This window comes from Chiloscyllium punctatum, chromosome 15 (assembly GCF_047496795.1).
Source record: "Chiloscyllium punctatum isolate Juve2018m chromosome 15, sChiPun1.3, whole genome shotgun sequence".
Taxonomy (NCBI): Eukaryota; Metazoa; Chordata; class Chondrichthyes; order Orectolobiformes; family Hemiscylliidae; genus Chiloscyllium; species Chiloscyllium punctatum.
In genome coordinates, this window is record NC_092753.1 from 6,381,394 (window position 1) to 6,453,482 (window position 72,089).

Consider the following 72,089-nt stretch of genomic DNA (forward strand, 5'->3'; position numbering starts at 1 on the left):
TTTCCACACACTGGGCTTAGTCTTCAAAGGCAGTATTGAATGAGTCAAGCTTTCCAAATAGTGACATGATGCCAGAAATATGCACCCTAACTCAAAAACGACTGTTTCAAGCTAATCTCTTCAGGGGCATGTTCTTCTCTCCACACCACTGAAATAATTTCACGAAGGCCAGTATTCCATTTGAAGTTCACCCTTTATTTACAAGCTGAAAGTCCTTGACACAGATCTAGCACCCTTAGAGTCAGCTCTTAGTATGTCAGGATGTCTGACACTCCTTTTCTCTGCCAGCGAGGGCTCTCTGATTGGACCAGATTTACACCCCCAATCCGGAAACACATATCCTATGAGGTCCACTTGGCTGACCTCATTGCAATCATTACAACATATTTGCATAAGTAATGGTCAGATTTTGTAATCATTGGTGAAACAATTGCATTTGCCATTGACCTTGAAGCTGCCCACAAAGATCTAAAATCTCTGAACTGTAGACTTCATCTTTCCAACACAGGTTTAAATCTAGCACTAAATCAAGATGATTTCTAGACAGCTAGCAACAATTTTCAGAGCACAAACCAGGAAGTAAAATATGCACTCATTATGATTCACTTTCCAATAGTAGAGTGGCATGGTGGCTCAGTGGTTAGCACTGCTGCCTCATACCACGAGAGACCCAGGTTCGATTCCTGCCTCGGGCGACTGTCTCTGTGGAGTTTACATATTCTCCCTGTGTCTGCATGGGTTTCCTCCAGGTGCTCTGATTTCCTCCCACTGTCCAAAGATGTGTAGTTCAGGTGAATTAGTCAGGGGTAGGTGGGTTACTCTTCAGAGGGTTGGTGTGGACTTGTTGGGTCAAATGGCTTCTTTCCACACTGTAGGGAATCTAATCTAATCATTTTACAGAGAATGGAATAAATGATTGGATATATACAATAGATTAAAGTAGAAACTAAAATATCAAACTTTTAAGATCATACTTTAAGAACCCTGTTGTATAAAGTGATAATTGAAAATTTTGACATTCCATAAATAAAAATTTCACAATTTTAACAACATTTATGAACATTGTACGCCCTTGAAAGCCCACTATATCCTAAATAACAAAGTGTAACTTTTACTAAGAATTTTTACGGTGAGACTAATAAGAGAAAAGAGCACGTGTCATGATTTCTAATTGATTTTAGTCCTTGAGCTCAACAGTGCTCATAAGAAGCATAGAATCATTGCCAGTAACTTCTGAATTTCAATGTTCATATGTGCAGACTTCAGACGTTCCTTTCAGTTACAAAGGAATAATGATTGTGAATGCTCTAAATTCTGTCATTATTACTACCACAAAATACGGACCTTTTTTTTTTGCAGCTTTTGTATTGAATGTTCAATTAGATTGTAGCCATATATGCATCTTCCCAAGACATACCCAATTGTCTACAGCAAGGTATATTTCACAACTGGAGAATTCCCACCTTCATAAAATGAAGGTTATTTAATATCTAATTTCTTGTAGCTTGTTGATGAAAGGATGTTCAAAAAAGCCATTCTGTTATGCCAGAATATTATTTATTCTATATAAATTGGAACACTAATTCCCAACATTTTTTACTCTCAAGGCCAGCCCATGTGTATTAAAGATTTTATGGATGATCTGAACATAAACATGATCCATAAAATGATATGGTGCTTAAAACATTTCTATTATTACCTTTCTTTTACTTAGTCAATGTGAAACTTGGAGTGTACAATATATAGTCATACTAACTACACAGAACAATTTTTGTCTTTGCATCAACTGGCTCTGAGGCCTGTGTCTTACCTTTCTGAAGATGGTCACCTCTGTAAACAATGCATATCCAGAGAGTTCTGTGGTTCCTTGACATCGAGGGGCAGAAATTTGGCAGTGTTTTTGCACAATGTTTTGGCAAATTGAGGATTCAACAACCATTTCCATTTGTAGAATACAAGGGAGGGGTATTGTGGTGACTCAGTCATTGTAGCATCAGGCTGTTTGTGCCAAGGTTTGCTCCTTCTCATTTCAAAGTGCTATTCTCCTTTTATTTTGCTTTGCATATATCAGTGTTCAGCTTAAGTGCTGGGATATCGAATCCAAGTTCAAAAAGTCATAGTTAATTTGAGAATTACAGATTTCACATATGCCCTCATTGAGAATTCCTGAGTTTGAAGTTGTACTTTTATAAATGACCATCCTTTCAGAACTGTGAAACCAGGGTTAACAGTACTTTTTAAGTAATATTTACAGGACCAAACAGTCTCGTGATGTTTTGTAATCACTTTGTAGTGGCGTAAGTTCAGACAGACTACAAAAGTAATAGATTTTTTATTCTTCACTCGTCCCCAGCCACAACTACCAACCATACCTATTCTGAATACCAAAAGAGGCCCCACTTCAACTTGCTGCTTTTTATTTTAGTTTACAGCCGCTAGTAAATGTAGGGACATAAGAAATTGGAACACGAGTAGGTTATTTGTACACTCAAGGCTAAACCACTATTCAGAGTCACTAGGGAATGTAAGAATATAAGATACAATAGCAAGAATAGGTCATTCTTCCACTTAAGTCTGTCAGGGGCTGATCTGCCCCAGACCTCAACTCCTTTCTCCTGCCAATGACTCTCTCAGTCCTCAACTTCTTGATATTTCAACAATCGATCTATCTCCTTTTTAAGTACTTTATGTGATCTAGCCTCCACAATGCTCTAGAGCAGAGAATTTCAGACATTCACTTTGTGAGAAAGGGCAGCTCAGTGGTTAGCACTGCTGCCTCAGCGTGCAGAGACCCGGGTTCGATTCCAGCCTTCGGTGACTGTCTGAATGGAGTTTGCACATTCTCCTTGTGTCTACGTGGGTTTCCTCCAGGTGCTCCGGTTTCCTCCCACAGTCCAATGATGTGTAGATTAGGTGAATTGGCCATGCTTAAATTGACCACAGTGTTCAGGGATGTGTAGGTTAGGTGCACTAGTTTGGGGTAAAATGTAGAGCAATAGGGTAGGGGAACGGGTCTGGGTGGGTTACTCTTCAGAGGATTGGTGTGGACTTGTTGGGCCAAATGGCCTGTTTCCACATTGTAGGGAGTCTATTCTGTTAAAAGGAATTTCTTCACATCTCAGTTCGAAATGAAGGTCCCCTTAATTCTGTAACTATGTTCCTAGTGTAAGATTCCCAACCAGTGGAACTATCTTCCCAACAGGGACTTAACCCTAACTCTGACTTATCCCCTCAAAATCTTGTATATTTTAATAAGATCACCAATTATTCTTGTGAACTCTAATGACTAAAAGACTAACTCATTTAGCCATTCATGATAAGTCAAACTGCTCATCCCAGGAATCAGCCTCTTGAGTATCTTCTGAACTGCCAGTATCTCCTTTCTTAAATACGGGAAACTGTACATGTACTTCAAGTGCAGTCTTTCCAACAGCATATACAGTTGCAACAAGGTTTCCCTATTTTTAAACTCCAACCCCCAGCCTTCCAACAGTAAAGACCCACATTGTATTTGTCTTCCTAATTACCTGCTATACCTGTACGTTCACCTTTTGTGTTTCATGCACAAGAACACCCAAATCCCTCTACACTGCACTTTCTTGAGTCTCGCTTAAATACTAATTTACTTTTGAATCTTTCTACCAAAGTACGTGACCTCACATATTCCTGCATTAAACTCCACTGCCAAGTTTTTGCCTATTTACTAAACCTAACTAAGTCCCCTTGCATATCACAAACACTACCAATAAAAATCAAACCAAAAGTAATAGTTAGCCAAACTCAAACAATAGCGCAGTCTAAGTAAATTTTGACCTGTTGTAACTCATCTGTTGTATGGTGCTGTATAGTGCAATTCATCAGAATCTTCAACCGATTACACTCAATTGACATCCATACCTGCTGGCTGCACTACATTCTAGCCAGTCTTCTGATCCCATCCAATTGTAATACTGCACAATTTAGATCTCAGAATGAAACCTGCCTCGATAGATCAAGTGCTGAATCTTAATTTATTTTGTTGAGTGTCAGTTCTGTAAGTGTTTTGCTTTACTCATCTTACTTTACAAAGCCTGCCTGATTTATTACCCTTTAGTGCCCCTCTCACACATTCTAGCACCATCATACTGTGTGCCACTTTTAAAACAACTTGCCGCTTTCTGGATATCTCAGAATTGACCAACATCTGTGATGCAGCACCATCTTATTGTGCCCCCAAACAAGAGCTGTCATTCTGGAGCTCCCTGCATGGTTCCTGACATTGGCCCTGGATGTGGCAGACAATAGAAAATTGGTGACTTTCTTTGTGGGCAGGGACATGGAGATGCTGCTGAGGAGGATGGGTGATGCAGAGGCAGGATGTCCTTTTCTCCCAGGCCAAAAGAGAATGCCATTCTGTTGGAACCATGCCAACCTGGACCAGAGTTACTGTCCTGCCCAGTGCAGTCTCAACCAACTGAAGGAATGTACAGAATGTAGGAAGAAGATCAATTACCTTCTCCACTGTGCCAGTGAAAGTGCCACCATCTTCTCATTGATACTCACACTCACTCTCTGCTACTTTACCCACCATTCCTTGCAAAATCTTCTCCACTCTCACTCATCCTCGCTTACATCTGACCCTGACTAACCCTGAATCTCTTCTGCATAGCCTACTCATCTATGTAGGACATCTCCCCACATGCACAAAGGTAACAGTGTGCCACCCACCTTTCTCGCCCTCACCCATTATGTGCAGAGTTTCCTGACCCTGACCACCCTGAGCAGTTGACTGACCATGTCCAAGCCCCTGTAGTGAGTTTCTTTTTGCAGTTGGTTACTATAGTAATTAGTCATTGAAACAGATTCACATGTGTCTGCAGATACACTTTAACATCTAATCATATTTTTTAAACAAAGAGAGAGAAAAAACTCAATACAACCAACAAAGCCAAGTTTCAAACTACTCCTTAACACTGTCCTTTCATTGTTAATCAATTCCACTGAAATTTTACTCTTATCTCAACTCTTTTAAGTTTTTTAGTTAACAGATTGCTCCCAGCTTCTTGACCTCAGGCTATAGAGGCACTTTCATGATGCTTTTCCAAGTCCACTAGCACAAACATTTCACATTACCTTTCACAAAGCTCTTCACAAGAATGCACATGAGCCAACTGATCATGTGATGGCGACGCAGAGTCCAGTCTTCCAAGCACCACGACATCCAGTGACAAGGATGAGAATCGCATAACAGCGAACAGGAGTTCACTTTATTAAAAAAAAGTCAGCAATTCACAAATCTTATTACAAATTGCTTTTAATAAATGCATGTTACAGGAGAACTGTATTTATCTGTAATTACCCTTATTTGGGCTGAGGACACTGGTTTGAGATTCAATTTGCTCCCCCTCAAACTGAACATGTAATTCTACCATGTTGTGATTGCTACACCATAAAAAAAATTCTTACCTACATGATCTCTTATTAATCCTGCCTCTATTCATTCTTAGATGAAAAGTAGTCTGTTCCTGGGTAAGTTATACAACATGCTGTTCAAAGAATCAAACCCTGATCTCAATGTATTTCTCCTGCACCAATCTTTAAGCATGCACTTCCCTCTCAATTTATGTTTACCCTCTGCCATTTGCACATGGCTCATGTAGTAATCCTGAGATGTTACCTTTTGTGGTTTTGCTTTTTAATTTAGCACAAACTGCTTGTAATCCCTCAGCATAACCTCTTTCCTAGTCCTGCCAATGCAATTAGTATCTTTGTGGATTCTTCCCCTCCCACTACAAGTTCCTCTCTAGCCCAGAAGAGATGTCCTGGATCATAGTGCTTTGATCAGTTTGCACATCCTCCCTGCAAACTGTGTCCTCATCCACACCAGGACTAAGACCTAATGCCTGTTGGACAATAGCACTAGTTGAGTTCCCTCCAAAGTTAAATTCTGGATCCCAATTTCTGCCTCATTCACAGCCACACCCTCCTGTCTCTGACCATGGATCAAATGTGATGTAATTAATCCAAGGGGTGTGTCTCCTGAAATATAGTACTCTATTCAAGTAATTTTCCCCCTCCTTGATGCGATGAAAAGAATACTGTTCAGAGTTGCTCTCCACCTCTGAGCTGAAGTTCCTTGGGCAGCTAACAATTGCTTCAGATTTGTTCACCTTAGATCAGACAGGCATCAACCAACTCCCCCATATGACAGCTGAAACACATTGCTTACCCAACCTCCTGATAAATTAATCCATTTAGTTAATTGAATGTTAAATATTTTAAAACTTAATTTCCTAACTGTACTCTTCATCTGTAACAACACCCCCTGATTTAAATCACTTGATTTAAAACAAGAGAGACATGGAAGCAAGACCTACTAATCAACTACCAGTTTTCCTATGACATCACACTTGGATCTGACACATAGAAAAGCTTTGAAGGGGCTGTCTGCTGCCGGTTTTTATTTCCTGCCACAGCTGTTCTGCTCAAACAGGTCCACCTTCCTAGTCTGCATCACAAGTGATGCTGACCTACTGCACACTCCTCCCAGACTCAGGAAGGCTGCCAACTTGGCTCGTTCTCAGATCGGAAATAAAATAAAGATATGAATATGAGGTCCAGTAGTTAATTTCTGCAGAATCTGTGCATTGAAATCCTTGATGGAATATTCAGATGGTAATCAGCTTTTCCAAACCTTCCCTGCCTTCCCATAAATATAAGGGCCAATGCTGCTTTCTTTCAGGACAGGAAATTCTACCAACTCAAAAGGCAAAAAACTGAGCAAATACTGATTGTGAAACAAAGCAAGATTCTTTGATTGGCATATTACTATTGCAAACACATTAATAGAGTGAAAAATGATGACTAAAGGAAATATAACTTTCGCTCTCTGTGCAATTACTCAATGCTTCATTAATTGTATTTTAAATAGGAAGCACACAGCATCATACAAAAGGGTTAATCAGAGCTAAGGTGAAGCAATCCCGCAGTGGTTGGTCTTAGGCAGACAGCAATTGGAGTCTTCCCAACCTCCACATGGATATATATGTAACTGATCTATCTTTTGTTCAGAATACTTTAGCCATAGCTATTAATTTAACCTGGGGCAGTGTTTGTAGAGGAATAAGACGGTGTTATTTTCTGGGTCTGTAGATTGTGAAGGAGCAAAAATGGCCTTTGCAGTGATATGTACTACTTGTCAGATGTAGGAGTTTAAAGAGAGCTTAAGGGTTACTGCGCATTATAAGGTTGATAAGTCCCCGGGTCGTGATGGTCTACATCCCAGGGTACTGAAGGAGGTAGCTTGAGAAATCGTGGATGCTTCGCTGATTATTTTCCAGAGTTCAATAGTTTCGGGATCAGTTCCTGCGGATTGGAGGGTGGTTAATGTTGTACCACTTTTTAAGAAAGGTGGGAGAGAGAAAGCAGGAAATTATAGACCAGTTAGTCTGACCTCAGTGGTGGGAAAGATGCTGAGTCTATTATAAAGGATGAAATTACGACACATCTGGATAGTAGTAACAGGATAGGTCAGAGTCAGCATGGATTTATGAAGGGGAAATCATGCTTGACTAATCTTCTGGAATTTTTTGAGGATGTAACTCTGAAGATGGATGAGGGCGATCCAGTAGATGTACTGTACCTGGACTTTCAGAAAGCTTTATTAAATTCCCACATAGGAGGTGAGTGAGCAAAATTAGGGCGCATGGTACTGGGGGCAAAGTTATAACTTGGATTGAAAGTTGGTTGGCTGATAGGAAACAAAGAGTAGTGATAAACGGCTCCATTTCGGAATGGCAGGCAGTGACCAGTGGGGTACCGCAGGGATCAGTACTGGGACCGCAGCTTTTTACAATATATTTTAATGATATAGAAGATGGTATTAGTAATAACATTAGCAAATTTGCTGACAATACTAAGCTGGGTGGCAGGGTGAAATGTGATGAGGAAGTTAGGAGATTACAGGGTGACCTGGACAAGTTAGGTGAGTGGTCAGATGCATGGCAGATGCAGTTTAATGTGGATAAATGTATGGTTATCCACTTTGGCAAGAACAGGAAGGCAGATTACTACCTAAATGGAATCAATTTAGGTGAAGGGGCAGTACAAAGAGATCTGGGTGTTCTTGTACACCAGTCAATGAAGGTAAGCATGCAGGTACAGCAAGTAGTGAAGAAGGCTAATCGTGTGCTGGCCTTCATAACAAGAGGGATTGAGTATAGAATCAAAGAGGTTCTTCTGCAGCTGTATAGGGCCCTGGTGAGACCACACCTCGAGTACTGTATGCAGTTCTGGTCTCCAAATTTGAGGAAAGACATTCTGGCTATTGAGGGAGTGCAGCATAGGTTCACGAGGTTAATTCCTGGAATGGCGGGACTACCTTACGCTGAAAGACTGGAGCGACTGGGCTTGTATACACTTGAGTTTAGAAGACTGAGAGGGGATCTGATTGAGACATATAAGATTATTAAAGGATTGGACACTCTGGAGGCAGGAAACATGTTTCCGCTGATGGGTGAGTGCCGAACCAGAGGACACAGCTTAAAAATACGGGGTAGACCATTTAGGACAGAGATGAGGAGAAACTTCTTCACCCAGAGAATGGTGGCTGTGTAGAATGCTCTGCCCCAGAGTTCAGTGGAGGCCCAGTCTCTTGATTCGTTTAAGAAAGAGTTGGATAGAGCTCTCAAGGATAGTGGAATCAAGAATTATGGAGATACGGCAGGAACAGGATACTGATTAAGGATGATCAGCCATGATCATATTGAATGGTGGTGCAGGCTCGAAGGGCAGAATGGCCTACTCCTGCACCTTTTGTCTATTGTCGATATCTGCCATAAATGCTGTTGGATGCAAATCTTATCAGATCGAGTGGATGTTTGGAGAGACAGATAGAAGCGATGAGGAATTTGCAACAGCAACAGTATGTGATGGATGACAGATATAGGAAGGGGGGGAAAGACTCAGATACAGTCACATAGATGGGTTAACTCCAGGAAGGGTAAGAGAGATAGTCAGCTAGTGCAGGAGTCTTTTGTGGATATACCCATTTCAAACAGGTATCCTGTTTTCAAAAATGTGGGGGTTGATGGATTCTCAGGGGAACGTAGCACGAACAGCCAAGTTTCTGGTGTTGAGACTGGCTCTAATGCAACGAGGGGTATGTCGGCTTCCAAGAGATCAATTGTGTTCAGGCATTCTGTAGTCAGAGGTACAGACAAATGTTTCTGTAGTCAGCAGAGAAAAAGCAGAATGGTGTGTTGTTTCCCTGGTGCCAGGATCAAGGACGTCTAAGAGAGGGTGCAGAATGTTCTCACGGGGGAGAGGGGCCAGCAGGAGGTCATTGTCCACATTGGAACCAAAGACATTGGAAGGGAAAAGGTTGAGACTCCGAAGGGAGATTACAGAGAGTTAGGCAGAAATTTAAAAAGGAGGTCCTCAAGGGTAGTAATATCTGGATTACTCCCAGTGCTACAAGCTAGTGAGGGTAGAAATAGAATTATGGTCGCTGCATAAATTCTAATGTGTTATGTTAGTAACATCTCTTTTGAATCCGCTAGGAGGTTCACGACTGTAGCAATCTTCAATTTAAAGTATTCCTTCTCTCCTCTTTTTAGTTTCACAGTTGAGATTATAGGTTTTCGACCCTTATCCCTGAAGATTTAATTTCCAGCTGGAGCATAACTTCATTGCAACTCCATTAGACTGCGACTATGATCCAGTTCCTTATTGCCCAGTTATGACTATCTGTCACCCACATTCATGTTTTTGGTGTTTTTTTTCCACAGGTCTTGCTGCCTTTTCACCTCAGAGAACAACCATTAGCTGTTTGTTTTCATGCACCTGTGCTGACTAATGTCTGTATAAACACTTCCAGCTATTGACTGACTTGCTGGTTCTTTCTTAAAGGTTTGTGTCCTTTAAATTAATAGCTCACTTTCTGCCAAATTTTCTCTGTTCCTTTTCGTTTAGATTCTTCCAGCTGTATTTTTCTGAATGACACAGGTCAGAGCTATATCACTGTTTATTATGCCATCATTGTAACAATAAATCCTGGGTACTTTAGGCAGGACATTGCCAATAATCCTTCTGCATATGCTAATCTAGGGGTCTTCTGGTTTGTTGTGAAGGATGAACCAGAAATAAATCTCAGCAGAGGAGTTATTTGTCTTTGTTAATGAGATTATGTTTATTATATAGTTATAACTATATACTGGTTACATAAATGCAGAAGCATATAAAGTCATAGAATCATAGAGATGTACAGCATGGAAACAGACCCTTCGGTCCAACCCGTCCATGCCGACCAGATATCCCAACCCAATCTAGTCCCACCTGCCAGCACCCAGCCCATATCCCTCCAAACCCTTCCTATTCATATACCCATCCAAATGCCTCTTAAATGTTGCAATTGTACCAGCCTCCACCACATCCTCTGGCAGCTCATTCCATACATATACCACCCTCTGCGTTAAAAGATTGCCCCTTAGGTCTCTTTTATATATTTCCCCTCTCACCCTAAACCTATGTCATCTAGTCTGGATTCCCTGACCCCAGGGAAAAGACTTTGCCTATTTATCCTATCTATGCCCCTCATCATTTTGTAAACCTCTATAAGGTTACCCCTCAGCCTCCGACGCTTCAAGGAAAACAACCCAAGCCTAATCAGCCTCTTCCTATAGCTCAAATCCTCCGACCCTGGCAACATCCTTGTAGATCTTTTCTGAACCCTTTCAAGTTTCACAACGTCTTTCTGATAGGAAGGAGACCAGAATTGCATGCAATATTCCAACAGTGGCCTAACCAATGTCCTGTATAGCTGCAACATGACCTCCGAACTCCTGTACTCAATACTCTGACCAATAAAGGAAAGCATACCAAATGCCTTCTTCACTATCCTATCTACCTGCGACTCCACTTTCAAGGAGCTATGAACCTGCACTCCAACGTCTGTTTGTTCAGCAACACTCCCTAGGACCTTACCATTAAGTGTATAAGTCCTGCTAAGATTTGCTTTCCCAAAATGCAGCATTTATCTGAATTAAACTCCATCTGCCACTTCTCAGCCCATTGACCCATCTGGTCCAGATCCTGTTATAATCTGAGGTAACCCTCTTCGCTGTCCACTACACTTCCAATTCTGGTGTCATCTGCAAACTTACTAACTGTACCTCTTATGCTTGCATCCAAATAGTTTATGTAAATGACAAAAAGTAGAGGGTCCAGCACCGATCCTTGTGGCACTCCACTGGTCACAGGCCTCCAGTCTGAAAAACAATCCTCTGACTTCTACTTTTGAGCCAGTTCTGTATCCAAGTGGCTAGTTCTCCCTGTATTCCATGAGATCTAACCGTGCTAATCATTCTCCCATGGGGAACCTTGTCGAACGCCTTACTGAAGTCCATTTAGATCACATCTACTGCTCTGTCCTCATCAATCTTCTTTGTTACTTCTTCAAACAACTCAATCAAGTTTTTGAGACATGATTTCCCACGCACCAAGCCATGTTGACTATCCCGAATCAGTCCTTGCCTTTCCAAATACATGCACATTCTGTTCCTCAGGATTCCCTCCAACAACTTGCCCACCACTGAGGTCAGGCTCACCAGTCTATAGTTCCCTGGCTTGTCTTTACTGCCTTTCTTAAACAGTGGCACGTTTGCCAACCTCCAGTTTTCCGGCACCTCACCTGTGACTATCGATGATGCAAATATCTCAGCGACAGATAACAGTTGCTGAAAAACAGAACTGTTTCAAAATTGAATTCCAAATGTTACGACACGGGGTAAACCCTCCTGCTTAATTTAAACCAGCAAACCAGAAAAGATTTATCCCATGCAGTAAACTGTGAAAATTCGAGGCCAAGAACTATTTAAAGTAAAATTAACAACTTTATTTCTTAAAGTATAATGGAGAACCATTAACTAACAACTATTTGCAACTACTTCCTCTAACCTATTTTTTTACTTTCCCTTCTATAATACTAGTCCAATAAAACCCCCAATTAAGATCTTTCAAAACTAAAATTTTCAAAACCAGCCAGATGTTGAATCTTCTCTTTATAGCTTCCTCTGTGTTCTTTTCTTCTTCTTAGGGTTTTCTGTTTCACAGGTTACTGATCGATAAAGGTATCTTGAAAAGAGGTACATTTTTAGGTAGACTGTACATGTTGGTGGCTTGGCAGCTCTCCTCCCAACTGGTCAATTTCCCCTGTATTATATCCCCAACGCATTGGATTATATCACTGGCTTTTAAGAATGTCAATATATTAAATTCAAACTTGATTGGAGTTTGGTTTTTTTTGGGTTATGATTTAAACTGATTGACCTAATTCAAATTTGCTTTGTCATCTTTAGGCAACCAGCTAATTGAGTTGTTCGACGAAATGTTACATTGAATCTTGTTCAGAATATTTGGTGCTGTGTCAGGTAGTTCTGCAAGCTTTTAACTCTCTTAAAGGCACAGTACACCCACATCTTCATAACATCTCCCCCCTTAAGAAAAAATGAACCACCATAATGAAAAGATGGCTTCATAGTTTTTCTATTCTTTGAACACAGTACCCTAGCATACACATAACTTTAATCTAAGTTCACCTTAACTTCTTCCCATATAACTGTTTATATGTATATAACATTAGATAAAGACAAATCTCATCTAAACTTTGAGTTAATCCGTGACAATGTATCTGCGAATACATTCTTACGAACAGCAACGTGTGATTTTTTAATTAAAAGTTTATAACATTAGACTCCAACAAAATAGTCTCATATTCTTGTCTTTAAAGCATTCTAAGAAGTAAGCGGATTGTGATCTGTGTGCACAACCGTCTCCGACACATTGTTCATGGCATACATTTTACAATGTTGTAAGGCCAGTGCCAAATTCAACAGCTCTTTTTCAATCGTGGAGTATTTCCTTTGGCAGATATTGATCTTCTTCGAAAACTAACCAACTGGCAGTTCAATCTCATCCTCATCTTTTTGTCAGAGCACAGCTCCAACTCCAATGTCACTCTCATCAATGGCGACATTAAAAAGGTTTTGAAAAGTTTGGTGTAGCTAAAACTGGTTTGGTGGTTAATATGGCTTTCAAATGGTTGAATGCCTCTTGACATGGATCTGTTCACGGAAACTGTGTTCTTCTTCAGCAAATTGGTTAACAGTGCCACGAAACTGCTGAAGTTTGGAACAAACTTCTGATAGAATCCGCTGAGACCTAAGAATCAAAGCATCTCTTTCTTCGAGGTTGGTCATAGAAATTCCTCAAAGGCCTTCGTCTTTGTGTTCCATGGGGTCAAGCTTCCATGACTGATGTTATGTCTCAAGAATGTCACCTCTGCTTTTGCAAATTTCGTTTTATTTAACTTTATCACCAGTTTTGCTTCTTGCAGATGTTCAAAGGACTCTACCAACAGTACCACGTGATCTTTCCAGGGCTTACTAAAGTCCTAAATCGTCCTCTATTTGGACTACGTCGTCCAAATACACTGCACAGTTTGTTAACCCAGCCACAACTCTGCTCATGAGTCTTTGGAATGTGACAGGTGCGTTCTTCATTCCAAAGGGCATCACTTTAAACTAATGTAGCCCATTTTGGGGTTACAAATGCAGAGATTTCTTTCGCCAACTCTGACAAAGGTACCTGCCAGTAACCACGCATTAAGTCCAACTTGGTGATGTACCTGGCTTGTTCGACTTTCTCGATGCAGTTTTCCAATCTAGGAACTGGATATGACTCAGACTTTGCAACGGCGTTGACCTTCTGATGATCCACGCAGAATCCCATCCGGTTTGGGACTAAGACGATCGGCGAACTCCACTCGCTCTGGCTTGGTTCGATAATGTCCTCATCGAGCATGGCCACCACCTGCATTTGGACCTATCTGGCTTTGAAAGGATTAAGTCAATAGAGGTGTTATTTTATTGGAGCAGTATTCCCTACGTCTACTTCATGTGCAACAGCATTAGTCCTCCCCATCTGATTCTTACATATGTACTTATACTGCTGTATCAAAGCTTTCAAATGCGTCTTCTGCTCCCAAGACAGATAGTTAACTAACCTATCCCACTCCTCAAGGACTTCTTCATTTTTTAAAATCTATTTTTGATGCACATCATCTAGATTTGATTCCTCACTCTGTGGAGCGGTAACACATGTTTCTCCAGTTCTTTCTCTCTAGTACAAAACGGTTTCAGCATGTTCACATGACGTATTCCATACTGTTTTTTTTCTATTTTTCATCTTTACTAGATAGTTGACCTGACTCAACTTTTTCTCAATTTGATAGGGACCACTAAACCTGACTTTGAAGGGATCTCTTATCACTGGTAAGAGTACTAACACATGATTTCCGCGGGAAACGTCAGAGTCTCAGAGCTTTTATCTGCCACTTGTTTCATTCGATACTGTGCCCTCTTTAGGTGCTGTTTAGCTATACTGCACCTAAAGAGGGTGCAGTATAGCTAAACTCAATTTAGTCTCTCCCTTACCTCTGATACATAACTTTCGTGTGAGATCTCAGACATTCGTCCTGTCAATTTTTCTTTAATTTCAAAGGACCTCTCACTTTATGCCTGAATATTAACACGAAAGGAGTGAACTGAAGAGATTCATTTGGGGCATCTCTAATGGCAAACAATATGAATGGGATACTTTTATCCCAATCATTCGGTTAATCCTGACAGTATGCTCTCAATAGGCTCTTCAAGGTCTGGTGCAACCGTTCTAAAGCTCCCTGGGATTCAGGGTGATACACTCTGGACTTAAAGTGCTGTATACCTAAGCTATCCATAACCACCTCAAACAGCCTAGCAGTAAAGCTTGACCGTTGATCTGACTGAATCTCTCTGGGTAACCCATACCATGTGAAGAAAGCTACTAACTCCTCTACCACCTTTTTTTGCCTTGATACTCCATAATGGAATTGCCTCCAGTAATCTGGTAGACACATCCATTATGGTTAACAAATACTGTTTCCACCTTTAGTTCTCAGGAGGGGACTACACAATCAGTTATAACCCACGTGAAAGGTTCTTCAAATGTGTGAATTGGCAACAAAGGTGCTGGCTTTATTACCGCCTGTGGCTTACCTCGGGATGGCACGTATGACATATTCAGCAAAAGTTAACCACATCCTTGTGCATTCCAGGAGAATAAAAATGTTTTTGTACCTTAACCTGAGTCTTTTTTACCCCTAGGTGATCTCCTACAGGTAGTTTATGTGCATCCGTAACACCACCTGTCTGTATACTATTGGAAACACAATCTGGTGCAATTCAGCCCAATTCTCCCCTGCACTAACTTGCCATGGTCTCCATTTCCATCTTAGGATTCTATCCTTCAGATAATAAACCTCCAGAATATTCTCTGCCTCCTTTTCAGAGTACGCATCCACATGAATATCTTTTATCGTCTTGTCTTGCTGTTGCAAGTCTCTTAGCCTTTCAGGACTAAGCACTTCTGTCTATCCCTCTGCCTGTTCAGGTTTTTCCTGCACCATTACATCAAACAAGGTGTCTGCTAACTGAACTCAACGCCTTCATCTTTTTCTTTACTTTTCACTTCATGCTGTGACTTAAGATAGTGGGATCTGGTTACCACACGGTCTTGGAAAATATCAGGACATTTCTGTTTTAACTCATCAGTTTCTTGTCTTCAAGGGATGTCACTCCCACCTTGGATCCTGCCAAATCATTCCCAAGAGCAAACTGAGTTCCTGGAAGTGACACTCTATCAATCACTCCCACTCTAACTTTCCCAGTCTTGAGTTGGCACTCCAATTTTACATCAGCGACGCTAAGTTTCTGTCCATCTCTTCCACAAATTACCACACTCTCGGGTAACAGATCAGAAAGAGTCCACATTCGCTCATCCCTTATTATCAGCGACTGGTTAGATCCTGTATCTCTCAAAATTATAACTTCTTGTCCTTCTTCCCTGTTCTTTCTGAGTAAACTTTACCCACAGAGGCAAATTCTTTGTAGACATCAGGCACTAACTCCATGCCCAGCCCCTGCCGAAGCTGTGCACTGTCCTGCAGCTTCTCAGCTCTTCTTGGGTCATCTTTACTACTTTCAATAATGCCACTGGCATAGCTTCTTTTACCACATCTTTTCCCACAGTGCCTTTCTTTAACAACCAGCACTGTGACTTTACGAGTCCCACTTTACCACTGTGGAAACACCTGAGGCCTTTCACCTCCTTTCCCCACTCTTGGACTTCATTTTTATCCTGTGGTAAATTCTTACCGGGGCTTACTACTCTTGATTTTGCAGTGGGGAATCTCCCCTTCTCCCAACTTCTATCCCTCACAGGGTGAAATTCTGGCCAGAAGCTTGTCATATGCACCAACATGTACTCATCTGCTTGTTCTGCTGCTCTTCTCACTTCCTGAACTTTCTGTTCCTCCAAGTGAATTCTTACCATCTCAAAGTGAGTTTTTAAACTCCTCCAGCAGAACAATCTCTCCTAGAGCCTCAAAGGTCCATCTATTTTTAAAGCTATATCCATTAATCAAAATGACTATGTTTAATTCTTTTGAACACAACATAATTCTGACCTATTCCTTCTTTGTGTTTCTGAACCACTGCCTATATGTTTGTTACTAATTCATAAGTATTTAAAATAGCCTCTTCATAATCTCTTGTTTAACCTCTTCATAATCTCTTGACACCTCATCTGACAGTGCGGCATATACTTCTCTAGCTCTGCCTACCATTTTAGACTGAACTAGCATTACCCATAAATCCTCGGACCACTCTATCTGCCTAGCCAATTTTTCAAATGATTTAAAGAAGGCTTCAACATCTTTCTCATCAAAATGTTGCAGTGTTTTTATATATATCACTACCTTCTCTTTTAATCTCCAATCTGTTAACTTGACTTTGCTAAATTGCAACTTCCCAAGTTCAAATTCTCTCTCTCTTTCCTCAGCCAAGAACTTTCTCTCTCTTTCTCTCTCTCCCTCTCTTCGCTCTTTGGTTAACTTCTAACTCCATTTTCCTCAATTGTAATTTAAATTTTTCTACCTCTGCTGCACTTGTCTGTTTCTCTGACACACCTAGGTGTTTGAGTAATTCCCCTACAATTTCAGCTTTACGTTTGTCCTTGGTTAAACCCAAATCTAACCTATTTGCTAAATCTAAAAATATGGCCCTTTTTCTTTCCTTCTAAACTTCCTTGGCAAATTTGAGAATCACCTTCAAATTCCAGAACCTCTTTAGCAATTTTAAGCACCATTTCTCTCATGTTTAATTTAATCAATCACAAGTCACCGAAAGTAAACAAATTGTCTCACCTACATTTTACCTAACCTGCAAGTGTTCAAATCTGGTGGGATTTCTTGTACTCCACATCTATTCAAATTTGTCTAAACCTGTTCAAATCCCGACAACGAGCCCCCAAATAGTTCAAATCCCAGCGACGAGTCCGCAAACTACTATGACACAGACAAACCCTCCTGCTTAATTTAAACCAGCAACACAGAAAAGATTTATCCCATGCAGTAATCTGTGGAAGTTCAAGAGGCCAAGAACTATTAAATTAATTTTTAATAACTTTATTTCTTAAAGTATAGCTGAGAATAATTAAGTAACAATGATTTACAACTCCTTCCTCTAACCTATCTTTTACTCTCCCTTCTATAATACTAGTCCGATAAAATCCCCGATTAAGATTTATCAACCTTTCAAAATCAGCCAGAGGTCGAATCTTCTCTTTATATCTTCCTCTGTCTTCTTTTCTTCTTGTTAGAGATTTCTGTTTCACAGGGTACTGATCGATAAAGGTACTTTTCAGAGAGCTTTTTTGGACAGTCTGTACATGCTGGTAGTTTCAATTTTTCCTGGTTTTATACCCCCAAAATTCAACATTGATTGAAGTTTGGTATTTTTCAGGATATAACTTAAACCGATTGGCCTAATTTGAATCTGTCTTGTTGTCTTCAGGCAGCCAACTAATTGAGTTGTTCGACCAAATGTTACATTATATCTTGTTCAGAACACTTGGTGCGGTCAGGTAGTTCTGCTAGCTTTTAACTCTCTTAAAAGGTACAGTATACCCACATCTTCATAACAAAAACCAGAATCAAAACAACTTAATACACTAGTTTACTGAGTGGATCCAAAGCTGAAGATGTAATAGACTGCTAGAAAGTAAGATACCGACAATTTTGGTAACATTAAAGAATCTTGAACAATTACTTTAACTTAAGCACTAATAGAATTCTTCAATGGACAAGATTTAACAGAAGAGTTCAACTGGTGGAGAATCTGCAAACAATTTCATTAATGACTCTTCTGAATAAATGAAACCTGTGATTATAAAACCATGCAATCTGAATCCACAATAGGCAGAATTTGCATCAGAATTTTTAATCAATTTTTCTCAGATCTTTTACAGTCCAAAGAGGATTTAACTTTGGAAAATACGATGTAAATCATCTTGAAAGTAGAGACCAGGAAAAAATCACAGAAAAACCCTGTAAGAACAAACTTCGTACAGAAGTGCAATGGAATCTATTAATTTCATAAGGTACAAACACTTTAAGCACAGACATGACAATCAATAAAAAATGTAGACCATCAGATACTAAGAGTCCCAGTGTAAGTGCTGTGGCACAAATAAGCCTCAAAGACAGTGTCCAACTACCGAAAGAATTCTTATATCCAAAATAAAATGGGTCACTTCCAAAAGATGTGCACAAATCTGAAACAGTTCTAGAACAGTGGAAGCAATAGCGGGTGTACACAGAAGGTTACTCCCTTCCATTGGAAGAGATGTTTCAAGCTATTTCAAGACATGCCTCCACTGGGAGAGATATTTGAGACATTCCTAGGGGAAGTAGGAAATCTATCACAACCAGATATAACTGAATTTATACTCAATTGACATCTTACTTTAATTGAGCCTCATACAAGGACAACCAAAATATCTTGGCTGAAACATATGAATTTACAACCTACAGATCTATAGTCACTCGTTGCATATAGGACAACACCTAAAGTTAGAATATCTGATGTTCAAGAACACTGTTATCCAGAACCAAAAAAAACTCACTCAAGTATGGATGCGGGATTTTTCCACGCAACATTCTGCAATTCCATCACTTCATTAAAAAAAACAGCTATCAACCGACTCAGGAAAACTCAACCAGTGGAAAGCTTCATAGACCTTCTAAGAGTTAAGGTTGAACCTGAAAAGATTGAACCTACAGATCAGTTACACTGGCGTCTGAAACCTGTTCCAACCAAAGAAGAACATTCAACAAATGAAAATCAGGATTTATTTCACATGATCAGTAAAGAAGCCGCAGATTGCATAGTTTTAGAAAATGTTTTCCATTCCCAAAACCACTGAAGAATCATCAGTAGATAACTACCAACAAAATCTGAGACAACAATGAAATACTACTGCCAAAATTAAGCAATAGAGTCCACTGTAGATCATTGATGAACTTGTAACATACCAGTACTGCCACCAAAGCAGTCTGCTACACGTGACTACACACAATGACAGAAGGCTTATGCCCGAAACGTCCACTCTCCTGCTCCTCTAATTCAGCCTGACCTGCTGTGCTTTTCCACTTTTCAACCACACACAATGATCACACAGAACAATAAATGCCACAGATGACATTAGTACGAAAGAAGTTTGCTACACCAAATAAAAGAAGACATAACATGGAAAACATCCAGTCTCTTGAAACAGATTAGTTGTGTATCAAGTACATCATTCTAAAACTGGAAGTACGATTTCATCAGTCCAATTGTCTTCCATGAATGACATTCATGAACTCAAAAGGTCTCCAGAAAGCATAATGGACCACCAACTACCACAACAATAGTCAACCCTGTCCACAGTGAAAGGTTTTTGCAAAAAAAAAGGATCCTCCAGAGAAGAAATGAACAAATAATACTAATATCAAGGTTTACAATCTTTAAGTCAACAAATCTACCAATCTTATAAGTTTAAAATGAACCCATTCTGAAAGCACTGTCAGACAACCTGTCTGGCACCATCCATAGAGAGAAAGTAGAGTTATCATTTTGGATGCAGTGACTCTTCTTCAGAAGCTTTTCAGTTTACTCTGGTTTCTCTTCATAGATGCTGTGAGGTCTTCTGAGTTCCTCCATAAATTTTTGATTTTGTTTCATTACTTCCACTGTTCCAACATCCACAGTTCTTGCTTTTTTTTAAACAAAAACCTGTCACTTGAATTATGATGTCACAGATTTAGGAGGAAAAGAGGTCGTGGTATATGTAGGCTTGTTGTTAATAACATTGCGTATTGGGTTAAGGGATAAAAAAACTTGGATGGAGGCTGTTCTGTAAGATGATGGATATGAAAGGGGTCATCTGAGAAAGGCCTACTGACTTTGATATCTCACTCAACTACTCGTGGAACACCAAACAATCTCAGGCAGTTCAGGCTGATAGCAATGGGAGTCTGGCCCAATCTCTTCATGTAGACACGTGCCTTACCTGTCTATGGTTAGGTATAGAGTTGAAAATGTGTTGCTGGAAAAGTGCAGCAGGTCAGGCAGCATCCAAGGAGCAGGAGAATCGACATTTCAGGCATGAGCCCTTCTTCAGGAATGAGAAAAGTGTGCCAAGCAGGCTAAGATAAAAGGTAGGGACAAGGGACTTGGGGGAGGGGTGTTGGAAATGCGATAGGTGGAAGGAGGTTAAGGTGAGGGTGATAGAACAGAGTGGGGGTGGGGGTGGAGAGGTCAGGAAGAAGATTGCAGGTTAGGAAGGGACACCTGGACCGACCAACCCAACCACCCCGTGGCTCAACACTTCAACTCCCCCTCCCACTCCCACTCCACCAAGGACATGCAGGTCCTTGGACTCCTTCATCGCCAGACTATAGCAACACGACGGCTGGAGGAAGAGCACCTCATCTTCCGCCTAGGAACCCTCCAACCACAAGGGATGAACTCAGATTTCTCCAGTTTTCTCATTTCCCCTCCCCCCACCTTGTCTCAGTCCCAACCCTCGAACTCAGCGCTACCTTCCTAACGTGCAATCTTCTTCCTGACCTCTCTGCCCCAACCCTCCCTCCGGCCTATCACCCTCACCTTAACCTCCTTCCACCTATCGCATTTCCAACACCCCTCCCCCAAGTCCCTTGTCCCTACCTTTTATCTTAGCCTGCTTGGCACACTTTCCTCATTCCTAAAGAAGGGTTCATGCACGAAACGTCGATTCTCCTGCTCCTTGGATGCTGCCTGACCTGCTGCGCTTTTCCAGCAACACATTTTCAGCTCTGATCTCCAGCATCTGCAGTCCTCACTTTCTCCTATGGTTAGGTATATTTAATATGCCTCAGTAATAACTATATGCAGATTACATAAACAATATATAATACGTTTTATTACCAAAGATACGTATCAATTCTTCTGAGACTCAACCATTGATCATCCTTACTCACAAACTACTAGATTGGCATTGGAAGAAGAATTAGTGACAGAATTTGACTCAGGCCTTATCATCCTTATTATATCAGTCAGTACATATCAACTAGAAGACAATATTTGCCAGATAAATTTCATTGATATCTGTATCTTTTTGTCATTATCATGTCTGTAGCCTGACTTAAGTTAGGCATCAAAATAGTTCAATTGGTAGCATTCATAATCTAAGTCAGAACATTGTGAATTTGAGACCAATTTCAAAGTGTAAGCACATAAACAGAGTAAATAGTTAACTGTAACACTGAAAGAATAATACATTATCAAAGGAGCCATCTTCCAGAGACATTAAACCAAAGCCCTGAGAGGGGTTGACGTTTATCCCTCATCATTGCAGACAAGGATTATGGAAATATTTGCTGATACCAACAGAACACTTGAACAGAATTTAATAGAGGATGTTGGAACAGGAAACAAGGTGGGTTGGTCTGTAGAATTGTAGGTGTTGCTTTGGAAACTTGATGCTGGGAACTCTGGAATGCATTATGCCAGTGGCAGCAAAACTGCCAGATGGTGATACTGTATGGAAGCATAGGAAAGCAAATAAAATAGTTAAAAAGGGCAATTATGGCTCATTTGCATTTAAATAAATGGAAATTAATAATATAACACACGTATCATTAATGCAAATTCAGTATAATGCAATTGACAAATTTGGGACACTATTTCTATAGAGTGAACTTTCAAAGCGTGTATTGGTTATAATGCGATTCCAGCCCAGTTAGTTTAAATGGTGCTGCTATTATGCGATTTTCTTATAATACGGGATTGCATGAGAATGGAACTACCGATTATATCAGAACTGACTGCACTCTACTATGCTGACTTGATTAGTTAGGTAGAGAAGTTGATGACCTGGACCATTTTGAATCTATGTAGCAAAACTAGCTTGCAGCTTTGATAACATGAAGAGATGCCACTCGATCAAGTGATATGTTATCACTAAAAAGAAATATGTTGCAGGTATATACTTAGTTCTGTAGGAGTACTCGCGATGCCTATGTACTCTGACATATCCTGGTTTCAGAACTATTCCAACTGTATGCATACCTTCAGCATTGGATCCTTGGGGACAAGGAATACCCATTTAAGACACAGCTGTTGAAGATGGGGATGAAGTCTTGTATTGCAGCCAAAGGACAGTTTATACTTTTTGTCAAAGGTCAACCCCAGCTACAATCAAGTAAACATGTGACCTGTTGAACATGGGATCCTGTTCATTACATTATTCCAGTGAAAGAAAAAATGGAAAAAGAGATCACTCCAGGTGTGCACTACAGTAAGTCCCAGTAAGGCTTTCCTGAATCATAGTCCTCTATTCTGCTGCGTACAATCTAGCACAGCAGAGAGAGAAGACCTGAAAATACTCATCTAATGACTATGTTGATGTTCGGGAGAGGCAGAGTAGGCAGGACAGCTGGATGAGGCACCTGCACCAGAGTTAACAGCCACGAAGACAAAAGCGAGAGAGTCTCCTAACTTATGGATTCATACCCCCATCAAGCAGGCTCGGTAAAGGGATTGAGGGATTTATACCCAAACTCTCGATGAATGCACATATATCTGAGACATATCCAGACTCATGATCTGGATGCATTCCTCCCTCATTCATGCATGGTTGCACACAGCCTCTGGCAGCTCCGTTAGCTGTTCCCCTTTTGGTCAATGCATCCCCAGCTAGCTCAGTGCGACCGACACCATCATCAGCCCAAAGTTCAGAATGGACCTTCCTCCAACAGTCTTCTGTCAGAGCCCTTACCTATCATTGTCTCTGTTGGATGCTTGTGCAAGTCTGTAAGTTGCTTACCAGTTTGTGACCAAAATCCAATTATGGGTACATACCCATTGATGTGAACAGATGGAGGGTGTCAGGGAATAATGTAATGCTGGATCCTCAGACGTGAGTTTCAACTGTTCCTCAAAGGTGGGTGGCAGGCTTCTGCTCAGAGCAACAGCCCATCTTTCCAGAGTGCAGAAACCTATCTGGGTGAACAGTAATAATAACAACATTTCAATTTCTTATGCATGCCAGTCAGGTGCTTTTTTGCAATCATGGGATTTGAGCATCGCTTGTGATGCCAGCATTTATTGCTCATTCTTAATTCCACTTGAATTGAGTAGCTTGCTAAGCTATTTCCAAGTGCAGTTAAAAGTCAACCAATTTGCTGTGGATCTGGAGTCACATATAGGCCAGGCTAGTTAAGGAGGGAAATTTCCTTCCCTAAAGGACATTAGTGAACCAAAAAGATTTTTATGGCAATTGTCAATGGTATTATGATCACCATTAGGCCAGTATTTAATTCTGGAGTTTATTGAATTCAAATTTCACCATTTACATGGTGAGATTCAAATATACACCCCCAGATATTAGTGTGGATTTCTCGATTACTAATCCAGTAACATTACTATTACACCATCATCTCCACCTTTCAGCCCAGCAGTGGACACAAAGCTTGGGCCCTTCTCACTTTTTTCCACAATTGTACTCTTATTCTTTCACCCATTATTGCCTCAACGATCTACTCTCCAGGTCAGATTGAATGCTTTTTTCATCTGCAGATGTCAGGGCACAGATTTCAAGCACACCGCCACCTGTCTTGCCTTGTATCTTCCATTGCGGACATTCTTATCCTGCTGACACAAGTAAACCTGCACCCAATGATCAACTGTCATTGCACTGATACCTAATGGGGGCTCTCAGATCATGTCACATCCAGATGCCCACACTCAAGGGACTTGAAGGAGTCTGGCAATGAGAAGCAGATGTCTGACATCAACATGCAGCTGGGCATAAAATTCTTTCGCTGTCTTCCAATTCCTCTATATGATGAGGTCCATCCCATGCTGTCCAGATAAAAGTTACAGCCCTCTCTGAATTTATTACACTCTCCTTGGCACTGCAGAGAAAGTCAATAATACCACTGCTAGGTAGGCTGATAGACCCCATGCACTGTTGCAACTTTGTTGTTGGTCTCTTGCTCAAGTTGGGGAATGGTCATGATTCTTCCATGGAAGCAGCGAGTTGGAATTATTCTTCAGGGGCAGGACAGAGATGAGAAGATGGTTTCAGGAATCACATAAGGCTAGCATTTATTGCCCATCCCTAGTTGCTATTAAGAATGCGATGGTGAGCTGCCTCCTTGCACTGCTGCAATCCATGTGCTGTCGGTAGACCTACAATGTCCTTAGGAAGAGAATTTCAGGACTTTGACCCAGCAGTGGTGACAGGTTTCCAATTTAGCACGGTGAGTGGCTTGGAGGAGAACTTGCAGGTGGTTGTGTTCCCATGTAACTGTTGACCTTGTCTATCTAGATGGAAGTAGTTGTGGGCTTGGAAGATGCTGCCTAAAGAACGTTGGTGAATTTCTATAGTGAATCCTGTAGGCAGTACACACTACTGCTACTGAGCATTGGTGGTGGAAGGATTGGATATTTGTAGATGTGGTGCCAATCAGGAATGAAGAAGGGCTCATGTCCGAAACGTTGATTCTCCTGCTCCTTGGATGCTGCCTGACCTGTTGCGCTTTTCCAGCAACACATTTTCAGCTCTGATCTCCAGCATTTGCAGTTCTCACTTTCTCCTCAACACTGATCTCTCTGGCATTCCCCTAATTACATGAGGACGTTATAGCCTCGAGATCCAGATAATGTTCTCGGGACTCGGATTCAAACCCTATCATGGCAGATGATGGAATTTTTTCTCTCAATGAGAAACTGTCTGAAATTAAGTTTAATGATGACCATGAATCGATTGACAATTGTTGGAAATATGCAACTGGTTCACTAATGTCCTTTAGGAAGGAAACCACTGTCCTCATCTGGTTTGGCCTACATGTGACTTCAGACCCACTGCAGAGTGGCTGACTCTTAACTGCCCTCTGTACAATTAGGGATAGGCAATAAATGCTGACCTAGCCAGCAATGCCCCATCTTGTGAATGAATTAAAAAATGTCTGTGAATTTTCAGTTATCCCAACTTCAATTAGCCAATCCTCTATCCATACTAATAGATAAGCCCCAAAACCATGAGGTGCAATATGCAATGTTGCATGAATCAAACCTTACACCTTATCAAATGTCTTTTGTATATCACAATACAGTACATCTACTTGTTTCCCTTTATTACCTTGCTTATTACATCCTCCAGGAACTCTGCCAAATTGTCTATATATCTGTAAAACACATTGTTTGTCTTTCACAAGAGTATGTTGATTCTCCCCATTTGTACTACAGTGTCACCTGGCTGCAATTTATAAATGGCACTAGTATCTCCATTCATAACCTTTTTTGCCCACTGCCAACACTTGATTCACTGGGCTTCACAATTCTATCTTGTTGACTGTATAGTTGTATTGAGTTTACTGCTCCCAATCCATAATGCAATGTAGACCGCTTCCTGATCACCATCAGGATTCTGGTTGCTATCATGGAATTCTACCCTTAGTTTTTTTTGGCAAATTAGTAGTCAGGATGATGTAATATCCAATGCTGGAAGCATGCAAGGAATGAACAAAGATGATATTCGGAATATAGCAGCATGTGCATGTTCTCTCAGTAGTTTCCTCCAACACTTTTAAATGGCTAATAGAATATAGAACTTAACAGGGATTATGTGCAGTTTACAGCATGTCAGGACTTGTCTGTCATGAGTTAAAGACTGCATCAATCTCAGACACACTCGTATATAATTACAGCACCCAGCTACCTCATGTATGCTTCTTACTGAAGTAGCACCTAAAAGAAATGTAAGGTTAGGATCGAGCATATATTCTTCATAAAGTGGCAGCAAAAGGAAATACTGTGGTAAGATGCATTGAAAGTCTGTGCAATGTGGTTTGTCCTTACCAATGCAGCTGCACTAAAATTGTTGGACAGACTTTGTTCCTGCTTAGATTTGGATGCTCCTTTCATCAGGTCACAAACAATAGCTCAGTTAATTCCTGAACATAGAAAACCATCTATAATTGATTGTATATTTAAAGAGGGAAGTGAACAACATCAAATGAATTTTTAATGTAGACATCAAGATATGATTTCTTGAGACTCAGTGGAATTGGTGTCTTACAGATGACAGCAGGCTAACTTCTGCAGTCTATTTGGGTTGCTGTGGGGATCTCGCACCTCTAGGGCCTGGATGGTGAAGCTTCTTCACAACAAAGTTATTCAACGTTTAACTGTGATCCTTGAGACTAATATTTCTATGTTGTTTAATTAAACCAATTTGAAACAAACACAGAACAGGCTGGAGAAACTCAGCAATTCTGGCAGAGACTGTGGAGAGAAAAACACAGTTAATGTTCTGAGTCCATTCTGATTTTTTTTCATACGATTCAAAATTATGTGCATACTAGTAGGAGAACATTATTTTAACTCAGCAGGAAATTCAAAATGACTTTCTACAAAATATGCAAGTTAGAACAATGGCATATGAAATTTAATACTATTTATATGTAATTTACTTCTAACAGGAAGAAAAATAGCTTGCATATGTACATGTGCTGAAATATTTCATCTTTATTTTAAAAGATTAGGAATTTTTTTACACCCTATGCTCAACATGAGAATCATTGCAGAGTATCAAGTCAACAAAGCAAATTGAACACTGAGCTCCATTATCAAAGAGTAGAGCACAAAGCAGAGGAAGTCATATTGAAACTGCACTGTGTACTAGTCTGGCCACACTTGAGTACCATATCTACTTTTGGTCACCAATACACAAAGGAGATAGTCAAGCAGCTAAACAGCTCAGAGAAGCATAATGTTCTTTCCTAAGGGCCAATTTTAACTCTGCAATCAATGTGAACAGGATGATTAGGGGGTTCTTACAGGCACAAAGACCCTCCCACAGGTACACGCTCCTACACCCTGGCAATTTAATATGCGTGTTTTAAATGATGAGTGATGGCCCTTGCTGTAAGTAGGTTACCTTCGCATAAACCAAATCATCCGCCGACATTTCCGCCACCTCCAAACGGACCCCACTACCAGGGATATATTTCCCTCCCCATCCCTTTCCACCTTCCGCAAAGACTGTTCCCTCCGTGACTACCAGGTCAGGTCCACGCCCCCCTACAACCCACCCTCCCATCCTGGCACCTTCCCCTGCCACTGCAGGAACTGTAGAACCTGCGCCCACACCTCCTCCCTCACCTCTATCCAAGGCCCTAAAGGAGCCTTCCACATCCATCAAAGTTTTACTTGCACATCCACTAATATAATTTATTGTATCCGTTGCTCCCGATGCGGTCTCCTCCACATTGGGGAGACTGGGCGCCTCCTAGCAGAGCGCTTTAGGGAACATCTCCAGACACCTGCACCAATCAACCACACCGCCCCGTCGTCCAACATTTCAACTCCCCCTCCCACTCTGCCGAAGACATGGAGGTCCTGGGCCTCCTTCACCGCCGCTCCCTCACTACCAGACGCCTGGAGGAAGAATGCCTCATCTTCTGCCTTGGAGCCCTTCAACCCCAGGGCATCAATGTGGACTTCAACAGTTTCCTCATTTCCCCTTCCCCCACCTCACCCTAGTTCCAAACTTCCAGCTCAGCACTGTCCCTATGACTTGTCCGGACTTGTCCTACCTGCCTATCTCCTTTTCCACCTATTCACTCCACCTTCTCCTCCCTGACCTATCACCTTCATCCCCTCCCCCACTCACCCATTGTACCCCATGCTACTTTCTTCCCACCCCCACCCTCCTCTAGCTTATCTCTCCACGCTTCAGGCTCTCTTCCTTTATTTCTGATGAAGGGCTTTTGCCCGAAACGTCAATTTCGCTGCTTGTTAGATGCTGCCTGAACTGCTGTGCTCTTCCAGCACCACTAATCCAAATACCACTGCAACAGCTCCACAGATGACTGAAGAAGATATACCTCAGGCTGCTGGCCCTCACAGGACCACTTGAGATCAGGGACCTCTTCACCTCTTGGCCAAAGAGGAGCCAGTGACCAGTGCAGTTGGCAATCAGGGATTTGGTTTGCATGCTCAGGGAGGAACAGCAGCAGCAGCCAAGTATGTGAGACACAGTGGCCCTCATTGCCAAGAAGCTGCAGAACTGCAGTAACTTATACGACTAAACCTTTAGAGTCAACAGGCTCTGCTGTTAAGAAGGCTCCATTCACCCCAGCTGCGGAATCACGGACTACACTGTGACATAGTGGGAGGGTGAAAAAGAAGAAAATCTATTGAGGGCACTCTGGTGGCATCAGTCACATTGTACTGCACATAAATTCTTAATTTGGCTGTACATCTGTTTGTCTGACTGACTGCGCGGCCTGAATGTAACGATGGCAGCTGAAACCTCAATTCAGGAAATACCATGGTTCAACATCTGTGTTAAGAATCTAGTGCAGCAGGTGAAAGCAAAATAGTCAAGACGTATACAGGGCACTGAGTCCTGCTGACACCTTTGCCCCCCATCCTACACTTATCCCTAATTATTTCTTGGCCTGTGTCCTGACTTGGTGTGAATGAGTTAACCAGCGATGCATGGGACCCGAAGGTGCACAACACAAACGGAGCTAAAGCATTTTTCATGGCCGGCCAGAATTTAGGAATCTCGCAGACCTGTGTCCTATATAATACATGGGTCTGTGTATAACGTAGTTTCCCTTTAAACAGCCTCACATCAGTGAGTCCCGCTACTCCCTCCCTCAGAGTCCAAACAATTATCCTTCCACCTGACCTTGGCCAATTCCCAAGTATGGTTTGCAAGGTTGTCTGTGTAATAACCCTGACTGATGGATACCTCCATGGACTTTGATGAGGAGTACTCCCCTAATACTTTGAAATATGGTGCTTGCTTACTGCAAATAGCAGGTTTGCTGTGTAAACTGCTGTAACATGGTGTAGGTGTGAAAGTGGTATATCACACTGCCATACAGCAACATTGGATAAGGACTGCTGATCAGCAAGGCAATCAGCCTGGTTGTGTGACTGTGCTAACAGGAAAGACAGGGATGCTGTGAGCGGGCAGGTTGGCACTAAGTAAACAAACACTAAGAAAGCAAGTGAGCAGCCCTGAAACGCAGCCTGGTCCAATTTGTGAGCTGGGTCCCTGCATGCAAAGTGTCCTTCAGCAGCTTTTCAATACTAATTGCCGGTGTGCCCTGCAGTGCAAACTTATGCTGCATATACGGCCTGTATCATGGTCATCAGAGACTGAAAAATGTCAAATGCCAATGTTGATGGATGAGGAGTACATGCAATGTTCCCTGTAAGCACATTTCAAGAAGTTCTAGATCCAGAAGTCACTGCTATGCATGGACCTCAGAGGCCCGTGCAGCCAGAAAGCAAATTAGAGGGAATGCTGAGTGCATACAACCAGTGCCCATAGTTCATGCCTGAGACGCTGTTTGGTCCTAAGCGACATGGAGGCAGTTTACAGTCAGCAGCCAGCTGAAGTCACAGGACACCTTCTCTGACATCTTTGCTGAGAATTCACAACTACCAGTGTGCTCAGCACATTTGGGAAGATAGGAAATTGATTATGAATGAAATATGTTGCAATGTTAATAAGGCATTCATAACAAGCCATAATCCCCCTTAATTGGCAACTCACGACTTTCTAATGGGAAAATTGCATCACCACTCATCAAATGCATAAAACATGCAGTGACTTGCTACTAATGTTGAGATGAGTCTCACTGGACTTCTCACCCAATTCTACCACAGATTTCACTAAAGTATACGCTCCTCAAAAACTTATCAGATACCACCTACATGGCTTAACAAACTTCACCTTACACTTAAATTCATCTTTAAAATGGAACATTCAAATAAACTCCCTTTTCTCAATATCATAATTGTGAAATTGGCCAGGGGATATACTACTACTGGCTACTGCAAACCTACCTTCATTGGTAAATACACATTGGGGTGGGGGTTTTGTAGCACACTGAGACCTGATGAAGAGTACCTCAGGACTTTGTGGGAGGCTAGTAAGGAACTTGCAGGGCCCCTTGCAGAGTTATGTATCATTGACAGCCACAGGTGAAGTGCTCAAAGATTAGAGGGTGGCTAATGTTGTGTCATTATTTAAGAAAGGTTGCAGGGAAATGCCTCAGAATTACACAGCAGTGAGCCTTAACATCCTTTGTGAGTATGTTGTTAGAGGGGATTGAGAGATAGAATCTACAGGTACTAGAAGAGGACCTATTTGGGATAGTTAGCAAGACTTTGTGCATGGAAAATTGTGTTTCACGGATTTGTTGAGTTTTTTAAATGAGTGAGCAGGCAAGTAGATGAGGTCAGTGCAGTAGACATTGTCTACATGGACTTTAGCAAGGCCTTTGACATGGTACTGCATGGTAGGTTGTTGAGTAAGGCTAAATCTCATGGGATCTAGGGAGACCTAACCAATTGGATACAGAGGGTGATGGTAGAGAGTTGTTTTTCAGACTGAAGGCCTGTGACCAGCTGTGTGCCGCAGGGATTCGTGCTGGGTCCACTGTCATTCATCAGTTATTCAAATGATTTGGATGAGAATTTAGAAGGTATGGTACACACATTTGCAGCTAACACCACAATTGGTGGTATAGTGGACAGTGAAGATTGTTACCTGGGAAAACAGTAAGATCTTGATCAACTGGGCCAATGAACTCAGGAATGGCATGTGGAGTTTAATTTAGATAAATGTGAAGTGTTGCATTTTGGTAAGAGAAACCAGGGCAGGACTTACACAGTCAATGTAGGGCCCTTGGGAGTGTTATAGAACAAAGAGATCTGGGGGTACAAGTTCATAGCTCCTTGAAAATTGAGCCACAGGTGGAGAGGGGGGGGTGAACAAAGCTTTCAGCATATTTGCTTTCACTAGTCACAGCATTGAGTATAGAGTAAGAACATCAGTTACAGCAGTACAAGACATTGGTGAGGCCACATCTGGAGTACTGCATGCAGTTCTGGTCTCCCTAATATAGAAAAGATATTATTAAACCAGAAAGAGTACAGAAAAGATTTACGAGGATGCTACCTGGACTGAAAGGTTTGAGTTATAAGGAGAGGTTGGATTGGTTGGGACTTTCTTTCCCTGCAGCATAATAGACTTAGAAGTGCTTTATAGAGGTCTATAAATTCATGAGAGGCATAGATAAGATAGCTAGCTGACTGCTGGTTCCCTATGATAGGGGAGTCTATAACTAGAGGGCATTGGTTTAAGATGAGAGGGGTGAGATACAAAAAGGGCCAGAGGGACAATATTTTCACGCAGAGAGTGGCGAGTGTCTGGAATGGTCTGCCAGAGGTAGTGGTAGAAGAGAGTACAATTTTGCCATTTAAGAAACATTTAGACAGGTACTTGGATGGAATAGCTATGGAGGGATATGGACAGTATGCAGGCAAATGGGACTAATTTGAATTGTGAAAACTGGGCAGCATGGGCAAGTTGGACTCCTATTCTGCAGACCTCTATGAATCTAAGACTCGATAGTCCTACTTCTGAGCTAGAAAATAAAGATTTAAATCCCACCTGCCCCTGACTTCTAATTCTGAAAAATGCCCAGTCTACCTGAAATTAGGTAAGATATCTCAAATGTTTGATCAACATAGCTATTATTCAGAGCAACACAAGTAGTGTTAGCCACTAACAACTTGCTACTAACAATACAAACGGTATTCTGCCCAACACACAAGTGAGTAATGTGATTCATCAATTTCAGTGCCCATGGATGCCATGTATACAGGCCACACATCCCAAATGGATCATATTAAACAGCATGGCTTTCAGCTATTCGCAACAAACAAGGTATTGATCATATCCAACCAGTTTGCCCTTGCAAAACTCACAGCACAATATCCAACATTAGAAGTGCTTCTACAATGTTTGCTGCATTACTCTAAGCAGGTGAACAATTACACTGACAACCAATTTTGGATTGTCAGTCAGGTTCACAGTGTTGTGCACTTGAATGTACTGAAAAATACTTGTATCAGTACACAAAGTCCTATTTTCTCTAGACAGAAGGAACATGTGAGGCACTGTGCCCTGTTTCAACTCAATGAAATATATGAAAGCTATTCATTGGTTCATTTCTTGGTGGAGTTATGCGTAATGAGAAAGATTGTCAAGGGATATAGCAGGAAATAGGTCAGTTGGAAAGTTGGGTGGAGAAATAGCAGATAGAGTTTAATCAGGACAAGCGTGAGGTGATGCATTTTGTGAGGGTAACTGCAAGAGGAATCAGTACAGTAAATGAGAGGACTCTTAGCAGCATTGATATACAGAGGAATCTTGGGGTGCAAGTCCATAGTTCCCTGAAAGTGGCAACACAAGTGGATAAAACAGTAAAGAAGGCACTTGGCATGCTTGCATTCATCGGTTGAGGAATTGAGTAGAAAGGTTGGCAAGTCATGTGCAGCTGTATAAAAAAACTTTAGTTAGACCACATTTGGTTCATTTCTCAGGGTAATGCCTTCACCAGACAAAGTCCATCTTGCGTGTTTAAAATTTAAACAAAACCTGGCAGTTAATTGACAATCATCATTAACTTGTATATTTTCCATAACAATGAGTCTATCAATTGGAGTTCACAAACAATCAGTACTCTCCTCCCATATGGTACAAATATGGTTTTCCCCTCAAATTGGTATTCTTATGAACTGTCCTAATAAATATAAGAGATAGCACTTCAACAAATTATGTCTTTTTAGAACATTAAGCATAGAACAGTGCAGCATAGAAACAGGCCCTTTGGCCCACTATATCTGTGCTGACCATGATGCCATTCTAAACTAATTTCATCTGCCCGCATATGGTCCATGACCCTCTATTCCCTGGCTGTTCATGTATCTGTCTAAATGCCTCTTAAACATTACTATCATTTTTGCTTCTACACCTCTCTGGTTGCGCATTCCAATCATTTAACCACACTCTGTTTAAAAAAATTGCTTCTCCTTTAAAATTTTACCCCCTCATCTTAAATCTATGCCTCCCAGTACTTAACATTTCCATCCTGGGAAAAAAGACTTTGACTATCTATGCCTCTGATAATTTGATATACCATCAGGGCATCCCTCAGCCTCCAATACTCTGGTGAAAACATTCCACTTTTTCCAACCTCTCCCCATAGCTAATACACTCCATTCTAGGCAACACCCTAGTAAACTCCGTTTGCATCCTCACCAAAACCTCTACTTCATTCCGAAAGTATGGCGACCAAACTACACACAATAGTCCAAATGTGGCCGAACTAAAGTTTTATACAGCTACAACACGACTTGCCAACATTTCTACTCAATGCCTTAACTGATGAAGGCAAGCATGCCACATGCCTTCTTTACTATTTTATCCACATGTGTTACCACTTTCAGGGAACTATGGACTTGCACCCCAAGATTCCTCTGTATATCAATGCTGCTAAGAGTCCTCTCATTTACTGTACTGATTCCTCTTGCAGTTAACCTCATAAAATGCATCACTTCACGCTTGTCCAGATTAAACTCCATCTGCTATTTCTCCACCCAACTTTCCAACTAACGTATTTCGTGCTGTGTCCCTTGACAATCTACCTCACCACCATTAACTCCACCAATTTTCATGTAGGCCGCAAACATACTAATCAAACCACCTATAATTTCATCTAAATCATGACAAACAGAGAACCCAGCACTGAACTTTGCAGAACACTGCTGGTCACAGGTCTCTCATCAGAAAAACATCCCTCCCACAATTACCATCTGTCTTCTGTGAACAAGCTAATTTTGTATCTAATTTATCAACTCACTGTGGATCCCATGTGAGTTCATCTTTTGGACCAGCCTACTTTGAGAGATCTTGTCAAAAGCTTTAGTAAAGTCCATGAGGACTACATCCTATCATCAACAATCATCTTTGTTACTTCCTCAAAAAAGTTGTGAGACAAGACCTCCGCCCCAGCATAAAGCCATGCCGACTATCTCTAATAGGTCCATTCTTTTCCAAATGTAAATAAATTCTGTCCCTAAGACTCTCCCAAAAATTTCCCTACCACTGCTCTAAAGCTCACCAGCCTCTAATTTCCTGGATTATCCCTGTTACCTTTCTGAAACAAAGGAATAACATCGGCAATTCTTCAACCTTCTGGGACCTTGCCAGTGTCTAAAGAGGATAGACAGATCGCTGTAAAAGCCCCAGACATCTCGTCCCTTGTGTCTCTCAGATTCCTGGGTTAGATCCCATCAGTCCTTGGGAATTTATCTACCTTAATGTTTTTCAAGACATCCAACACCCCCTCCTTCCTTATTTTGCCACCAACATACCCCTCCTTAATCTTACCATCATCCACGTCCTTCTCATTGGTTAATACTGTTGCAAAGTACTCATTAAGAACCTCATCCACTTTTTCTGGTTCCATGCATTAATTCCTTCTTCTGTCCTTAAAATGACGTACTCTTTCTCTAGCTACCCTATTGTTTCTATACATAAATAGAATACCTTGGGATTCTTCTTATTCATACTTTCCAAGCGTTTCATGGCCCCTTTTAATCCTCCTAATTCTTTAAGCTCTTTCCTGCATCCTTAATATTCCTCAAGGCTCGTGTCTTCAGCAATAATTTTCATTATGGTGCTAAATATATATTTTATTTCCAAATGCCAGATTATCCTCCCACTGCCAGGATTGAAAGTGGGTCTTTGGTCTGTTTGGATGGATGGCGAGAACCTGTTGGAAATAATACCAGCTGTAGCCATCAGCCCTCATTTAGAACCACTGGATCAATAAAAGGCTAGGCTGAGGCTGCAGATAGTAGAAGAAAGTGCCTAACGTTTGAGGTGCCTCGAAGGTCAGGTATGTATTTGCAGTTCCTGTGCCAGGGTTAGGCAGGCAGAACCCAATAAAAGGAGGGGTGAGTTTTCCAGCACTCATGCAGAGCCACAGAGTAGCCACTCCCATCAAGGGGCACCACCATTGGCCATGGACACACCATTGAAAAAAGGCCCCAACCTTCACTGCTAGGAAGCTACAATTGTTTGTCTGGCAACTCATCACACAGCAGCAGTCCACTTGATGCCTATTGAAGTACTGGACAAGGTGGAAAGTATTTGTGATTTAGTTACTTTTGATTGGTTTAATTGGTTGCCCACCACTTGTCATTCCCCTGTCAGAATAACCTGTGGTGATAGGAAGACGTCAGGTTTCACATCTCCTGCTTTCTGATGCTAGTATACTAAGTATCCTGCCTCTTAGCTCGTCCCTATGGGGCTAGTAAGATCCAGCCCATAGATTCTCCAATGGGAGGGTCACAAGTATCTCAAACTAAGTTTTAGTGGGCGGCACGGTGGCACAGTGGTTAGCACTGCTGCCTCACAGCGCCAGAGACCCAGGTTCAATTCCCGCCTCAGGGAATTTGCACATTCTCCCCGTGTCTGCGTGGGTTTCCTCCGGGTGCTCCGGTTTCCTCCCACAGTCCAAAAATGTGCAGGTTGGGTGAATTGACCATGCTAAATTGCCCATAGTGTTAGGTGCAAGGTAAATGTAGGGGAATGGGTGTGGGTGGGTGCGCTTCGGCAGGTCGGTGTGGACTTGTTGGGCCGAAGGGCCTGTTTCCATGCTGTAAGTAATCAAATCTAAAAAAGATAGAAGTAAAAATAATAGGGTCTCCAGGATATTTGAAACTTCAAGTATCCTGAAGAATGAACAAATTTCATTCGAATTAAGTGATTTCCTGATGAAGATGCCACTTTCTTATTGTTATTATTGGGATTTGTTAGTAAAATTTCTATCTTGGTTGATCACATATAGGTTTCACGTCCTCAGATTTGTGTAGCAAATTAGCTATCAGACAATTAGCTGTAAACAGGTATAATATGCATTATTTCTTCAGATTCCAATAAGGGAAATAACTTTAACAATCACCAAACCAAACTACATAAGCTTCCAACAGCACCTTCATCAAATAAGTCTACATTATTCTGTTTACATAGCTATGCACTTTGGCCCAACATTTGCACAAGGGCATAATGCTTGAGCATTGTGTTGTGGTTCTAACATTACTCAACAGTTGTACAAGTATGAACTTCAATCAAATTGAATAAATCTTATCATTGGCTATATATATACACACACACACGTCTCTGAATTATGACATTTCATGTTTGATTCTCCTTTTGCTCCCAATTTTTATTACTTTTCTTTCACTCACCGCTTTTTTTATTTGTTCACAGCATGTGGTTATCATGGGCTAGGCCAACATTTATTGCCCATTCCTAATTGCCCAGAGAACTGTGAATTGCTATTGGTCTAAAGTCACATGTAGAACAGATAAGGTCAGAAGTTTATTCCGTTAAGGATACTAGTGAACCAGGTGGGTTTTCTTCATGGTTTAATAGTCATCATTAGACTCTTAATTCCAGATTTTTAATATGTTTAAATTCTACCATCTACCATATCAAATTCAGGTCCCCAGAACATTACCCTCATCTCTGGCTTAATACTCTAGCTATAACACCACTAGGCCATCTCCTCCCACTCCAACACCGTGCCATGCACTAATTCCTGACTGAGAAAGTAAGCAAGTAACTTGATTCTAGAACTCTGCTAGTTACATATCTGACCTATACGTTGGACCCCTAGAAATAAATAATCTACTAGTATTCCCTCACCTAAGTGGCGCATCCAGTAATTGGTTTGAGTGGCTCAAGCGGAATTTAAGTCTTATTAAGGAACTGCAAGACTCAATTGACATTTAATTACAGAAGTCCAAAGCATCTTCCCAGTGTTGTGGTCTGTGTTGCAGTAGTAGTATCCCTACCTTTGGGCCTGAGGTCCTGGATTCATGTCCTAACTACATCAGAGGTGTGTCATAATAAGACCATAAGACATAGGAGCAGAAATTAGGCCATTCAGTCCATTGAGTCTGCTCCACCATTCAATCATGGCTGATAGTGGGAAAATGGGTTGAAGAACTTATTTATCTCTGTTTTAAATATACTCAATGACCTGGCCTCCAAAGCCTTCTGTAGCAATGAATTCCACAGATTCACCACTCTTTATCTAAAGAGGTTTCTCCTTATCTCCATTCTAAAAGGTCTTCCCTTTACTCTAAGGCTGTGTCTTCAAGTCCTCGTCTCCCCTGCCAATGTAGACACCTTCTTAACGTCCACTCTGTCCAGGCCATTCAGTATTCTGAAAGTTTCAATCAGATCCCTCCTCATCCTTCTAAACTCCATCAAGTATAGATCCAGAGTCCTCAAACATTCCTCATATGTTAAGTCTTTCATTCCCAGCATCATTCTCATGAATCTCCTCTGGACCCACTCCAGGGGCCAATACATCCTTCCTGAGGTATGAGACCAAAATTGCTTACAATACTCCAAATGCGTCTGTGCAGAGCCTTATAAAGTCTCAGATGTACATCTCTTGTTTCTATATTCTAGCCCTCGAGGTGAATGAAACATTATATCTGCCTACCTAACTACCAACTCAACCTGCAAGTTTACCTTTAGAGAAACCTGGACTAGGTCTCCCAAGTCCATTGAACTTTAGATTTCTGAATGTTCTCCCCGTTTCAAAAATAGTCCATGCCTGTATTTTTCCTACCAAAGTACATGACTTCACACTTTCCCACATTGTATTTCAGCTGCCATTTCTTTACCCACTCTCCTAACCTATCTAAATCTTTCTGCAGCCTTCCCACTTCCTCAATACAAGCTGCCCCTCCACATATCCTTGTGTCATTTGCAAACTTAGTCCAAATGCCCTCAGTTCCTTCATCCAAATCATTAATGTATAAAGTGAAAAGTTGTGGTCCCAACACCGACCCTTATGGAACACCACTAATCACTGGCTTCCATCCTGAGAAGGAACCTTGTATCCCCACTCTCTGCCTTCGGCCAGACAGCCAATCTTCTACCTATGCTAGTACCTGGCCTCTAACATCATGGGCCCTTATCTTACTCAGCAACCTCCTGTGCGGCACCTTCTGGAAGGCCTTATCAAAGGCCTTCCTGATGTCCAGATAGATAACATCCATTGTCTGTCCTTAGTCTGAGTTGCTCGTTACCTCCTCAAAGAAATTTAACAAATTTGTCAAGCATGACTTCCCCTTAATGAAACCATGCTAATTTTGCCCTATTTTACCATGCACTTCCAAGTATTCAGAAATGGACTCCAAAATCTTACCAATGACTGAGGACAAGCTAATCAGCCTATAATTTCCTGTCTTTTGCCTTGCTTCCTTCTTAAACAGGGGGGGTTACATTCGTGATTTTCCAGTCCTCTGTGACGCTTCTTGACTCCAGTGATACCTGAAAGATCACTATTAAAGCTTCCACTATCTCTTCAGCACCTGGTCTACATGATAATATCCTTCAAAAAGTTGATTAACAATATTTACCAGTGTTCCATATGATGCAAAAATATAAAAAATGGCTGGGGAAGAAAGACTTGTCATTAGAAAGTCTGGTCTCTTCCTTGACTTCTACAATTTCAAAAGGAATAATATGTTGCAACAGTAAAAAAGAATGGTCAGATTTACAATTGACGTACACTGCATTTTCTCCTGAGTGCTCAAATGGGAAGATAATTTGCAAAGTGAGCAAATATTTAGAATTGTTCTATCACATTATCTATTTGCATATAGAATGCCGTTCTTAACTAAGGTACAATTGAACATTAATAGTAATGTTAAAGAGGATGTCTTTGGCTTATTAGATCTTTTCCCTGCCTGTGAGTCAGAGCTCTGGGTTCATATCCCACTCCAGGAATTGGCCAAAGAAGACATGTCCATAACAAGGCCAAACAGTTTGAATGATTATACAAGTGCATTCTGCTCAAGCAAACTGTATTTCTTGGGGTCTAATTGGCCCAACTGGCTGGGTGGCAAGGGTGGGTCAGACTGTTGCCAATAGAATAGTTGGAATGGATTTTAGACTAGTCTCCTTACTCTAGAGGTCATTGTGCTATGGGTTAGAACTGTCTTTGTTCAGAAAACTGAAGAAGTGCTGTGAACAGATGCAAAGTTAATAACAATTCATGAGTTTCAGTCAACTGTGTGAAGTCACAGAAATCCAATATAGATAGATCAAATATATATTAGTTGAAAACATTCACTTAATTAGATTTTCCAATTTCAGTTCTTCGGTAAATATAATAATGCAAAGGTGTTTACAGTGCTGTTGGGAAGGAAGTTCCAGGAATTTAACCCAACAACGGTGAAGGAACAGGATCTAGTTCCATGTCAGAATGATTTGTAGCTTGTAGAGCATCATGCAGGAGGTCATGTTCCCATGCATCTGCTGACCTTGTTCTTCTTTATGGTAGAGACTGCAGGTGTGGAAGAGTTTTGATAAGTTGCTACAATGTATCTTGTAGATGATACACAATGACAGCAGTCATTATGTTTCATCTAACTTCCATGCAACCATAATGAGGCATAGGTTGTAAGTTTGCTCGCTGAGCTGACAGGTTTGCTTTCAGATGTTTCATCACCATGCTAGGTAACATCACCAGTGAGCCTCCTGTGAAGCACTGGTGTTCTGTCCATTTTCTATTTATCTGTCTTAGTCTGTTAAGATGGGTGATATCATTTTTCTCAGAGGTTGGTAAATGGAGTTCAAATCGGTGTGCTTATCGATGGAGTTCCAGTTTGAATGCCAGGCCTGTAGGAATTCCCATCCGTTCTCTGTTTGGCCTGTCCTAGGATGGATGTGTTGTCCCAATCGAAGTGGTGTCCCTCTTCCTCTGTTATGTAAGGGTACTAGTGATAGTGGGTCATGTCTTTTGGTGGCTAGTTGGTGTTTGTGTATCCTATTGGCTAGTTCTCTGCCTGTCTGTCCGATGTAGTGTTTGTTACAGTCCTTGCATGGTATTTTGTAAATTACATTCGTTTTGCTGGTTGTTGGTATAGGGTCCTTTAGGTTCATCAGTAGCTGATTCAATGTGTTGGTAGATTTGTGGGTGACAATGATGTCAAGGGTCAGAGTACTCTGGTAGTCATCTCAGAGAGATGTCTTTGATGTATGGCAATGTGGCTAGGGTTTCTGGGCATGTTGTGTCTACTTGTTTGGGTTTTATTGTTTAAGAATCGGCGGACGTGTTTATCGAGTACTTGTCCTTCTTGAAGATGCCATATAGGTATTTTTCTTCAGCTGTTCATAGTTCCTGGGTGCTACAGTAGGTTGTGGCCCATTTAAATAATGTCCTGATGCAGTTGCATTTGTGGGTGTTGGGATGATTACTTCTGTATTCTGGATTAGTGGTGCTGGAAGAGCACAGCAGTTCAGGCAGCATCCAAGGAGCTTCGAAATCGACATTTCGGGCAAAAGCCCTTCATCAGGAAACATTACTTCTGTAGTTAAGTATCTAGTCTGTGTGTGCTGCTTTCCTGTAGATGCTGGTCTGCAGTTCTCCATTAATTGTTCGTTCCACTGTGACATCTAGAAAGGGGAATCTGTTGTTGATCTCTTCCTATTTTGTGAAATTTATGCCAGTAAGGATGTTGTTGATGATGTTATAGGTTTCTTCTTTATTCCATTTTGTGATGACAAGACACATAAATAGAAAGCGGGACAGAACACCAGTGCTTCACAGGAGGCTCACTGATGGTGTGACCTAGCATGATGACGAAACATCTGAAATCAAACCTCCCAACTCAGCGAGCAAGCTTACAACCTGAACCTCAGCCTAAGCTATAAACATTCTCAAAATTTGCATAATGAGACATGCCAGTACATTTATCTTTCTAAGCGAGTCTCAATCAATAACAAAGATACACATATGAACAAATGAAACTAATGTGAAATATTGACCCATCTATACTGGATTTTACATCTGTGACTTCATACAGTTGACTGACACTCAAAATTATTATTAATGTTGCATCTGTTCACAGTACTTCTTCAGTAACATTTGTTACTGAGTTCAAAAGAAGTCATACTGGACTCAAAACATTAACTCTGTTTCTCTCTCCCCAGATGCTGCCAGATATGCTGAGTTTCATCAGCATTTTCTGTGTTTGCTTCAGAATTCCACAGTACTTTGTTCTTACTTCTATGATATGTTTGGCTTCACGCTGTCAGATGATTTACAAAAACCCTCATCGTTGCCTTTGTGACTTCTCATCTTGATTATTCAATCACTCTTTTAGCTGGATTCCCACATTCTACCCATTAACCTTTACTGATTGTTACTTAACCCACAGTAAGTCACTTACCCATAATCCCTGTGCCTGCTGACCGACATTAGTTCCCAGTTTTATCCTTGTTTTCAATTCCCTCCTTCCCAACTTCCTTCCCAAAAGCACTGTCAACACCTTTCCTCATCTCTGTAATCTCCCCCAATATTACAACATTACATGTTAACTGCACTCATGTTTGCGCATTCTCCATTATAATTGCTTCAACAATAGTCAATGCTTTCAGAAGGCTAGGTTCTAAGTTTTGGAATTGCCTCATCTGCCTCTCCACCTCTCACTTTCCTCCTTTAAAGCACTTACTAAAATCTACCTCTTTTTATCTCTTGCCTTGGCTTGGCTTCTTAATTTATTGTATTGTCTTGTGAAGTACCTTGGGGTGTTCCAATATATTAAAAGGATGTGTGATTGTAAATTCTATGTATATCAGCAATCCTCGTTGTAAATTACTCCCTTTACAATAAAAATTGGCTCAAGGGATTAGAAACAAAAAAAAACTGCAGATGCTGGAATCCAAACTGGACAGACAGCATCAGGAGGTGGAGAAGTCGACATTTCAGATATAACGACCATTCACCTGCCTCTCTTCCAACCTAGTTTACTGCATCAGGTGTTCCCAATGTAGTCTTTTCTACAGCAGAGAGACAGAACATAAACTTAGGGAATGGTCCCAGTCACTGCCCATTTCAATTCCCTCAACGACCCCCTTTCTGACATGACCATCCTTGGCCTCTTCCGTTGCCAAAACAAACCACAGCTTCTATTGGAGGAACAAAACCTTAGCTTCCACCTGAGCACCCTATAGCCTGGAGGACAACATTGAGTTATCCAATTTCAAATAACCTCCCTCCCCATCCCCTGACTCTCTTCCCATTCCTCCCCCTGCCTTCCACTGCTCCCTGCGACCAATCGGATTCATCCATTCCATTGACCAATCCATCTTCACCTATCCCCACTTCACCACCCTGCCCACACGTCCCACTTTATCTGCAGCTCCCCTCACATCCATCCCCAATCCTGAAGGCAGCTTATACCCAAAACATCGATTTCTGCACCTCCTGATGCTGCCTGGCTTGCTGTGTTCTTCCAGCCTCCTGCCTATCTACTACTCAAGGGATTAGAAAACAGCTACCAGCACACATTTCTATGCTCTCAAAGTGCATTCTTGTGTTAATTGCTACTGTTTCCCTTGAGTGTCAGCATTTGGACACATGATGTTGCAGTGCTATGGTGTGTAGTGGTGATGTGTATGACACTGCATTGATTGTGTAATGCTCATCTGCAGTGTTTTATTTAAATTTGCATCTTGTGGGCTTCAGAACATTTTTTTAAAATGCAGCCTTCATGCAAAACTTTGTGCTAAATATTGTTAAATTTGTCTGTGTAAAAGGCACCTGACATTGTTAAATCTGTTTTTCTCCTTTCATGTTTATAAGGAGCTGACATTCTACAGCAACGTCCAGCAGGTGATGTCAGAGTCCCAAGCAGCCCTAAAGCTTAAATAACTCAGCTCTGTTGGTGGCTATATTAAATACATTATGAATTTAAAAGAATGGTTTTTATTTAGCAGTCTTCCTGTGCTGGTAGTTAAGGATTAGTAATTCAATATTCCCAAACAATCTTAAATACTATATTTGTAAATTAATAAATATAATATAATTGTCATGTCATGCCCAAGACTCATAGTGCACATCAACACAATCACAAAGACAAAAACCCGGAAAACCCTCTGCCTTATTAAATCTATTAAGCATAAATACATGTACCTTCTGTGCTTTAGACAACTATGACACTAAGTTATGACTGTCATCAATGCAAAGCCAAGCAATTTACTACAATTTTCTTCTCTTATATGGAAGTCAATAAGTAAAAGCTGACTGTCATTACTAAATTATTTGACAGGATAGGAAGGTTGCATTGCATCGTGTAGATTATTTGCAAACAACACATACTCATAACTCAGGAGAAAGTGAGGACTGCAGATACTGGAGACCAGAGTTGAAAAATGTGGTGGTGGAAAAACACAGCAGGCCAGGCAGCATCCGAGGACCAGGAGAATCGACGTTTCGGGCATAAGCCCTTCTTCGAGCTTATGCCCAAAACGTCGATTCTCCTGCTCTTCGGATGCTGCCTGGCCTGCTGTGTTTTTCCACCACCACTCATAACTCAGTTTGTTTTACATCAAATTATAGGGTGAAATTATAATTTTTAAAATGTCACTACATATTTAAATTCAACAGTGACATTATGGTACTAAGCCTATTAAACAGTGTTTGTTATCTCTGATAACCTTATTAACCAATGACAACTGTCACAAATTAACATTAATAATAGCTGATTTAAAACAATAGCATCTGTTACATTTTACAAGTTTGCTGATTTCGAATGAGTATTTGAACTGACTGAGTCCTTTCCACGAAATGTGCACGTATATGTAAATATAGATACACATTTTTAAAATGATATGGAGTTGCCTGATAACAGTGACTTCATCTGATGAAGGAACAGTACTGCACAGCTTGTGTTTTCAAATAAACCTGTTGGACTATAACCTGGTGTGTGTGTGACTTTTCAAAATACAGTAACCGTAATGACAACAATATGACCTTATAGCAAAAAATGTTCCTTGCAACCTTGCCTCTGCGATATAGATTTCTTTTACAAAGCTTATCACAAACACGTGGGATAATTTGACCCGCTGGTTTACTACACTGGATGGCAGGTCGCGTGTGTTGTGCGCTTTCTTGCAGGGACCGCTCCGCCTACCCTTTTCGCAATGTTGACGCAATCTATAAATAGTAGAACAAAAGGACAACTTCCTTGAAGCTTGCTGAAACTGCATAAAAGGGTAAATGTTGACGTTGGGAAAACATAAGCGTTGATATTTTTGCGAAGGTTGTTTTTATTTTAAAGAGTACACATTCTAAGACTTGGATTACATGAGATGTTCGCGAGTCAGTAAGTGTCTCACATTGTTTTCTTCTATTAAAACTCAGGAAGTATTTAGTCATGTACCTGTGTGAATTTTATCAAAGACTGTTGTTTCTTTTGTCCAGTACTTGAAAGATTACTTAGATACAAAACAGACTAGTTGTGGAGCGTTCAACTTATGTGATGAGTGTGAAGCGTATTCCTAAACAGTGCATGTTTGGAGTATATTAAATCGTACCCTTTCGGGCATCAACTTGATTGTAGTAATTGTGCCTAACGACGGTATGACGCAATTACAAGCTTTAATTTTAAAACAGCTGATACAAAATTCTTTACTGCAAAATGACATTCGCACATAATACTCCGGTTTGTTTCTGTCGATTTTTCATGTAGATAATTTGTCCACTCTTAATCCGCATATTACTATCGAACTAAACTGTGGAACTGATGTTAGAATGTCCGTAATTACTGGAGAAATATGATACGTTGTTTATTTATGTTTGTTTGAAGTCGGGTTAAAACGTAAGGGAAAAGAGAATAAGCGTACGACTGCTCTCCGTTTACCTCTGTTATTAAATTAACATCCTCGGATAATGCAGCATGTGTAAGCACAGCACACCTTAGCTAAGGTAACATAAAGCAATCTGGCAACATTGTAGAGAAGCAATAATACTACCGTATTTACATTGATACACAGAGGTACTCTGCGTAAGGAGATTGACAGACCGAACTTCCATACAATAGTCAATTTAGAACTGGGAAAATTCCAAATTAGGATAGTGATGGCGTCACCGACCCAATCATCAATGTTCAGCGTGGCCATGAGGGTGGGACATCCGCTTTCGCGGAGTACTTTGTTCCAAACAATAAGCCATTTACAATACTAAGACTGGAAGAGGGTGGATGTTATGTTTTATAATCGATTCAAAGTAGAACTTGGGCAAGTAGGCCTGCGTGTGGATGAAATAAACGGAAAGTATCGGTACAAACCAAGTTCGTATTATCATCGGACTACTTGACGATGGGTTGGATTTTTATTTTAAAAGTTAGGAAAAACAATATTTACAAATGTAGTTCTGTTAAAAATTGGTGCTGTAAGTGTAAATATTACAAATAGCACCGTGGTTAAACGACTGCACCTCAAAGCACGATTGAGGAGCAGGTCCTTAATACTCGAAAATGTTTATTCTGGTGGAAGTTTGGTACAGCAAATACAAGACCCAGTGTTTTTAAGAAAAGAAAATAGGTCTCGTGAAGTCTGGTTTAGAAATACACTTTGTCTTACAGGTTACACTCATCATCCTGTTGAAACAGACTAGTAAAAAGTTGTTGTTGGTACGGCATATTTAGAGGCACTTTTTGTGAGCGGTTCGTTTTCCGCAATCTTGTTTGTTTGCATTTTAAGGGCGTATTTCTGTATCATGCACCATTTTAGCTATCAGGAAAAAATCAACAATCTGGACAGTTAATGTTTGAAAATTCCTATGGTTATACTATCGCACCAGCAGTCTTAATGTTGACAAGACAATATTTATGTTTCCAATTAACTACGAAATTTCTTCCTATCTAAAAGCGGAACCACTGTTGATCGTTCTGATGAAATTGAATCCCCTCCCCCCTTCTATTGGTCTGATCAAAACAGAACACTTCTCCGATAGAGACTTCGAATTCGTTCCAAACGTGAAAGGATTCATTGAAACGGTTATCTAAGCACTGGTACAGTTTGCTCAAATATTAACAAACATATACTAGCTATTAGAATTTGTTTTCCAACTACATAGAATTGGAACACAGCTATCATTGATCATGGGCTGCATTTAAGAACCTCTTTGCATTAATGCAGTAAGGTCCCAGAATGCTTCACAGGAGTATTCCACAAACAAACTTTTCACACTGACCCCCAATATCTCCCAATGTTACTCCATGATCATTTGCTAGGTCAAAGTTAAAAATTAAGAAGTCTGAGTTGAAAAGGGGAAAAGAGGCAGAGGTTTAGTTCAGGAATTCAGATGGTTAGATTTTTGACACCTGAAGACCCGATCAAATGATGGAATAATTTAAAATTTGGATTACCAAAATTTGTGAAGCATAGAAGGGTTTCAGAGGACATCACAGAATTAAGAAGAGGCACGTCCAGAGAAAATTCCTGGGTTTGAAATTTCTTTTATCCACGAATCTGTGTTGATCAGTAAGTACAAGGCTTCAGGTGAATGGAAATTAGGGCTTAGACTGCAGAGTTTTGACTTGACTGTTAGTAGAATGTGAAATGTTTGTGTGCTTCAGCTATACAAGGCATTAGTGGAACTATATCAGGAGAACAGTGTATGGTTTAGTCTACTGAGCTACAGAAGGATGTAAATGTGTTGGAAGCAGTCTAGTGAACCTTCACTCAACTAATGCCTGGTTTGGATGGGCCATCTTGTGAAGAAGATTGGACAACCCAGGCTTGTATCCACTAGAGTTTGGGGGCGGCACGGTGGCTCAGTGGTTAGCACTGCTGCCTCAGCAGCAGGGTCCCAGGCTGAATTCCAGCCTCGAGCGACTGTCTATGTGGAGTTGGCACATTCTCCCTGTGTCTGCGTGGGTTTCCTCCCACAGTCCAAAAATGTGCAGGTTAGGTGAATTGGCCATGCTAAATTGCCCATAGTGTGAGGTGCATTAGTCAGGGGGTTAGATACGGGGAATGGGTCTGGGTGGGTCACTCTTCGGAGGGTCAGTGTGGTCTTGTTGGGCCATAGGGCCTGTTTCCATACTGTAGGGAATCTAATCTAATATTAAAAAATGAGAGATGATTTGATTCGAAATGTAAGATCCTGAGGGGTCTTGACAGTGTGTTTGTAAAAAAATGTTTCCTTTTATTGAAAAATCTACAACCGGGGTCCCCCATTTAAGACGGATAGAAATTTCTTGTTTCTCTCAGGATTGAGTCTTTTTGCAACTCCCTCCCTCAAAAGTGAAAGCAAACTCTTTGAAACATTATTAAGCCTCAGGAAGATCGATTCTAGATAAGCAAGCGTGAAAGGTTCCTGAGGTAGATGGGATTGTAAAGTGATCGGATCAGCCATTGCCTTATTGAATGGCAGAACAAGCTTGAGGAACTGAGTGGTCTATTCCTGTATTATTTTCTTTTTTCAAAATAGTTGAGTTGAGGTAACTAAAACATGGATGAGCATTTCTGCAGTAGATAGTGGAGGTGGGGAAAAGTTGTGCAATGTTGGATATGAAATGGGCAAAATTAGAGATGGAATGGATGTGTGGGTGGGAGTTCATCTCTGATTCAGATATAACGTCAAAATTGCAAACAATCTTTTTCCTCTTTTGGTCTTCCCAGTATTTCATTGGAAGATTCTGCTTTTCTAGTACTAGGTGTTGGTTAAGTTCTCCTAGAGCTTGGAGACAGAGGGTTCAAAGGAGGTAATGATGACAGTTATTTTTCAACAGCTTAAATGCTCATGCTTTTTGCTGCTGAGTCAAAATATGGATAGAGGGATCCCAGGTTAGATTCTTTGGCAACAGGGAATAATGGTGCAGATCAAGAAGATAAAGCTATTTCTTGTGATTGACTGACTGACTGGAAATAGGCATGCAATCCTACCCAGCTAGGTGTTGAGGAGAATGTTGTGGTCAGCTGTAAAAAGCTGCAGACAAGGAGGAAAAAATTCATTTTCTTCACAGCCTTTGTTTTTCTTAGTTCTGGAGTTAAAGCTATCCAAAGCGTAAAGATTAATTCATAAGTATAGGTTTATTTTTCAAAAGATATTTTGGTATAGGATATTCATACTATCACAAGAGTAAAGCTAAGACAATACATAGTCTTAATGTTTGATATCCAATTTACATTTATGGTAAGTCAAAGCTGTTCCATTACAATTGTCAACAGTAAACTCACTCCTGTCTACATCCCTTGTTTGATAACAAAGCACAAATCTCAAAAGACAAGAATGGTCATACAGCCAGTGTAAATATAGAAATCTACTACACTGCTGTCAGCCTAGAACAATTGCATCACTTTGTCTCCACCACTGCATTCTGAATATCCAGATATTGATTCTGTCTAGCAAGAGAAAGTATATCCTTATATTAATCACCACCATATTTTGCCACTTTATATTTGCTTCCTTGACCTGAAGCCATGTGTTAACCTAAGCTGCAAATTTACCTTTTCTATTCATTGTATTTTACGTAGTTACATGAGCTCTTCTCATTTTTGCTTCATTTCAAGGCAAAGAACGAATTATAGTGAGTTTGTGCATCCTTGTAACTCATTTGCAAAACTCTATATAAAGCATTGAAGGTCACTGCAAAAGACTGAAAGGGGTGAAACCCTTTACTGTATAAAACATTTTTGTGACAAACAATGCTGGAGAAACATAGCAGATCCGGCATTTGTGAAAAGAAAAAGTTAATTTTTCTGAGTCCAGTAAGACACTCCAGCATTCTGAAGAACTATTCTGAACTAAATGCAAACTCTGTTTCTCACTGTAGAGATGTGGCCAGACTTGTTGAGTTTCTCCAGCATTATTCAGACTTTCAGTAGGTGCATTATTTTAACTATTATTTCTTTTGTGATAAAGAGGAACTTCAGCTATTTGCCATTGAGTGCACTCACACTTCCACCCTCTTCTTTCCTTCCTCCTTAATTGCTTAACATTTCAATTAGACCAATGTATAGTAGTATTATGATCAGTATTTCAGTTGGGAGAGTGTTATACTGAAGATCTCAAGGTCCCTGGTTTGTTCCCATTGTGGCAAAGTGCAGTGTTTGGAATCTTGTAGTACAGTGTTCCTACCTCTGGACAAGGAGGTCCAGGTTCAAGTCCTGAAAGTGTCATAACATGTGAAAACAAGTTCATTAAAAATAACTTCAATAGCACTGACTACTGCCATACTAGTTTGAAAACACCTTATTTGGTCTGAATTTTTTTGAAGTTAACCAGACTCTGGACTGGTTAATACTTTTGGATGGGAGACCATCTGAGAATGCCAGAGGCATTTAAGTTTTTGAGGGTCTTATGGGACCGTGATACTATACCTATCTCTGGGGCCAGATAGTCTGCTTTCAAGTTCCACCTGCTTCAAAAATGTTATAACATGTCTAAACAAGTTGATTAAAAAAAATCTATGATAGCACTGGGGTAAAGACACTTTTTGTAACTTAACAAGAACTGGTTGAACAGCTGCTGTTTTTCTCATGTATTCCTTTTAAAAACACTCATCATGTTTCTGTAATTAGAAAACTTGAAATTTTATAAGCAATTCAGAAGGTTTTTGATATTCCCTACATTGCTAAATGAACATGCTGTCTGCTTTCAAATGCCACCATCTAACTGCTGTTTATTGCCGGTCTACTCTGGGTAACCTTTGACATAGCTGAGCTTGCTAACTAATGAACCGGTTTCCAATCTCCCTTTCCTCTCCAAAGCCCTCAAACATGCTGTCAACTCAAATTCATGCCCATTTATCCTAGAACTCTGAATCTCTCCAAGTTTCTCCCCCTGCCACAACACTGAAATAGCTCTCAATGTCATAAATTTTGTCTTGTGACAGTGACAATAATGGCAATTCTTTTTCTACATGTCTACAACATTTTATATTTTGAACACACTAGCTTCCTTCAAAGCATGGCCGTTTTTCCAATTCAGAAAACGGCACCCCAAAGCAGTTATGAATGAAGTCCAAGTCCTATAGCAAGGAGACCGGCCCTTTGGCTCAAACTGGTCCATGCAAACCAAAATGTCCATCAGCTAACCCCATTTTCCTGTACTTGGCCCATATCCTTCTAAACCTTTCCTATCCATGTTTTTGTCCAAATGCCTTTTTAAATGTTGTTAGTATACCTGCCTCAACCACTTCTGCTGGCAACTCATTCCACATGCATATCATGCTGTGTTTTTCTTTATTTAAAAAAAAAAGTTGCCCTTCAGGTTCCCTTTTATTCTTTCCCTTCTAATCTTAAACTGACATCCTCTAGTGCTTGATTCCTCAACCCTGGGAAAAAGACGGAGTGCATTCACCCTATCCATGCCTCTCATTATTTTATACACTTCTATAAGATCTCCTTCTTTGTTTTCTACACTCCAAAGAAAGTCCTAGTTTGTCTGACCTCTCCCTATATCTCAAATCCTTGAGTTCTGGCAACATCCTTGTAAATTTCTTCTGCACTCCTTCCAGTTTAATAACCTTCCTATAGCAAGGTGACCAAAACTGAACGCAATACTCCCAAGTGTGACCCCACAAAGACTTGTACAATTGCAACATAACTTCCCAACTCCCTGACTGAAGGCCAGTGTGCCAAAGGCCTCCTTCACTGCCCTGTCTACCTGTGACTCTACTTTCAGAACTGTGAACCCGAATACCAAGGTCCCTCTGTTCCACTGCACTCCTTAAGGCCCTACCATTCACCATGGAACTCTTACCTTGATTTGACTTTCCAAAATGCAAGACCTCACACCGATCTATATTCATCTCCATTTTCTATTTCTTGGCCCATTTCCCCAGCTGATCAAGGTTCTGCTGCAATTTCTGACAATCTTCCTCACTGTCCCACAATATCTCCAATTTTAGTGGCATCTTCAAACTTTCTAATCAGGCCTTGTACATTATCATCCAAATCATTGATAGATAACAAACCGTAATGGGCCCACACCAAACCCTGAGAACTTCACTAGTCACAGGCCTCTAGTCCGACAAACATCCTTCCACTACTACTCTCTGCTTCCTACCACCAAGTGAATTGTGTATCCAATTTGCCAGCTCCTCCTGGATTCTGTGCTCTAACCTTCTTGAGCAGCCTACTATGTGAAACCTTATCAAAGGCCTTACTGAAATCCATACAGACTGGGACTAATGCCCTGCCATTGTCAACCTTCCTGGTCACTTCATCAAAGAACTCTAACAAACAGTTCTGTATAGGATTCAACATTCTACCATCTAATCTCGTCACTTTTTAAAGTTCTGCTATTCATGTTCTAACCCATACCTTGTGTTCATTGACCTAGACTAGTTTCCCCCGAGCAATGCCTTTTACTAATAAAATGCTATTTTTTTCCCCTGAAATCACTTCCTCATCTCAATCCTTCAAGTCTCAGTAATTTCCTTGAACCTTACAACTTGAGATATGAGAGTTGTTCAATTGGCGACAATGTCTTCAGCTTCCAAGGCCCAAAATTCTGGAAGCCACTGCTTTTTTGCTTTTTAAGATGTACCTTAAGCCTTGCTACTAACAGAGACTTTAGTCATTGGCCTTAATATTTCCTTCTGGCTCCAGGTTTGTTTATTATTCTTTCTGTAAAGAGCTTCAGATATTTCACTAATGTTAATGGTTCTAGTTACATGTTGTTAGTGACTAGCTTTAGTGTCAGAATCATAGAATGACTGGAGCCCTCAAGCTTTCAACCCATCCTGTCTGCTGGCTATTTGCTAAAGCAACTCTGCCATCCCCAATTTCCCTCCCTTTTCCTAAACCTTGCAGATTTTGTCTTTGGGTACTAATCCATTTTATTTTAAAAGCAATGATTAAATTAGTTACCACCACACTAAGTGCAGTTCAGATCCTAACCACTTGGTTGTATTTTTTTTAATTGTTTCTTGAGTTGCGTTTGTTATTTTCTTCAATTGCTATCCTTTGGTTCTTGATCCTTCTGCCATTGAAAACCGTTTGTCTCTATCTAACCTTAGAAACCTCATGGCTCTCATTTTTCTTCCTTCTTACTATTTAAATTGCCATAGATGATTTTTGGATTCCCCTTTCTGATAGCTCCCTCTTATTTTGTTTCTTCTTAGTTTCTTTTTCATATCCCCCCTGAACTTTCAATATTCTGCCTGTTTCTCACTTAGTGTCATCCTGAGACCTGTCATACATGTCATTTTCTGCTTCGCCTGTCATGCAATGAGTTTTGGTATTGGTTGTCTTTCCTTTCTCTCTCCTCAGTTTTTGAGAATTTATTTCCAATGCAGCCCATTAGTTTGTTACAGCCATGCCTGGCAATATTTGATTCCAATTTACCTTGTCCAGGTCTAATCTCACCCCAATGAAATTGGTCCTTTTCCAATTGAATATCTTTAAACTACAGTTGCTCCTTGTCCTTTCAATAGTGAGCCACAATACTATGATCACAGTTCCCCAAACATTGCTCTGATCTCTTGACCCACCTCACTTCCCAGATTCAAATCTAGCAATGCTTCTATCTGTGTTGGCCTGAAAACATAATGATCAAAAGAACATGCTACCAAATGCACTTCAGAAGCTTTCTTCTGTTCCCTTTACAGTATATTACCATCCTAATCTACTCAAATAGTGCTCCTATACTACTAACTTTTTCCTGCAAATTCACACTTCTGCTTTTTCCTATTGGTGACCAATAGAATACAAGCAGGAGTGTAATTGTACCTTGCTTCTCAACTGAAACCAATTGTAACCATATTGACACCATTGTCAGTACTAACGCTCCTCTTAGTTCTGGTTTCCTGAAGTAGAAACTATTCCCTCAGAGCAATGATAACTTGTTTTTAATATGTTTATAAATGGAATTTACAACTACTAACCTCAAGCTTTCAATTTAATTATCAAATTCACATTGGGTCAAGTGTAGCATTTTGAATCCTGTTGACTTCTGTCCTGATAAGTGGTGATTAGGACTTTAACAGTCCAGCATGATGCTCCACTGGACATAAATGTAGCTGGACACAATCCCTGGAATTGTAAAGAATGTGTAGCATTAACTACTATGTTCATATAAAATGATTACAGTCGGTTTTATATTGTTACCTTAGTCTGTTGACTAGCATGTGAATATTTCGACCACTTGGGTCAAAGAATAGTTTTGCCCATACCGATTTATTATGCAAGTGTGACTCAACTAGTCCCACTCCCATGTACCATCCTAGAAGCCATGCCATTTTGTTTCCTTTTGAGTGCCTATTCACTGCACATTTGAAGCCACTGGTGGACATCGTACATGCAATGCATTCTTAGGCCCTAACCATTTGCTGTGTGTTTTTTCTCTTCCCAAAAAGACTAATTTCCTCAAGCAGTCTTTTTGTTCATTTACCAATCATCTTAAATCCACATCCTTGAATTCTTGTTCCATTTGAAAGTACAAATAGTTTCTCTCCATTTATTTAGCTGAGACCCTGCATGATATTGAACACCCATCACGTCTCTAAAGCATTCCAAAATTACTAAATGTTCTAGGGGCAAAAGGTGGAAAGAAAATAAATATACAACAAATATCACTAGATGACAGTGCTTGGGAAATGACTACAACTAAAGACCAATAAGCCCCAAACCTGGTGTAGTACATTCTAGGATATTAAAGGAACTAGCTACAGAGATAGTGAATACCTTGATAGTAATCTTCTAGTAATCCTTAGATCAGGAAAAATCCCAGAATATTGGAAAACTGCAAATGTAAACTTTTTCTTATAAGATAGTTATTGGCCAATTAGTTTAACTTCTATTTTTGGGAAAATGTGAGTCTGTTAAAGGATGAAATAGCAGAGCATTTAGAAATACAAAACATTGATTAAGCAGATTCACCATTGCTTCATGAAGAAGAAATCATGCCTGACAAATTTACTAAAAGTCTTTTGAGGAGACAGCAAACAGGATGGATAGAGTGCAAGCAGTGGATATAATATTTGGCTTTTCATAACTCATTTAATAAGGTACCATACAATTATTTAATAAGCTAAGATTAGGGTCCCTGGTGTTGAAGGTAGCATGGCTAGATGACTGGCTAAGTAATGGATTTGAGATAAAGGAGACACTTTCAGGGTGGCAGTCCTTAACTAGCGGTGTGCCACTGATCAGCATTGGGGCCACAATTATTTACTATATAAATCAAATTATTTGAAAAATATGAAGTGGTGCACTTTGGTAGGAAGGTGAAGATTACTTAAATGGAGAAAGACTGCAGGAATGCAACAGAACAAAGTATTTGGGAGTCTTCATCCATAAATCACAAAAAGCTAGCATCCAAGTTCAACTACTATTGGGAAGGCAAATGGAATGTTGGCCTTATTTCAAAAGGAATGGAGTATAAAAGCAGAAGTTTTGCTAAAACTACACAACCCATTAGTCAGACTCCAGCTGGAATACGAACAATTTTGGGCCCCTTTTTCTAAGATGCTGGCAATGGAAGGCAGGTTCAGGGAAGATTTCCTAGACTGATGCCAGTTGTGGAGGGATTTCTTGAAGTCAGATAGATTGAGTCTGTACATTTTGGAAAACAAAACAATGAGGCACCCTTATTGAATACACAAGATTCTTGGGTCCCTTGATAGGATAGATGCGGAAGAATTGTTTGCCCTTGTGGAGATGTTTATAAAGCAGAGAGCATTATATCAGAATAGGGGCTTATGTATTTTAAAATGTGAGGAATTTCTTGTCAGGGGATGGGTGTTTGTGAATTTGTGGAATTCTTTATCGCAGAAGGCTGTCAACTGAGTCCCTAGATAATATTTAGGGCTGAGAGCGTTTTTAAAAAGAAACTGTATCTAGGGTTATGGGGGAAAAGGTAGGAAAGTGAAGTTGGTGAATTGAGATCAGTCATGAATGACAGAGCAGACTTGATGGACTGAATGGCCTACTTCTGCTTCTATAATCTTACGGTCTAACCCACCTCTTCTCCTGTATATCTGCGCAACTGTTCCCCCCCACCAACCATTTTCATAGGTGGGTGACTGCAAAGAAACTCTTGCTAATATTGTTAGGGTTTGAATGCATTTGTGTGAAAAAATGCAAATCTTTCACCAGTGAAGTCAACATGCTATATAGTTTTAATGCACTTTGTCAGTTGGAGAAAATTATAGTTTTTAAACTTGTTCTTTACTTTAGTGACCAAGCTGACTGAGTTCCAACTTTTTTTTTTAAATGACTCGCCAAATACAATAAGCAATCAAATCACTTAGTTGTGAGGGCACATTTGTCATTGATAATTTACCCACAATCATCTGCCACAAATTAACTTTAGAAAAGGAGTTCATTCCATGCCCTCTCTCTTTCCCACCCCCACTTTTTAATAAAAATTGTTTGTGTATAATTTAATCTGGTACTGTGTTTGTGAAGTAGCACAGAGTTGTGGACAATTTATGAAAACAATGGCTAAATAAAAAATGTTTTTAACTACAGCAACAGTAGGGCTCTAAAATTAAATTTCCATTCAGGTAAATGGAGAAATTGATTTTTAAATCTAGAATTGTTTCAGTGATCAGATTTCGCAGGAAATTCTCGATGGTGCAATGGTGTCCCACTGGAGGCATAGGTGCTCATACTTCAGCCAATGGACCACAACCAACTGAATTGTCAAAAAGTTCTTTACCCTGATAATTTAGTTCTATTCATGCTTTGAATAAGTGTAGATCTTTCAGAGGTGATTTTTTTTACCCTATTGAATAAATCCTATTCAGACTACCAATATTGAGCTGTAGCAACAACTGAAATAGGCTAATTCAACTAAAACAGATTTTAAATTTTCTATATAATCCAAGGTTCCATGGTACACGTTATCCAGATGAATGTGGGCAAGGAAATAACTAACACTTTCTGCAAACGTTTAGGACCCCTGGTCTTTGCTCAAAAGATTTCAGCAATCTGGCAATGTAAACACTGGAAGTCATTTCTTCTAGCCCACTGGCAACAAATAACCTACATCCTGGTAGCCACTTTCAGATTATTAGCACTTCAAGATTTGCAGTAAGACAGTTGTTTTCAGAGGGTTACCCGTCTCTTAATAAGTTACTTGATCTCTTGCCTTACCTCAGTGATGCCACTCTATTCAGATGGTTGGTAGGGCTCATGATTACAGATGGTCATCCTAGTCGATACAGTAAAAGATTGCAAGTCTGAATCATTCTGGAGACCCCAATAGTCCAAGTTTCCCATGACTACAAACAATGTTTTTCATATTTTCGCAATTGTTGAGTGGTACCCACAAACTCCAGATGCATACCAAATACACGGAGGCAGAAGTGGAGCCACAGGTACAAGCTTCGAGATCTTTCCTAAATGATACACTAAACACCGGGAAGTTTGACAGAACCTCCACGGACGAAGGGTTGGGGGAATATCGGGGAATGAACTAGTTAATCGCCATCTAAAATAACGCACCAATCTAATTCATTGACGCCAACCTTTATTGCGAGTACGAAACGGATCAGGACTGCGTACTTGTAAATATTCATCAGAAACATAATAGAGCCCTTTTTAAACCCCAAAAAAAAGAAAGCCAACAGACCTGCAAAGACGAGGGCCAGTTGGGTAAATTCAATGTGAAACTCGGCGCAATTGGTGTATTGCTGAATCGTTCGGACTTGGTATGGTTTGAAGAAGTGGTCGTCATTGGAGTGAATGTCAGCGCGGTGAGAAGTTGGAGGGAGGGAGGGAAACTGGTGGCGGAGCTTATTTTGTGATGTGAAGAACCGTTGGCCGAGTGGCGGCGGCGGCAACTTGCGCCGCTGCCGTTGGAGCCCAATTTCAAACTATCAGCGCGAGGAGCTGCTATTACCCATCATGCCGCGTACCTTCCCCACCCCTCCCCCGCTACTAACGAATTTGAGTCGAATCTCGGTTTTCGGCGCCATTTTCGACTGAAGCGAAAAAAACACAGCAGCAGCAGCACTACATGCAGATTGCATAGGATGAAGAGCAGCAGAGTAGACAATACTGAGGAGGGTCGAAGAGAGACGGGAAGAAGTAATGAGGCGAGAGGGACAGAAAAAGCGAGGAAGGTTAATGCTGAAGTCAAGCCGCTCACACACAGGTAAAAGCAGCTTGGATACTGATAACTCCGGCGGTAACCAAGGGGACCTTGCTCTCTTTCTATCTTTAACCCCCACCTCAAATAATTAATCCAGTATAAGAGGAGCAAAAGGATAAACGTAGCATATCCCCTGCCCAGTGTGGAATGAGCAGGTTTGTTTTTTTTTCTTTCCTGTCTTGTCAGTTGGCACTTTTTAAAAGAAGTTTTGAGCGGGACGCGTCTCTTTCCTCCTTCGCTGTCCTCCGGCACCCCCTAAAGTTTGTTTTCATTTACTCCTTGTCCAGAGAGGGAGGAAAAAAAACAATAGGGTGTCTGAAAGGGGAAAGTGGGACTTGAACGGTTGAATCCGGTGGCTTGTCGCAACGAATGACTGCGGAGTTATAATTGGTGCAATGTTTAAAAATTGGCAACGCGATAATGGGGAGATGCGCACAAATATAGCTGATTCTGGGGAAAGTTATTTTTTATATTGTATGTGACAGTGCGAGGCGATCTCGAACTCCCACAGTTTCCTACTTGGTCAAATGCCACCTTCTTTCACCCCCCCCCCCCCAACCAAATACACGTTATCATTTCTCTCGGAAGTCAGTCCCGCTTGGTAAGTGTTTTGAAATTTTCAGGGCGGCATCAAGACTAATCTTAAATGTGTCGATGTATAATTTAGTCTGATGTTAACCGGGGGGGGCGGACGAACTGGGTTTCCCAGCCGCCCGGCTACAGTAAGTACAGTACGGCGACCATTGGCGTTTACCGCAAGTAACCAGGCACCAGCCTCTCCTTCGGGGTCACAACTTTCGCTCTTTTTCCCCCCCTCGCCCCTTTCTGGGTAAGCTCAGTTCTTCAGAACCCCTCGTTCCAAAAAATGAAACTGCATTTTAAAACCATCCCTCAGCTTTCATCGGGCTTTAGAGGGGGAGAGAGAGAGAGGCTTTTATTGCGAGGATAGTTCGCGATCCGAGGTACCTGTCTAGTAACATTCATTTATTTTCGCTATAACTCCAAATGTCAAGACCGCCGATTCATCTGAAATATTCTCCTCCAACACCAGCCCCCCCCCCCCCCCCCCAGTAACCATGAATAAATGTCAGCCTTTTTGTATTTTTCCCACCCAGTCCCTACACTTATTTTCTCGAAACTTTTAGTGGATTTTTATTTTAAATGGGGTGAGTTAGAAGTTTCAATTTTTATTTGGAATTAATTTTAGACACTTCGTGACATTTAGATTGCGAGAATAACGGTATTTGAGTAAACTTTTTTTTTCCTCGCTGGCGTGGGCGCAAATGAGTATGTGTACGTATGAAATCTTTGACTCGCAAAAAAACCGTTATTGGCTGATGTCTGAGATGGATTAGAGTAGTTTTATGGGGATGAAATATAGAAAAGAAATGTAACGTGTGGCAGTAAGCAGACTGTTACTGAAAGCTGATGACCCAGTCATGTGAAATCTGAAGTAAATTTGCTTTTAATAATGTATGGTAACAATTGTGAAATGCAATTAATTATTTTGCATGTTGCCCACGGTTAAGTAATTCTTAGGGCGCTTGAAAGAAAAATGTATCAAATTTAGTTTTTTATAAATGTCCGCTGAAAAAGCTAAATGTGGATCATTGTCGACGTTTCAGATATACTTGGGTTTTAAAATGTTGCCCCCGAATAAGACCGTAAAATGGGTGTCGTTGTACGTGGGCTTAAACCTTTTGAAGTAATTTCTTCAATGTATTTACAGTATTTGAACAATTGCTATATAAAAACACTTTGCTTACACCTATTGAAAAGGTTTGCGACAGAAAACTGAGCAGTATTAAAAATGTAGTTACACTTGCTAAGGATAATTTGAGTCCAACTTATTCCAAATGTGTTCATCTGTAGTAGGTCAAGGCCACTGGTGATAAAACTCAATCAGTACATCGTGAAGTTGGAATGGTGCTGTTCCCTTTACTGTCTTCCCAAGTTTCTGCATGTAGTTTAAGTTACAGCATTAATGCACAGGGTTTTCTGAAGAATATACTGTATTCCTCTAGTCATAGCAAAATAAAACAGTCCTTCAAAAAAACGTTTAGGACAAAGTGTGCAATCAGTATTTGGGCATTATTAGCTATGCTGTGCTTTATTTTGCTTTAATTTAAAAAAACGGGAAAGTAGCATGAAATAGTTTGTTTGTCAGGAAGACTACAGACATATAGTTTAGTAATTATGCCTATTGCTGCAGCTTACAATCATCTAGATAATTTTAATGTCAAAACAGCCACAGGTAATCAAACTGTTGTTAAAATATTGTACCTATTTGTATTATGCAACAGTGATAACTTTTCCTAGACAGTATATTCATTTTGACAAACCATCACTCTATTTTCCTTGCATAACACCAGTCTGAATCAAAGTGAGACTTACCAGAATGACTAAATGATATGAAGATAGGCTTGTTATTAAAGAATCCTACAGTGTGTTAAATAATGTAAAATTTTCTAGGATATCTTCTAAATATGCTATTTAGTGGAGCCACAAAATACATAAGCTCAATGAGTTAACTTGCATGCTTAACATCAACCTGAGCTACAAATTTTCTCAAAAATCACTGACATAAATTATTTTCTGTAAGTAATTTTTGTTTGTGTAAAAGAAAGTCAGTGAAAAACTTACTTATGCACATCATTGTGTTTTTGACCCAAATGTCATAGATTACTAATTAGCACAGGGACATCTAAAATTATTGCTTGGCAAGCTTCAGAAATGGAAGTTGTTGTCAATTCTAAAGGAAGCCTACATGATGGCCTTCTAATCTCCTGTTGACTAAAGCTGAAGGTAGTGAGCTGTGCCTCCCAGCCATCTCAACAGAAGTCGTAATTGGAAGGTTGCAGAAACAATCTTAAGAAAATTATTAGGTAGCTTACTGTTATGAATCAGTTATTATTGTAAGCTATTGAAAGATTGCAATTGAAATTATATCAATGATGAGATAACTTAAGAATGATGTGTATGCTATACTGAAACATTGGCAAAAATTACGGTTGGTTTATGCCCCTTTTGACGATTAGGGAAAGCATCTGCAGTCATTGTTTTTACCGATTTTAGGGAAAGCACTTACAGCATGGCTATGTAAGTGAGTGTGCAGTCTTATGACTATTAAATTGTTTTTGCTTGTTTCTCAACTAGGTTACACACCTTTTTTGAGCTTTTGCCTTTAATGTCTGAACATTTTGGATCATATTTGAGCTATACTACCTTGCAAGCAAGAATTATAAACCTCCTTTGGTATAGATTTTGCATTGTGAGCCAATAATAGGGTTTTCTTAAATCACGGGAGTTTTTTAATCAAGAAGAATACTGTAATTTTTAAGATATTCCTATAGTAAAACATGTGATGCTGGAAAATCACTTTTACATTTTTCTAAATCTGATTTTATAAGTAGTGCAAAGAATTTTTTAGGCAAAATACACTTTTTTTTCCCTTAAGTCAACTTCTGTAGTTCAAGTAGTTGTTTTCTTAACATCAGAAATACAATATCATAACATTTGCACAATAGATTAGTTACTCTATCAGGTTTGCCTAACTATAGCTATCAATACAGTTCTGATTTTTATCTTGCAGCGTGGTAAACATTCTAATTTGCAAGTACTCAGACTTATAGTATTGCTATTTTTTTCCTGTCCCTCCTACACTCGTATCATTGTCTCTCAATTTGCTTTTACAGTTTATAATTTTTTTACATAAGTGGGTAAAAGACAAAAATGTGGAAAACTTTGTCCAAGTAAGATGCAGATGTTAATCTAAATTTCAGAACTGCAGAGAACAGTAGAATGGCAACCATTACATTTTCAGAAACATTTCTGATTGATTAATTGTGTAGTATCTTAAATTACATTCTGCAACAGATGTTAACTTTTTAATTTGAATGCAAAGGTGAAGTGTATTTTAGGGCTTGCTCATGAAATTCTGATTCACTGATTTGGAAAAGATAAGCGTACAAACTGAGACAAAGGTGGCCAACAAGTCAGTAACTTATTTATTTTTGTGTTCCTGTCCAGATTGAAGTTGCAAAAGTTCAGTAAAATTGTGGTTAAAATTGTAACACAAATGTCTACTTTAACTTAGAAACAAAAACAGAAATTGCTGGAAAAGCTCAGCAGGTCTGGCAGCATCTGTGAGGAGAAGTCAACAGGTACCTCTAAATTATACAAGAGAAACTAATATTTCTTTGGTATGAGCTTAGAATTATGTAAATCCATAATATTTCTGCTTTGTGCATTTGCTGCAGTTTCATATGTGATGACTAATAGTTTATTTTTAAACTGAACACTCTGCTTCTTTATGAAAATTGAAAGCACTAGGACCTTGGAGAAGTCTTTTCCTCTATTGCCATGATTTTGAGCTAGGCCTAATTCAAGACTGAACTTTTAAGTTCCACAGTGCATTACTTTATCTTCATTTATTTTCTTCAGTATATCTTCAGTAAATTGAATAATGTAGAGTTGTATATGGGGAGAGAAGGAGGAAAATGACTGAGCGATGCATGTAATGATGTTGAAAGGGTTTCATATACTTATTTTAAAAATGCATTAGAAGTTGATTCTTAACCCTTCAGCACTAAAATGAGCATTGCAAACATGATTTGAAACTTCTGTACACTTTAAGACTCTTTAGAGATTCATAAACTGATTTCTGTTTTACTTGTGGAATGCTGTCGGACCTATAGTTTTGATTGAGTTGAACTAAATACTGTTCTGAGATCAGTTACATAATCACTTTAATGTTACATATTCCCTAAATCTGTATAGTAGTTAATTACAAAGTAAAGTCACTTGCATAGATCAACAGTGTACCTTAGCTGCAAAGGAGTACCTACACTGCAATGTGGAAACCTTTTTCACTTTGTCATTATCCACTTTAGTGTCATTTTATTTGAGTGAATTTGCCACACCGAAAACTCACGCCACTTTGAGATTGCCGGAACATTTAGGTCATGTATGAGCATAGATCAAAATTTATCAACCTCCTAGATTTTTAATGAAATTTGTGGATGTTACTGAGGATCGCTTCAGCCTGTTTATCATAACATTTTTATTTATTGCAGTGTTAAGAAGCATGTGTCAAACTAAAGGTCTAATTCAATTTTTTTTAAGTTGTAGCAGCGAATGAATGAAAATAATGATAAATTATTATTTTCAAACTGGAGGATGGTCAGGCATTGTTATTTCCCCAAAGGTTAATGTTGAAAGCAGTGTTCTTTTAAAATGTGGAATTCACTTCGGAAATGGAATAAAGAATAAAATTTCAAGATTTGCCAATGGTCCCAAGCATTGAATTTTAAAAAAAGCAAGGATGCAACAAATGAACTGTAATTGGACATAAGCTAGCAGAATGAACACATGAGGGACAGATGGAATTTAATGCAGAGATGTGTGAAATGCTGCTAACTGATTAGACAGGCAGTATAGATATAATGATGCACTTTTGGTGGAATGGAAACTGGGGACATGTGTACTAAGATATATCTTTGAGGATAGCAGGGCATCTCAAAAAAGCAGTTAGCATAGCATACGGAATCTTGGACTTCAGAAATAAAAGAATTGAGCACAAAAATAAGATTACGTTGAACATTTTATAAACCACTGGTTAGACCTCCACTGGAATATTACTTCCAGTACACATTGTCAAAGTTGAAGAAAGACATGAGGGTCCTTGACAGGATGTAGACTTGATTTAACCAAGATGATTCCAAAGGTGAGGATTTTAGCTACAAGGTTAGTTAGGAAAACATTTTGATGTTCTCTTTCTTTTTTTTTATTGGAGCAAAAGAGATTCGGGGGAGATTGCTATTGGTATACAAAATTTACAGGTTTCAATAAGGTAGTCAAGCTTTTGTTTTTAAGAAAAGCTGACCAGCAGACACAATGTAGAGTTTTGGGTCAGATGCAGGAACAGATGTGAGGAAGATGGTAGTGACGTGAATCTTGCTTCCTACGAAGTAGGTGGAAGCAGAGATTTGTCAATCATTTTCAACAAAAAAAGTGAAGGGACACTGAGGAAATAAACATTCAGGGCTATGTGGATCGAGCAAAAGAGGTGAGATTGGCTGACATTTGCTCTACTGGCATGTCTTGATTGGTTGAGTGGCCTCAGTTCATGTGATAAGAGAATCTAACTGTAAGCAGATTCCTTAGTTCACAGGTCTAAATTGAGTATTTCTTGACCTTCGAGATGCACTTTTTAAAACTTTGATCATGTGACATATGTCATTTTGTACATGCAATGTGACTTCAGTTTCTGTGTAGCAGATCTTAAACCGCTTAGTTGATACATTCATTGTCTGCCGTTACTGATTTCAAAGTGATTGAGAAGGCAAGACCAACTAAGACTTATTACACCCCTTTTTTTTGCAATCTTTTTTTAGAAATTGAAAGAGGCTACTAAACAGTCAAATCAGAACTCTATTAGTATTTCTCTAATTCCTATTGCCTGTGAATTTTTATTTGATTGAAAATCATAGGTGTTTTGCCAATCATTTATCTATGATAGCACTGAAAGCTGTTATGACTCAACTTCTATGTTGAAGTTTATGGTCCTCTCCAGTTTCTCTACTGTCACAACATTTCTTGATGTAATAAAAACAATTCATAATGAACCTGTGTATGAGAAACAAAGTTGTCCAAGCAGACAATGAAGGTAAATATTGTGAAAAATATAAATTAGGGTGGGGGGGGGGAAGATTTAAAAAACTATATAATGGAGAGACATTGATCTTTGGACTAGTATGCAATAGTGTTCTTTGCTTTTTATTTCTTTACTTTCCTATGTTGCCAATTTTCTGCTTTTTTTCCACCTGAAGGTGGTGTTTTTGGGAAATTGTGAAGCATAGCCCAACAAGCTGAAGCACCTTAGCCAAATGATCACCTTTCATGCTCGAGACTAGCCACCAACAATCCAAGAAGTGTTACTCCAATATAAGAGATCAAGGTGAAGACATTTTCACCCTATTCATAGATGCCTAACAGCACATTTGTGATGATTGTGAACTTTCAGTATTCTTCCTTTTTTCTTTTGAAACAAATGATAATGTCACTTACTGTACTTGGCAGGAGGGGGAGGCCATCTTGCAAAACTGTTTTTGTATGCTTTTAACTTGTTTTGCACTCTTGAAACTGCAATTTTTTAATATTTGTATGAATACATTTTAGTAACATTTCCCTACAGATTTGACTTGTTTCTTCTTAACGTTGTTCAATTTATTTTGACTTCTTTTGATTTTTAACTTTTTGAATTTACAAGCTGTTTCTCCTCTTGAAATGGTTTCAATGTTACTTGAAAGTATAATTGCTAACAATCACCTGATACCAGCTGTTGGTTTTGATCTCTTGGATCAGCCAGTTAATCGAATTATTCTACAATATTTACCGTTTTTATTTCTATTCCATTTGGCAGTTAGGAAAAGATTCGGGCTGCCTGGCAACTAAAATATTTTGACAACCGTTTGAAAGTAACAATTAAGATCCTAGTTCTTTTTTCTTTGTATTTAAATCAATTTTAAGTTCTTTTGAAAGAATAATGTGGTGTGGATAGAGAAAAGCCTACTGATATACTATACTTAGATTTCCAGAAGACAAGGTGCTACACAGTTTTTGTGCAAAGCTGTAGCGTGTGATGTGGGGACATTGTACTAACATGGATGAAAAAATTCACAGGCAGAAAACCGTATGCATTTTTGATTGGCAAGGTTCCATGGAATCTGTGGGATTTTTCAAAATTTTATGTCAACGACTGGATGAAGGGAGCAATGGTGTAGCAACTAAATTTGCAAATGAAAAAGATAGGAAGATATGCTGTGAAGACGACACAAGGAAATTGCAAATGAAAATAATGAGTATAATGTGGCATAATGAGAAATTTTTTAAATTCTTCCTCCTGAAATGAATAAAAACTTATTATTTAGTAGAAAACGATTGCAGAGTGATCTTTAGTGTTTTGTTGCAGGAGTTACAATGAGATTAACATGCAGGTATAATGTGTAATTAAATGCTAATAGAATAGTGCATTTTTATTAGAGGAATTGAACATAACTTTTTTATTTTTATGCAAGATATTGATGAGATCACATTTTAAATATCCTCTGTGGTTTTGTTGTCTTTATTTAATGAAGGTTGTAAATGCATTGGAAGCAATACCTGAAATGAGCTATTCGTGTTATGAGGAAAGGCCAAATGAACTGGGTTGGTTTTTTCCTGGGATTTAGTAAGGACTGAGTTAATTGAAGTTCATAAGCTTCTAAATGGACTTGCCAAGGTTAATGTGGAACCAATGTTTCTTGGGTGAGTACAGAGCTAGGGGCACATTTTGAACATAGAAACCTATAAAATAGGAGTGGATGTAGGCTGTTCGACTTAGAGTCTGATGTGCCCTCCAATATCCTCAATGCTCCAATTTATCTCTCTCTTTACCCCCCCCCCCCCACCTGCTGCCTACCCTTTTGATCCCTTTAGTCATGATGTATGTGAGGCTTTCTTTTATCAGGGCCTTTAGGGCAAAGGAGAAATGTTGAGTTAAATGCATGAAATACACTTCAGAAACTGGTGGAGTTGGGTAGTGTCATTCGTTCCTCTAATAAAAATCTGTTTCCATTTTAAAAGTATTCCAAGGTTATCTGAGTAGATGGGAATGTGGAATTTCAAACACCAATCAGCCATAATCTGAACAAATGGCAGAACAGGCTCAAGGGACCAAATGACCTACTTCTGCTCTGAATTAATATAGATTTGTGTGTTTTGTGGTTTGGATTTTTAAAAAATTAACCAGATATAGTAGCTTACATATATTATGACACTCAGAATTCCAGAAACAGCAGGTTGCTATCTCGATGAATGTCATGACAGGAATTTTTAAACTATTTTATGTACGTAAGATAGTGGAATTGCCTTAATTTTGCATTCACAAAGCTAAGGCTGCTCTACTGTGAATTTCTGAAAGTAAAAACACGGGTATGAAGGAAGATTTACCAGCAATATACAGTTGGCAAAATATATAGGATTACTTTTGTAGTAAATTAGTCAGGAGTAAAACCATGACACTGCATGAGACTGATTTGCAAAGGTGTGGCCTAACAGGTTTGAGAACTCCATGAGCTAGTTATTAGCTTCATCTTCTGGAAAAATGCATTTTAGGTGTCAACATATGTTTTTGGGCCACACTTTTTTCCTATTAAGTTGTTTTTTTCTCTCTCCTCCCCCCCCCCCCCCCCCCCCCCCCGCCCGCCCGCCCGCCCCTCCCCAGTACTTACATTCTTTCCTGTTTTCTGTGAAGGAACCATTTGCAAGTAGTCTGTCCTGGAAAGAGGAATTGAGCATAATACTAATGATTTGTACAGCTACTGTGCAAATTTTAGTGTTTCTGCATGACAATGGTCAGTTTGATAGGTTTCAGTTTAGCACACTATTCTTAGCCTAAGATTCAGGAAGGAAGAAGACACAAATTTCATTAATCTGTCCTTTTTGCTGCTTTGAGATCATATTTGCTATGTCCTGACATATTTTCAAACTACACTGCTTTCAAAATTGGCATCAGTGACACTCCATACCCAGTGTTGAATTTCTTCCCAGAGTGTAATTAAAAACTGAGAAAGTTATCTCGAGCTAATACGACAAGTTGTTTTTCTGAAAAGTAGATGATAGGGAGGGCACAAATATGCTGTTATCAAGATTAATGTTTAAGTTGTGACCTGAAGTCTTCTACTGAATAAAATTTTAAACAGGATAGCAAGTTTGAATATTAAATTCTGTTTAATGTGTATAGGGTTATTCAGTTCTATTGTCCAATAAAGTGGAGGTGCTGATGTCAGGCTGGGGTGGACAAAAATAAAAATGTCACAACAGGTTTATTTGGCAGTACTACCTTTTTGGAGCATTTCTCGCTCAGGTAGTGCATAGAAAGCTTGCAACCTGCTGTTGAAATTCAGTGAAATTGGTCTAGTCAGATCTTTCACTGGCTGATTTTAATGAGATTCCAAATGCTCTGTTTTACTAAATTAGCTGCACACCTGAAATAAAATTAGAGCTGACCAGATTTTTGGGGGGATGGGTGGGTCTTTATGGCCCACCTATTCCAGAGTTTTGTAACAAACACCTTCTGAACAGGTTCATTAGAAAATAAATATTCTTAAAGATCAGAGCCTACCAATAGAGGCCCTGTGCACAGTGATAGTGCCCCTACCTGTAACCCAGGACAGATGTGTGTAATGAAATATCTGAACCGGTTGATTTTTAAAACTGGTCAGCTCTAAAATATATTCTAAACAAAAAAAAAGTTTGTCTTTTGAGGGACTGGCATCTTTCAAACTTTTTGTAAAGCACAATATTATAGAATGCTGCTATTCTTTGGAACTTCTGTCTCTACTGTTTTCCTCTTGTTGTAAGAGTACAACAGGTGCTAAGATGAGTTGGTTGAACAGTTTAGTTATTTGGGTTTTTTTCTAAACAATCAGTGGTTATGCAGCTATCCAAGAGAGTGCACATTTGGTACAATTCAGTACTATTTAGAGCTCCAGCATTTATCTTATGGGTCTTCATTTCTCATTTTGAAATGCAATATGTTCAAAACTTGGACAGATTAGTTATAAAGACTAATTTTTGCCCTTGATGGTACTCAATTGCAAGCAAACATTTTGCAATTTGAACTGCTCTAGTACTCATCAATTGTATATGAAGGCTATTAAAAGAACTTCATCTTCAAGTGGAATTATTATGTTTGTCTGATTTGTAAAGTAGTATAATGTTTCCACATTCTAAATATGGGGCCCGTAATGTCCTGAATTCAGAGACTGTTATAGTTGATCGTGGTCTTTTTGTCTGCTCCTGCCTCCAAACATCCTTCTAGAAACAAATGTCAACTTCTATGATGATCTTAAAATCCACAAGTATTTTTGTTTAGAATGTGGCTGTTGCTTATAGGTCAGCATTTACTATCCATTCCTGATTGGTTTGTAGGCGTGGAGATTGTCATTGTTGAGCCATTTTAGTCCATGAGGTGGATATGCCAGGGTCTTGGGAATGGTGTTCTAAGATTTTGGTCCAGCAACAGTAAAGGGACACTAACATAATTCCAAGTCAGAACGATGTGTGACTTGGTGCGGAAATAGTGGTGTTCCCACGCACCTGCTACACTTTTGTTGCTTTTGAAGTAGTGGGGGTCACAGGGTTGGAAGGTGTTTGTGGAGTTCTACATCTTGTAGAAAGTACATGGTCCTGCCATTTGCTTGTTTGAGGATGGGAGACATGTTTAAGGTGATGAATGCTGTGCCAGTTTTGTTCTAGATGGCATTGAACTTCTAAGCAACACTGAAGCTACCTTCATTCAGGCAAGTGGAGAATCTTTTCAATGTTAATTTTCTATATGGTTATCAAGGTTTTTAAATTTGTTTTCAAACTGTCAACTATCTAGAGTTCTTCAAATTCATTGAGTCACTTTCCTTATGAAATCACTAAGGACCATACACTGGATCAGATGTGGTGCTTTTGTTTTTAGAATCTTCTCTCTGCCATAAATTAACATCCTCTGCATCTATTAAACACGGTAGTCCACTTTCATTTGAAGTACCCAAGGACATTTTTGTTGCACTATGATTTGAAAATGAAACTTCAGTGTTGAATAGGACAGCGTGTACATTTTCACCCTTCTGAAGGATTTTTTTTCAGATCATCAATCCACCTACCTAATTCAGTTCAACCTTGATCGACTTGTGAATTGGTGATGACACTACTGGATTCCTTTGGTTTTGAATCAGCTTGACAAAGGGCAGTTTTATTTTGGGTTGGAAAAATAATTTGAGTTGTGATGACTATAAAGTGTAATTGCATGGTGATTGCATTTTCAAGGAAACCTGCAATTACCACATCTACCAGGGAGCAGACCAAAATTTGTTGGGGTAGGTGGGAATGTGGAGTTGAGGTTAAAATCTGATCAGCCATGATCTTACTGCAGAACAGACTTGAGGAGCCAAATATCTTGCACCTCTTAATTCATATGATCTGTGTTGTGCGGTATGCATTTCAGGGTTGAACTACAGATGTTAGATTCCCTTTATATAAACCACAATGTGGATGTAATTTCTTCAAGAACTTGGGATCTGAGCATGTCTCCACTTTTTAAAAAAACTTCATTATTTACATAGGTTACCAAGACACCTATGTATTATTGATCCATAATTTCACCCCAACAGCTGTCATGTTATATCATTATAACTTTGTCTGGCATGGTTTGAAAATTACTTTGGTATTAACTTTGTTCATGGACTCGGCAAGCTAGTACTACTACAAATCTTGCCATTTTCAATAAAACTGTTTTAAGCCCAATTTTTACTAAAGCCCTGCAGCCAAACTGGGCTAAAGTGCCTACAAACACACATTTTGCACAAGACAAATTCAGCAAAGCTAGGTATTCACAATAACAATAGACTGCAAATATTACTGAACCACAAAAAAAGGCTATTATTCAGAAAGTGTTGTTTTAAATTGTGGTACCTTTTTTTGACTTTTGTCCTCTGTTCGTTCTTCAATAGGTGCCTTTTTATTCATTCATATTGAAGACTTTCTGCATAATATTGAGGGTGGAGGATAGTACTGGAAGCAGGTTTACTAAGTTACTCACTGTTCAATTCAGTTCACTGTCCAATGAACGGATAAACCAATTTAAAACTTGTGAAACTCTATTATAGACTTGCTGAATCTTGCCATGTGGTCTGTTGAAAATTGGAAGATTGTAATTAACTAATCGAATGCTGTAAAACTGTCGTTTCCATTACAATTCCTGGTTTGTAGCAATATGCCAGATTCAGTCTTTGAACACAGAATTCTGTGGGAGACTGCAAAACTCATGAAATATATGGACATGTTGTATTAATTTGAAGATTTGTTTTGCAGAAAAACCTAGGTGCAAGACACCAAGTTGGCACTTTATTGCTAATTGATTTTTTAAAAAATTAGTCTTGAGTAAATAATTGGTACTTTTAAATGGGAAGGTAAGCTATATTTTGAAAATCTTCACCAAATAGAAATCAAATGTTTTCGGATGGATGTACCTGTTTGTGTTATATCTATGCAGTCTTAATTCAGGAGCACATTTTAACTTGAGTAGTCTGCTTAATTTCCATTAGGACTAAGCTAAAAAAAATCCTTTTTGTTTTGTATTATTTGCATTGCACAATGCAAATTTGTTAGATATTTAAATAGTTTAGAGGGTAAGTAACCAAATTTAAGTAGAGACTGTATGTACTTATTTGAAAGGTTTAACAATTGTTGAAAGTTGAGAACTGTGTAGTTGTAGGTTTATAACTGTCATCGCAACATCTTATTAATCTTCTTCTGTATTTTTAGTTCTAGCTTGTTTAAATACCCAACCAAAGTTATTTAACTTTTTGTTCTGTTTGAACCAAACCTCTATTATTTGGTGACATTATACCAAGCAGCTGTGCAGTGTTTTTAAGTTAGTTAAATAACAGTTTACGTTTTGCCAAGGGAAATTTCTACAAATGGTAGATGAGTAGTTTTTTTTTGCAAACTTGTTTGTTCTTTCTATTGAACAGAACAGTTCTTGATTGGGGAGGGAGAGGTCTCATCCTGCCTTTCTTAAATTAAAGCATTTTGCATCTTGCTATTTTTAGTGTTTTAAATATTTAAAATGTTACTGCTTGCAGCATATGTTCAAAAATTCAGATTGTCAGTACTTATAGGATACCTAGTTGGATCTATGCCCTGTAGGTATGAAAGAAAGGGAAATGAATCTTATGTAATGCAAAAACTTGAATATCAAGTTTCATTAATATGAATACAATTTTGAATTACTTTTAGATTAAATTGTTTTAGATGTTCATATAATTAAATTTCAATTGTGTAATGTAAATATGGTGGCTGTTGGAATGTCTCTGGCTGTTTATTGTCTCAGTCTTTTCCTAGTTTGGGGGATGAGGGGGCAGTGGGAGAACAGTATTAAATTGAAGGATATTAATCATTACATGCTGACCTTGACCTTGCTTCCATACAATTTTTGTGTTTAATCTTGATATCTGCAATTAGAGTATACAAAGAAATTATTTCATTAAGTCATTACTTTTTTTAATGAGAATGTTCTCCGCACTGGTACCCCAACTTTGTAAAGATAAATTTTAAAACCTGGTAAATAGTTTTTGCAATGCCTTCTGTGGTAATGAGATGGTATTTGGCAGTTTATTCTTTAAAGTTAATGCAGATTAGCATACTTTTTTTTTCTGTTACAAAATCATTAGTTTCTGAACTTCAGTTAGTTATAGTTGTGTATGTTATGTAATTATTCTTGAATTATTTTAAATGGTTGAGGTTACACTACTTCACCTACAGCTTCCAATTTCCTAAAGTTGAATGGTAAGTTCTAGCAGGGTGGTTGGGGGGGGAGGGTAACTTTCCAATTCAAAAGTTTCTGTGAATTGTCCAGTTAATTATGTTAGTTTTGTTTAATATGATTTTTTTAATGCTCTTATTATTTCAATAGATCTCCTAGCTTAGCTTTTTTTTAAAAAAAAGTGTACATAGGTTTATATTAACTGAATATCATAGTTTGATCAGGGAAAAATGAAACTGCTTGTATTCCGCTTTTGTGACTGAAAAACTGAAAATGATAACACATACTTGGTCACCACTATGCTTTTCACTTCAGGCAGAAAAATTTAAATCTGGTTTTTATGAAAGTTGGGGCATGAATTTGAGTGATGTTAATGTCTAACCAAAACAAAAATTACACTTTCCAAATTAAAATAAATTTTCAATTCTACTTTAATACAAATTTGTTCAGGTAAATTGTGTAATTTTGAATATTTTTAAA

General features: G+C 39.6%; 1 long non-coding RNA gene across 3 annotated transcripts; it reads right to left on the bottom strand.

The window, feature by feature from the left end:
- Positions 1 to 5,286: 5,286 nt before the first annotated feature.
- Positions 5,287 to 57,505, bottom strand: LOC140486005 (uncharacterized). 3 transcript variants are annotated; one of them, XR_011962498.1, is made up of 5 exons: positions 56,729 to 57,505; positions 56,251 to 56,308; positions 53,037 to 53,184; positions 23,298 to 23,438; positions 5,287 to 13,868 (listed from the first exon to the last, which is right to left on the bottom strand). It is a non-coding gene; the product is annotated as an uncharacterized lncRNA (long non-coding RNA). The 3 variants fall into 3 exon arrangements; XR_011962496.1 differs by lacking the exon at positions 56,251 to 56,308 and having other exon boundaries at positions 5,288 to 13,868; positions 56,729 to 57,491; XR_011962497.1 differs by lacking the exons at positions 53,037 to 53,184; positions 56,251 to 56,308 and having other exon boundaries at positions 5,288 to 13,868; positions 56,729 to 57,483.
- Between the last annotated feature and the right edge of the window lie 14,584 nt (positions 57,506 to 72,089).